The sequence below is a fragment of the Brassica rapa genome, chromosome A09, assembly GCF_000309985.2.
Source record: "Brassica rapa cultivar Chiifu-401-42 chromosome A09, CAAS_Brap_v3.01, whole genome shotgun sequence".
Taxonomy (NCBI): Eukaryota; Viridiplantae; Streptophyta; class Magnoliopsida; order Brassicales; family Brassicaceae; genus Brassica; species Brassica rapa.
This window is the reverse complement of record NC_024803.2, coordinates 28,799,324-28,871,412: the sequence shown is the minus strand read 5'-3', so window position 1 is coordinate 28,871,412 and position 72,089 is coordinate 28,799,324. Positions and strand designations below refer to the sequence as shown.

The following is a 72,089-nucleotide window of genomic DNA, read 5'->3' as shown; positions in this document are numbered from 1 at the left end:
AAAAGTCCAGCTCAGACAGATTCGAATCCAACTGTGCGACGATGCGAAGGCGACACGGATCAATGAGAGTTTCGGAGGGTTTGTGATTGGTGGATGGGGGTTTTGATTCCTTTTATGTTTTTCAAAATCAGGATGGGAATCTCCGAGCAAAAACACACACACAAACAAAACAAAAATACATTATTCCGAGTGAAGTTAACAAATAAAAAAGGAAAATTGATAAATCTTCTTCTTCTATCCAATTTTTGTCTGTGTAATTAATTATGTTTATAATTTAATCCATTTAAGATAATAATCCTTATAACTTTATCTTAAAAATATAAAAGAAAGACAAGATTGTGTTCCAATATAAGTGATGTTTAAAACTTTGTACAAACCGATTAAGGAATTGTTAAATTTATTAAATCACTAGGGTTGGCCCGCCCTACGGGCGGGATATTATTTTAATTTTATATGTATTATTTTATTTTATATATATGTGGAATATCTTTTTGTATTTTTAATTTTTTTTCTTTTATTATCTGGAATTAACATTTTCATAATAGAGCAAAAATGATGGTTCATGTTTTTTTTTTAATTAGTATAGATTGTATTATTACTTTTCAACTATTTTGCTAGGAAGAGTGCAAAATAACGATTTTTTTAAATGAATATATTTTAAAATTAAATGTTATATAAAACTATATTAACGGTTACATGATACATATTAATTTAATTTATTTATAATTTGAAGCCATTTATGTGACTGGAAATATTTATCACAAATATACTTTATCCTCACATACAATTTTTAATCGCTTGATTTGTTTTTATATAGAGGATAACTTAAACATTAGTTATCTAATTAATATCTTTGTTGTTTAACCATTATGTTTCTTATCCAAATTTTTGTCTATAAATTTGTGTTGTGCAATGCCCATTTACAACAAATCATACTTTTTGGATCAGGCCTGCTCAAAGTCTACCATGTCTATTTAAATTATAAAGCGGTCAATATTGCTCTTATTGCAGTAACCAATAAACTATACAGCGGTCAAAATTTCTCGTCCTTGTTCATTCAAAAAAAAAAAACAAAATTTCTCGTCCTTGTTGCTCTTATTGAAGTTTAAACTTTTTGTCTGTTTTTTTTTTGTCGACTTGTCTGTTTTATTTATGCAACTATACAACTTTTTGAAATCTATTAGAGCTACACGTGCCAGTTTTGGAAAAGAACCTTGAGAAATTAGGTGTAGAGAAACTTAGTAAAGATGATGTTTAGAGTATGCAATGAAATGTCTTAATAGCCAAATATTTGGAACTGGAGTCATTACATGCGAATATATGTACGAATACATCTTAAAAATGAATGATACCTACGTAGATCCATTACTTGTTTCTTCTTTACATTTAATTTTGTTGTTGCCTGCCATGTGACCTGGAAAACTCTTATTTGCGATGGAAAAAAAATATCTGCAACTATATACTCGACGGTGTTAAGTCACTAAGGAATCAATATTTTGGTGAAGTTACTGTAAATAATGTAGATGTGTTTCTTAGTTTCAAGAAGGCTATTTCTTAAGGCAAGAGATCACCCAGAAACTGTTTGTTTTGTTAGATATGTATGAAATAATGAGAGGTTCAACCCGAGGTAATGTTTTCTGTCTTCCGAATGTTTGTTCTGTTATACCTGAACGTCTCAAATCTGTATGTATAGAAACCGAAGGCTCTATACAACAACAATTAACTGAACAAATCTGTATGCATATCTACCAAAGTCACCAATCATGTCATTGCAACTCATCTGAAAGTCTCATAACTCATTAGTAATAAGTACCTGATGCATACGTTCACCAATGTTGTTGACATTCTTATCGTGTAAACATAGATTATGATGCAGATAGATGAAAAATGCAGGAGATGAGACACTAACCTCTGTATTATCGTTATACTCTAGCTTTCCCTGCTGTTTCGAGGCCGTTGAGATGGAGCAACAGCGTCATGAGAAGCTATGTAGTCATGTCAGACTCCTCCACAGCTACTTTCATCTCTCCGTTTACAGAAACTTCAAAAGCATGAACCTACTTTTGCAAAAGAAAATCAACATAAACACAATCATTCACTAAAACAAACCATAAAAAAATTGCAGCTCTTATAAACTCACCCTGTCTGAAAGCCTATCAACCTCCATTGTGCCATTGAACTGCAACAATTGCCTTTGCTATTTCACGTCACACTCTCCGTCGCTTGTTCCATGGCTGTCCATCTCGCTCTCTCCGTCACTTGCTCCATCAGCTCAACGCCGCTTGTTCCATCGCTCTCCGCCGTTGCTCTGTTGTTCTCCGCTAGTTTCTCCGTCGTTCTCTGCTGCTTGCTTTGTCGCTCTCCGCCGCTTGCTCCGTCGTCCTCCATCTCGCTCTAGTGACATGCCAGGCACGTACTCAATTAAACCTTGAGTTAGGGAAGGACCTCACATTGACAACAATAATACAAATGTTGGATTTATATTAGAAGCTTCAAAGAGAATTGGCCAAGTGTGAGAAAAATATCAATGAAAAGAACAATTGCACGATCTGAGTAAACGGCTTACTACGATTTTGTTTGAAGAACAATCTTGATTCTGGGTAAGTCTCAGTTCTTCATCTTCCTCGGTTTCAGATTTTGGGTCTAAATATTCTTGTAGAATCCTCGTTCTGAAGTTGAACATGAGAGCCCATTAATTAGAATCTTGAACTGATGAATTTTTGATGGGGTAGAGCATAACGTTTTTTAGTTAGAGATCCACAGCTAGGAATTAATGGGAGATGCAGTCATTGATAAATCGTGGAAGGAGTGGAGATCTTTGGTTAAGGCGTGTGTTAATGACGACGATTGAGTTCCGGTTGATTCCGTTATGCCGCGATTTTTTCTAACCGGTGGGATGAACAGATGAAGAACTTTGACGGCCAGTAGTATAGATGGAAGCGTCGCCGTATCCAAGGTAAGACATTCTGTCTAGAAATGGCCAAGTTTTAGTTCAGTATGACCCATACAAATCAAACGCACCAGAAAAAAGGACGGTAACTAAGGACAGGTGTCACTCTCTCCTTTATCCAATTGATGACGTGGCATCACCAGGAGAGAGTGAACTCTACTTTATATAATAAGATACTACATATTACAAACAGTTATGAACAACAAATAATATTAACTTTTACATATAATCTTGAAAATATCACTTATTTTGAAAAAAAAAATTAAAACATAACCTAAGGTAAAGCAAAGAGAACATATTTGTATGCATTTAAATAAATAAACTGTTAGATTTGGGTAAAAACTAAACTTGCATGTTGATTATTTTTTACTACAATATATACGTAAGAATTTGATTAAAAATTAAGTTTTACTCTATGTCTTTCTGTGAAATTTAAAAATATATTAAACGGTTAAAAAGGAATAGACTCAATTGTTACCAATGTGTAAGGGAAAAGGGTAGACCAACATTATTTTTATGAGAATTGATTTTGACTTGAATATGATAGTTCATAACGTTTATTTGAAATAATTGTTAGTTTAAAATAAAATAGGCATGGTAACAAATTTCATGTAAGAAAAACACGACGGAAATTGTTGAGGGTGAAATGACTTTTTTTGTTGGGTTGGCGTAGAAATAATATAAGTATTTTATTTCATCAAAATGCATGTTTTAAAAAACGCCAAAAGATATATTTTATATTTTATATTTTTTATTAACTAATAATGATTGATTGTAAATTTTTTTAAAAAATTAATAACATTTAATAATATGTATTGGTTTAGATTTTTTTACATAATAAATTTTACTTATAGACTTTTCATGATACCACTTTTCACTTATACCACCACTCAAAGGACATTTTCATAAATAACACATTCATTAATTGGTAAAAGACTAAACTAACCTTATCTTTACTTCAATCTAGCGTCTTCTTCTTCTCCACCGTCGTGATCCTTCTTCTCTCTCCTTTCGGATCCACCGTCTCTCTCTCTGTCGGATCCATCGTCTCTCTCTCCGTCAGATCCGCCGTCTCTCTTTCCGAGATCCATCGTCTATCTTCCTGTGGAGATCGTTCTTCTCTCTCCGTTGAGATCTGTCGTCATCTCCGACGAGATCCATCGTCGTCTCCGTTGAGTTCCATCATCACTCTCTCTCACGCATCTAGCGATAAGCAATTACGAGAATCACGATTCAAAACTTCAAAGATGTTGGCTCCTCTCCACGATTCACACTGGTATGTTTCTAATTTGTGTATTTTTGTATTCGATTCAAGTAATATTTTGGATTTGTTCTTTCTGTTATAAAAAAAAATCAATGAAGGTTGGTTTACAACAGGTCGATCTAAGAGAAAGAGTTTCGATAGTGAACATTGAGTTTTCAAAAAATTATAAACTTTTATAAATCTGGGTTCAAGTAATTTTAGGATTTTCGTTCCTCTGTTATTCAAAAAACAAATAAGGTTGATTTAGACTTGTCATTTGAATAGTTCTGGTTAGGAGAAATATTTTCGGATAGTGAACATTGTATTTTAAAAATTATAACCTCTTATAAATCTAGGTTTTAAGATATTGTTGATAGTACAACTCAATGCTTTACAAGGTTTTATAAAGAAGTTTGTAAACAAGAGTTGATCATATATGTCTATAAAAAACATATAAATGTATGAATTTGAGAAGTCTTGTCTTTTATTATCCTATATTCTTTGTAAGACTGTTACCAAAATACATGAACATTATGCTTATATAAGGTATCTTTAGACTATGATTAAAAGTTAATATCATCTTTTTATTTCGTCTTGCACGTAGATAGCAATGAATTTTGCACATCTTTGAGATTGCGTCTGAGGATTGATGAAGCTGGAACAGAACCACTAGACAATCTAAAAGTGATTATCCAATCGGTGTCTTGGTCAATAATGTGAAGCATTTTATAAAAGATTATAAATTTAGTTTTATAAGGGTTTATAAATAAGAAGTTTGTAGAGACTTATAAAACGTTGTTTATTCTTTATTACTTCTTGTGGTTAATACAATGTTTTGATTTCCTGATGAATACAAACATTTGGTGACCCCAACACATCCTGATCTTGATGATATAGATTTTAACAGTGTTGTACAATTAGTTCAACAAGGACATAAAATGAAGAAAATTTAATGGGAACAAGGATTTGTGGATTTATCTTTTGCAACATATGATATAGGAAAATAACACATGAAAAACGATAAAAATGAAGAAAAAGGAAAGCTGAAAAGCAAATAAGAATTCATAAATCATTTATAAAAGTTTATAAAACAGTTTGCAAAGTTTATAAGCTATTTATAAAGGTTTATAAATTATTTGTAAGAGTATCTAAACCATTTATAAAGGGTTGTAGAACAATTAGTAAACTCTATAAACCATTTATAACTGTTTATAAAAACATTATGAAATTTTATAAACAATTTATAAGGGATATGTATACAATTTATATGGTTTATAGGTTTAGGAATCAATTAGAAAGTCTCTTAAATAATTTATAAGAGTCTATAATAATTTATAAAGAATTATAAAAATAATTTATAAGAGTTTGTAAAATAATTTATAAGGGTTTATAAGGATATATAAATAATTAATAAGAGTTTATAAATCATTTATAAAAATTTATTTAAATTTTTTATGAATTTTATAAACCTATTATAAAGGCTGATAAAACAGTTTATAAAGTATATAAACTATTTATAAATGTTTATTACAAAAATTATAAGAGTTTATAAATAATTCATAAGGGGAATGTATATAATTTATAAGGTTTATATAGGTATATACTTGTTTATAAATCAATTGGAGGTCTTTAAATCAATTATAAGAGTCTATAACCATTTAGAAAGGCTTATAAAACAATTTATAAAGTATTAAACTATATATAAATGTTTATTACAAAAATTATAAATGTTTATAAATAATTTATCAGGTTTATATATGTATATACATGTTTAGAAATCAATTGGAAGTCTGTAAATCAATTATAAGAGTCTATAACCATTTAGAAAGGCTTGTTAAACAATCTATAAGAGTTAATAAAATAATTTTTAAGGGTTTATAAAGGTATGTAAATTATTTTCAAGGTTTATATAGGTATATACATGTTAAGAAATCAACCGGAGGTCTTTAAATCAATTATAAGAGTCTATAACCATTTAGAAAGTCTTATTAAAGAATATATAAGAGTTAATAGAATAATTTTTAAGGGTTTATAAATGTATGTAAATAATTTATAAGAGTATAAATATTTATAAAAGTAATTTATCTATAAGTGAACCAGTTAGAGATGAACATCTACATGGACATTATTTTTTGCACCCCTTTGTAGTTCTTTTGGTCATATGAGTGATTGCACAAAATCTGACAGCATTCAACCCCAACCTAATACACTTCATATTAATCTATGTGTTTAGTTTGTCTTTTGCTTGTTTGAGAGTTCATTTTAAGACATAAATGGTTTAATTTGTTCATATAAGGATTTGTAAAAAAAACATTCGTCTAAATTATAAGGACTTGTAATGGATTTTTAAGGAAGAGTTTATAAAGGGATTATAAAAAGTTAATGAAGGGTTTATAAATCAGTTTATAACACCTATAAAACTAAAATTAGTTTATAAACAGTTCATAAATCATTTTACAAGGCTTACAAGAATTTACAAAATAGATAAGATTTATAATTTATTTATAACGGTTTATAAATTATTTAGCAAAATAGTTAACATTTATAAGATTTATAAACCATTTATCTTTTAGTCCATTGATTTCTTGGTCTTCTTCAAATACATGAGATACGGTTCACAGTTGCTAGAATTCTTGCTTGAAGATTTCAGTGAGATGGCTTTGAAGAAGAGCAAAATATAACACTTATAACACATTTAACATTAAAAGCCAGTGACAACATGTGTAAGACAAGAAGAGATATGCTTCTGCAGCTCAACAAATCTATGATCCATCTCCACTGCTTCTTCAGATATTATACACAAAATAAGACATAAAAGACATGAATCTCATAAAGTAGCAAAACAGAATGCTAGACTACCAAAATAATAACCTTTCACCTCATATATTACACATACTAAACCTTGTTAGTTAAACTACAACTAGTAGCTTTGCATTACCTCAAGAAAGTGAGGTACTTGATATGCATATCACCGCACACATGCTCCACATCATTCATAGTCTTCTTTGAGTGTGAATTCAGCTGAAACACAAATGTAAATGTAAATGTAAATGTAAATGTAAATGTTATTCCCTAAAACACAAAACATGAAGTGAATAAATGTTATAATATTATTTTATAAGTCCTTATAAATATAAAATTTATAATATCTACCTCAAGAATATTACTACTTTGAGGAATAAGCAAGTCTTGTGTACTAGAAACTTCATCTTGGAGTTTTATCACACTTGACACAATTAGTGATGATCTTTGTATTTCTATCTGCAACATAAAAGTATTGAACTAATAAGTTTGTACAATTATTTTATAAGTTCTTATAAGTTCTTAAAATCTAAAATTGTAATAAATACATCAAAGATTTTGCTATTTCCAGCAATGAGGAAGTCATGAGTACTAGAAACTTCATCTCGTATATGTATCATATCTGACACAATTAATGGTGATCTATGTCTTTCCATCTGCAACATAAAAACATGAATCCAATAATTCATTTAAAATACCTCAAGAGCATTATTAAAGACATCCTTGTTTGTCACAATGAAAGGGAATGTGTTATATATTTTTACAACATAAAAACATGTAACTAGTAACTGTGGTAAAGTAAATAATTGAAATTTATAAATAAAACATAACCAAAGAGTTTACTTCATAAATTGTTAGTCAAAGCTGAAAAAAGTTTTCCACTATATTTATGTTTGCTCATAAAGGATACTACTTGGAAATCATTCCTAATAAAAACTGGAAGAGCATCTTCTGTACCAAAGATAGATTTTGATGGTGAAACGTAGCTAAACTTTATATTGTTATCTATTGTAAAATCTTCTAGAACTACCCTAATCAATTCTTTGTAGGATATATCTTTAGGAATAACAATAATTGAACTTCCTCTTTCTTTATCAACAGTGAAATCCCAATATATATATTCAAACATCAAAACTTATAGAAATAGTATGTCTTTTCTATAATATAAAATTTATAAGGGCTTATAAATATCACAGAGTATAATTTCAATTTCAATATTGACACCTTTGTCAAACATCACATAAAAAGATCATGTTTAGAAATTTTCAACATGAAATTACTTAAACAAATCATTTTCACAAAAACAAAAGTAGAAGACAAAAATCACCTTCTTTGATGCTTCTTTCTCAAATTATCTTGACACCTTCGACAATCTTCTTCCTCTGTTCGCCGGATCACGTCTACATCTCGCCAAGTTCGCCAGAGATCGCAAAGTTCACCGGTGATTTCATTTGGAGCAACTCCCAATTTGATGCAGGACAAAGATCTGGAGAAGAAAGAAATATAAGTTAGTAGGAGTAAAAATATATTCAACACAAAATTACTTAAAGCTTGAAGAATCAACAAGATATATCAAAAAACGATAAAAAATAACACTATGTTCCTCATCGATAAATATTTATAAGGTTTTATAAATTTGAAATTTTCAAAACCTCATGAGAAAAGCTTCGTTTTCTTTTCCAGAAATTGATCGATTATGAGAAAAATTACAGAAAGTGACGAAAATCACCATATATTATCCTCTCACCTTTGTTACGTGTTAGTGGTAAAAGTCGTTTTGTTCTGTTCGTTTGAGGTTGAAGTCTTTGTCAAATCTCACCGGACGTCAGCGTCATCAAATCTCGTCAGAGAATTCGTCGGCGTCGTCAAATCTCGCCGGAGAACTCGCCGGTGTCGTTAAATCTCGCCGGAAAACTTGGGTATTTAAAAATTTGGGTATTGTTCTGATTGTCCAAACACTCATGTAAGCGTCATTACAGAGTTGTGACAACTAAGTTTTTAAATAAAGTTTGAAATGTTTATTTAAACACTCACTACCTAGCAGCAGCCATCCATGAATCCTGTCATTATTAGTGTCATCTGTCGCACTAAATTATTAGTTGAATTTGTTGTTGCTTTTTTTTGTTTCCCGTACATAGTTTTGCTCTCAAATTTATTACACATGATACCATCGGCCAAAAGCTATAGTCTTATATATATATTCTTTGTAATATCAGCTAGAAAATGATATGTTTTCTCTGTTTTATAACAAGTGTTGTTTGAATCTTTTACATACCAATTAAAAACAAATCTCATTTTATCTTGTTTTGTATAAAAACAGAATTAGCTACAAATAGTTTTTTTTTTTTTGCTAACAAATTATATTAAACGGTTAAAAAGGAATAGACTCAATTGTTACCAATGTGTAAGGGAAAAGGGTAGACCAACATTATTTTTATGAGAAATGATTTTGACTTGAATATGATAGTTCATAACGTTTATTTGAAATAATTGTTAGTTTAAAATAAAATAGGCATGGTAACAAATTTCATGTAGGAAAAACACGACAGAAATTGTTGAACCAATTAAAACATGTACTGCATAATACAAACGGTTACAAACAGTGAATAACATTAAAATTTTGAAATATTACTTAATTTAAAGGAAAAAGAATTCTTAAAAGAGAATTTGTACTCCCTACACACCAAATCTACCATATTTGTACTCCATACCCTATTTTCTACCAATTTTTTTACCTCCATCATTACCATTTTCTCTCTATTCTATGGTATCCCACTAACTTTAGTATATTGAGCTAATTTGCTCCTTAAAATCACTTTAAGTGAAACGAGGAGTACATTTTTAGGTTTTCTTTTTAAATGTTTACAATAGGTATGTTGGTTGGAGCACCACCGCTTCCGATGCATATCCCATGTTAGTATCCTTGGAATGATTTATAGTGGGATATAATGAGATTGTCTGAGTGTTGGTCTGCGGACGAAACCAGATTTTTTAATCCCAATTATTTTTAGATTGATCGACCTCATGCCGGTTGGATTAGTGAAAAGTGATGTAATCAATCAAAAGTCAACTAAACCAATAATATTTGTGGAAACATCCTCTGGCTTATTAGTTAAGATTTAAATGTTTTTACATTAGGTTTAAGGTTTTGATTTCTAAAAGATGCAATTTTTGAACCCTTTAACAAAAAATGGTGTAATTTCTTGAAGATTATAAAATGTAAGCTTATCGAAAATTTCAAAATGCGATGGACAGAATTATTCAATGTTGTCTTTTGCTGCGGAGAAAACATATCCATCAAAAATATCTTAAATTGTTTGTCGATCCGGTATTACGAGAAGAGCTATTGTAATATTATGCGTAAAGTTCTTACATATAGTTTATAATTATTATTATTAATAATAATCATTATTATTATATGATGATATACCCTTATGAGAAATTTTATAGAATAGTCATTTTTAATTTATTTTTACAAAATAGCTCTTAAAGAAAAAAAAAATGACTAATAGAAATTTTATTAAAAGATAAAAATACATTTATACCTTATGGTTAACTAATCTAAATTTATAGTTTAAAGTTAAGGGGTGTGTGTTGAGAATATTGTTTTAAATTTTAAAAAAGTTAAAAATAAAATTTTAAAATTTAAAATAAAATAGGCTGTATTGGTCTTTCTTTTCTTTGAAGACTACTTATGTAATCTATACTATTAAAAGTGAAGCAGTCTTTAAAAATCTACTTATAAGAGGTTGTTGGACCATTTCCTTTTTTTTTGGTCTTCCTTATATATTATATGTTATCCCTATTTAATCTCACTTTGTTATCAGCAAAATAAATATTATTAATTGAGCTTTGAGCGTTTAACTTAAAAAAAGATAATTTAACTGATACAACCCATTCAGAAAATAAAATTATAAATCCAATTAACTTTTGTTACAGAAAAAAAAATTAACCAAATTAACTTTAGATCCATTTTTACAAAATCCCAAATTATGAAGACCATTTTATACATAAATACATATAAATGTAACATTATTTATATTGTATGGATTTCTAATAATAAAATATCTGTCACAAACTGATTTTTTTAAAAAAAAAAATTGATAATAGTTTGATAGAAAATTAAAAAAGAAAAAAAATAATACTTGTTTCACAATTTTGGTAGATTGATAATTAATATATTTATAAATAAACTTAACAATATTTGTTAAAAAAAATTTCTTATACAAGTCAAATGTATATTAATATATCAAAAATTTATAAAACAAAAAAACAAATTATATTTTTCTCAGTGGGTTAATAACGGTCTTTTTGATTTTTCAGATATTTTTACTATATTCATTTTATTATATTCTATCCCACTATATATGAGTTACTAGATCTTACGGTTCGACCACAAGTCTGATTCGGATATGAAAACTCAATGCAAACATTGTACCGGTCTGATATAATAATAATAGAACAGCTTTTAAATATTTTAAATATCTAATAATAAATATAAATTCATTTAATATTTGAGTTTACGGTCACCAAAAAAATACCCGCGCTTCTTAAACGCGGGTCAAAATCTAGTAAAAACTTAAAAATTGTTATTTGAGAACCCTATACTTATTGTTCAAACAAAAATTAATAATGCTTGTACAGGTTGATTAAGACATAGTATCTCCACATGATGAGAAGACTGAACCGACGGTTACAGACGAGTAGACGACAGAAAGGGCACACAGCCAGGGACGTCCTTGAGCACAGCAGAATGAAACATAGGTCTAGGGCTCCCACTTTTTTAAGGCTCCAAATGTTTTTAAAAAATTTTATATACTTGAAAACAGAAAAACATAGTAATAAAATTTCATTTTTGTCATTAGAATTGTATTTGACATAGATAAACTTAATTTTATATAAACTTTTATTTTTTTTCCTTCCTATTTCTACTCTAACTTAATTTTTTTTTTCTGATTTAGCATTCTTTTTGTTTGTATTATATAACTTTATATATAATAAGATATGGGCTTCATTATTTTTTGTTTAGGGTCTCTTGTAATTCAGGACCGTCCATGCACACACAGCTACAATGTAGCGGAGGCAATCCTTAGTATTTCACCCTAATAGTTGGAAAAAATTAATTCAAATATGATTTTCTTTAGAAAATATATAAACAGCCAAATAAAAAAAACTCAACCATAACTATAGCAAATATTTGAAATAACAAAATATTTGTTGACAAAAAAAACAAAATATTTTGATTTGTTAATGCTGGATATATTTTGATTTTTTTTAATGTTGGATATATTATACCATTACAAACTCTAAGAAATATTACAGACGATTTTACAACCGACAATTTTATTTGCGGATTCACACCTAATTGCATCATCTGAGCCACCTTATCGAATCTATGCGTTTTGCTGCATATCTCTCGTAAACGGTTTCTCTGTTAATTCGTATAATTCTTCCTTCTCTAAAAATTGAAACCCGGACTTCAAAGTATAGAAGCATTAAAGAGTTTTTGGTTAAAACCAATGGACCTTCCACCATAATAATTATAGGAAATAACAAAATATTTTGATTTAAAAAAAAACTTAAATCATAGCAAAAATTTTTAAAACAAAAGAAAGATTAAAGTCAACAACACATAAACCAAAACCATACCGGAAGGAACCATTTCGGTTAAAGATGATCGGGTTCTAACTTCCTTCTAACTGTCTCTCGTCTCTTTCCTTGGAAATAAACCAGAGATGGAGAAGAAGCAGAGATCAGAGATATCGTCAACGGAAGCTGTTCTTCTCGGAGCTCTAGCTCCAGGCGTCAATGTCAGTACTTCCTTCTTACCCCCCTTTTGTGTAGATGCTCTGTTTCTTTTGATCGGTTTCTAAAACCCTAGCTGGATCGGATCTGTTATACAGGCTCCCACATGGAACGCTCTGAGATTCGCGTTTCTTCTGCTTGGTCTCTGTCTCACTTTCATGCTCTCCATAGCTTTCACCAGTGGCCAATCCATGTTGCTTTTTCACGTCGGCTTCCTCATTGTAATCGCATCTTCTCTCTTTGTCCTCCTCAATTGGTATGTTGCTTCCCCCTTTCTCTGAAGTGGTGTTAATCAAGTTGATGATCTGTGTGTGGACAGCTTAAGGTGTTCTGTTTCATGGAGTCTAAATGAGTACTTATGCATCTTGGTCTTTGTGGAATTGAGTTTGGGGGGTCATATAAGGGTTCTCAGTTCTCTAGTTTTGTATGTGCTTTGAAAATATATAATCTTTTGTGTTGTTTTGTTGTTCTCTGAGGGTTTATGAGATTCTAGAGGTGGATGTTGAGTCTTGAAGAGCTGATAAAAACCCTCAAATAGTTGCTTATCGGATGTAGTGCCTTTGTTCTGCAGGTTTCTTGCTCAGACAGGGCTAGTACCAGTTGAGACACAGATGCAGGAGTTGAACTTGGCACCTACTACTGATAAAAGCAACTGATCAACCACGCGCTATGCTTTTAGTTACTCAGACGCAGACACAAAGTAACTGAACATTCTATAGCAAAGCAAATACGAGGACTATATTTTGGTGCAACCTTCAACTCTTTTCTTAGTTCCCCTCTCCTTTGTTTTATTTTATTTTCTTTTCTTTGGCTTGATTGAGGATGCAGAAGCACAAACAGCTAGGGAACTACACCAGAACTTCATCTTGATCAGGGTTTGATTTATCAATTGTCCAACATTAGCTTCTTTTTTGTTTGTAATTCCCGGAAGCTATACCAAACTAAGTTTATTAAGATGATTGTTATTGACGGTGATTGTTCTCATATTTATCCTTGCTTATATTGGATTCAGGGGTAATCTAACTCAAATTCATCCCTCATGTACAAACAAAAGAACTTACAAAACTTTTGAAGTTTACTTTGTTTGTTTATCTACAACCAAACTTTTTCTTGATATGTTTGTTACAACTCGAGAAAACATTCTCTTGCAAAATTGAGCAACAAATACAAGGAAACAAGACGATGACTAAAGGTAGTTTACAACTTGCCAAATTGGGACAGTTTCCTTTACTCACTTGTGCATCTCTAGTTGTTCATGTATGCAGGAGAAGGTTCTCTTAACCTCTGACCATTCTCTTTGAGCTCTTTCTCTCTCAAGTACCGAAGAAACGGTCCAGGGTCATCACTGAAGCCGTAAGCCTCCTTTGTGCTTTGTTGACCCTTGCACAACTTTTGTCCTCTAGGTTCATGGGCTTCTTCCATGTGGAGCTGAGGATAAAACATTGAGTTTTCTGAAGACACCATTGATTGATCATTTGGTGTCCCGTACCTAGCTAAGAGACTGAACTTGGGTGATCCATGAGCCAGGAAGTTTCTCAAATTGTTTGTCCCCTGAGCCTGGTAAGAATAGGCTGGTCCAGGATTCTGACTTTCTCTGTATCTACGTAACCATTCAGAAGAAGAAATACCAACAAATGGCGGGTTTGTGTATGACTTCATGAAAGCAGTGGGTTCCATATATCTTGTCTGCTCTGCTTTGTTCACATTAACACCATTGTGAAACCAAGAAGCGTCTTCAGGCAGTAATGGAGCAGACGGAGTAGGAGGTGAATAAGAAGAAGCAGGATGCTCTGTAGTGCTACTAACTGAGAGACTATCAAAGGATGTCACAGGACCTGTTTCATCAATAGGGCTCAAACCATTCGGCTTGCTTTTCTCTTTACTCTTGTCAACTACCCAAGCGCTCAGTGATGGAGGTCTTTCTGAGACTATCTCTTCTTCTAGATGCTGATCTGTATTCTTAAGACCTTGCGTGAAGCTGAAGCTTCCAGAGTTAGTATCCTGTGCGCTATGGCTCACAATGACTGATGAGGTACGTCTTAGGCTTTCATCAGATGAAGTTATTGTTTGGTTTCCTGAACTTGTGTTATCAGAGCAGAGTGGCTTCGTTGCAATGCTAGAAGAAGAGATTGGAGCTGATTGACACCTTACGAGCGGCTTGAGAAGAATGACTTCTTCCTCTTCTGCAGGCACAGCTCTTTCACTCACACAAGGGATGATCTCAACGTTTCCTATAGTAACACGTTTTCTGTGAAAGAGCTCTTCTTTGCGTTGTCTTTCACCTGAAGCTGTGTAGAAACGAGCCCCTTGCTTGTCAAAGAATAACCACTTCTGCTTACTTGTGATCTCAATAGCGGAATTGATAATCCGTTGAAGACGAAGTTCTTTGCCTCTCTCAAAACTCTCTCTTAGTTCCATATGACTTGTGAAATCTAGAAGTAAATGCACAGGAGCCAGAGGAGCCAAGGACCTTAGTTCATGATCCTCCCAAAAAGCTACCATCACCTTAGCAGAACAGTTTTGTCCTTTCACCTTTAAGCGGTTCAAGAAATCAACAAGTTTGCTAAAGAAGTAAGATATCGCAATCTCGCTCTTCTCATCAAGCCTGCATTCTTCTTCCTTGTGAAGTAGAAACGGTAAGTAGTCAAGAAATACAAGTAGAGCAGGTAGGAGAGGGCAAGAATCCAAGGGACTAGTCTTCAAACACCTCTCAACAACTCGCCCCATGACGATGAACACCATTGTTAATGCTAAGTTTGTAAGCTTTGCTTCCTCTTTCACGTTGTCTGGTGCATTAAACTCGGCTAAGTTGTGGAAGATGAAGACGAAAACCGCAACAAGTTGGATGATTCTATAAGGTCCCTTTCTCGCGGGGTCCATAACTTGATAAGACTCCAACATGGCTTCTAGGTTTCTATCATCCACTGCAAATGCTGCATCCAATTCTCTTATAGTTGATGCAAATGTGCAACCAAACTCATCCAAACTGAAACAAACCATACAGAACTAAGAGAAGAACAGCTTGGGTCATCAAGATCTTGAGTTGAAAGAAAAGAACAGACCTGGATTTAAGGAAGAAGAAGCTAATTGTTCTAACAACCAGTGTCCATAAATCACTTCCAGTCTTTAATTCTCCTTTTGCTTTCACAGTGACATTTCTCTCTGATGGGTTTAAGAAGTTAAACTCTGCATCAGTAGATAGAGACTGCAAATGAGAAGACCTGTTCTGCAGTAGTTAAAACAAGCATTTTGAGCAACACAAGGCATACACAGTCTAACTGCAACTAGTAGGGAGAGAGAGTATGAGTGAATCAATCACCTTCTCAAACAACAAAAGAAGATTGTTAGAAGCACCAGGAAAAGGTTCTTTCACAGCTAAGCTTCTCACACAGTGGTACAGAGCCAAGAACTCATCACCAACATAAGTGGCCAATACAGCTAGCTACACAATATCAAGAAAAATCACTTACAAAATGGCTAATAAACAAAAGAAAAAGAGTTAAGTTACCTGGTTATGAGGATTGCCACTATCAGGCCAAGACTTTGCAGCTTCAAGATAGTAAGTAGCTGAAGTTGACCAATCACAATGTCCATGTGTTTTCAGATACTGTTCTCTATACCTTTCTAGATCTCCAAGACAGATATAGAAACGATGGCATAAGAATCTGCTTTTGCCTCCAGATTCCTCAGAGAGCCCCTTGTAGTAATATCCTCTGACTTTAGAAATCAGATTCCTGTAAAACTCTGCAGCTCTCAACAGAAACAGCTTGAATGCTTTCATATGAGTGTTTGACTTGGAAGGATCATCTGCTTTGAGGCCTTTGCGAAACTCGTCGATGTGTTTATAGTGAAGCTTCCAGAGACAGAACTCTACTTCTTGAAGCTCTTCTTGCTGGAGATTGGTTTTGAAGATTTGCTCGTAGGTCGAACCTGCTTTTGTGTATAGCTCTGAAACATCTGGATGCAGTATACCCTTTGTGTGGATTAATGTCCATAGCTGCTTCTCAATGTTGTTCACCTGAGAAAGAGATCATTAGTAAGATTCTTTCAAGCTAAAAAAAAAAGCATCAAGATGGTTTTTTACTTTACCTCTACAAGAAAATTACTTTTGGATGCTTCCATCTTCTTTGGAATTAGACAAAGATCTTATAGGTGTGTTTGACAAGTGACAAGAGAGCACAAAAGCATCCTGAGAAAGAATGAAAACTAACAAAGATTAAGAATCAGACACTGTGTTTGGTCTGCAAGAAAACAATTTTAAATCAACAACGTCAACTGGGTAAGCTCAAAGTCACAAGCTTTGAGAGAGTTTAATGAAACCCAGAAGATGAAATCTTTAAAAGAGTTACAAGTGACAAAAGCATCAAAGAGAAAAGAACACACATCAGATGGAGCTTAAAGAGACATCAACATCACAAAAGCAGAGTAGAAAAGAGAGGGGAAGAAGAAAATCGGAGGAGAGAATGAATCTTTTAGATGGAAAACGATGACACTAAGAAGAAGAGGTTACCAGAAGAAACTTGGACGTACGGACGTTTAGACAGGAACAGCTAAAGGCAGAAGGAGCCAAGCTTAGTGTATATCACATGGAAGAGAGAGAGAGAAGATAAGTCAGTTGTGAAACGGACAAAGTAGAAAGGTAGCTGATGATGATAATGATGATGCTGTTGAATTGATGATGATGATGATGATGATGATGAGGATGATGGAGATGCAAAGGTGGATACATATCTAATCCATTAGTCCACTTCTTCTTCTAAGTGCCCCCAACATTTTGATTTTGTTTTCTTTGAATGATTTTCTTAACCATGCTAATTAATTTTCAATTGATTAGGTTAACAGGAGTTACGGAGCAAATCAAATTCACACACTTTTGTAGATTCCTTGACGTTAAAGCCAAACTTTCTTTATATTTTTAATACTATGGTATCATTCATGACTTTAGCTAAGATGAGTCATGAGACTCGATCTAGAGGATAAGCGATTAAGGTTAAAAAAATGGGACCACCAAATATTTTAGACCATCAATTTTTATTTTGTTATGATAATATTAATAATTATTATACATTTTCTTAAGACCACCAAAAATTATTTATCACAATATTATTGTTTTTTTTTTATTAACTTGAAGTATCCCAGACTCATGGAGAGGTCCAGACGTTTCGTCATATTTTATAAGACGTTTTAGTTAAAAGTACAAAATCTAAGGAAGTATATTAATTATATATTAACAGTGGAAACATTTTCCAACTTCTATGCATAACGTTTTATAAATTAAGACAAAAATCTTAAACATCTTATATTATACGATAAAGTATAATTAGTTATTTATAAGCATTACTAAAAGTATTATTTAATATTTTGAATTAATAAATATGAAAATCATATACATTTTTAGTCGAAAGCTTCTGCTAATCACTATATTCTTCTTCTTTTTTTAGTATCTTACAAGCTTACTATGGACGACGTATAGTGAGGTTCGACAATGAAACACCTGCGGACCTTGGCATGGGCATTAACCCAAATGTGGTTAACAACTGTTTTTGTTTTGTGAGACTGCAGTCTTGATATCATTACGAATGGGTGAAATTATTTTCCGCCCAGCCTAAATAATTGTTAATAAATGATAATAAATCATTTTATTTATCAGATATATTTCTAAAAATAAGATAAGAACAAAACAAAATATTTTGACAGATCCCATGTAACAGAGACGTCCAACATATAAATCAATAAATTGTCTTATTATGATTTAATAACCAAAGTAATTAAATGATTTTTATTGTACAAAACAGTTGTCTTATTCCTATTTTGAAAAATACTATAATTTTTTTATCCTTGCACCTTTCAAAATACATAATTAAGACTCCGAATTCCTTTCTCTTTTATCTTTTGTGAAATTGTATCTTTTTTTTTTTTCCATCTGATTATTATAAAAGGGAACAAAGCCCAAATGGGCAAAGCCCAACATAAAGAACGAAAGGCCTAAACAAACGGGCCAGCTTTACAAAACTTTATGGGTCAACAGCCCAATAGAGGCAAAAACTGTCGAGAAGGAAAACGCCACGAGCCACCACGTGTCTGATCGACACACGATTCGAGAACACGCGTCAAGACCGGAGCCATCTCCTTCCCCGGAGAGGTTACGTCGGAGATCCGCCATCAGCAGAGACAATTCGGTGAAGAACCACCCATGCAGAGAAGCATCACATAAACAAAACGCAACCGAATCATCGATTCAGAAAAGATATCACCGTCTTCAATCGATCCATCTGATTCCGATGAAGAGGTAGATCGAGAGTCGGTGGGAGAGAGAAGAACTTGAATCGACAATCAAACTGAGCCGGCGAAAACAGCGCTAACGGAGCCACCGAATCCCGAAGACAGAAGCCGGCGAAGCGTGTGCTAAGGAAGCCACCGCTTCCCAGAAGCAAAAGACAGACGATCATCGAAGGATGTAACGCCGGAGGCAAAGCCGGTCGGAAAAACCGAAACTGGAAACCCAAAAACAAAAACTATCAGACTCTCTCATCCTCTTAACAAACCTAGAAACTTCCTGAAAGATTTTTTTTTTCTTTTTTTGGTAAGAAGATTACAAGTTTCGAGAGAAAAACCTCTCTCAACGAGAGGAGAGAGAGCCTCCTGGTCCTTAACCTAAATCCCATACAATAATATTTTTGTTGATAGACAAAAACTTGTCTCATCATAGATAATTTGCTTCACCATTCTTTTTGGATTTTAAGCCGATTCACTTTTATCTTTTTCTAGTTCGGTTTCAAATTATGTTGAAACTCTGGACTTTCATTGTGTGTACTCGTGATTTCAAATTCTTATTGTGGATACTATAGCTTTCTTGATATTTACACAAGGAATCGTGGAAATAAAATAAGATGACATTGATATAGATGTTCTTATAAATTACTATACAATATTATGCAATAATAAACTGAAAAATTCTTCACTGAATATACTCTCGATCAATCTCATATACTACTTTGTATATAGTATGTCTCATATTATAGATTAATGGATTGTGTAAATTGCATGTATTTTTCTGGTCAGATATTCACGACTAGTTGTATATTTTTGTTTATTGTTATACTGATGTATGATAAGCTAAACTATTAAAGATTAAGGATAAAAGTCCACGAAATCTTCACCTAAATCTCATATTAGAAAATTTAATAAACCAGAGGATAGATTACAATATTTTTCACTAGATATAATCTCAAAAATGACGCGTCTCGTTTGTTATAGTATGGACCCCTTCGTATTAAAAACAAAGACAAACTGTGCACGCTATTGAATGGAAATGTACCAGCACAACTTCTCTTCGTGATTTTGATTAAATAAATAAAGAGAGGAAATATCTTTGATGATTGATGTCGATCTATGAAGATAGATACATTTCCTTTATTTTTTATTAAGTTTTGTGAAAAGGTTATTTGTTGGGTTTTATATTCAGAAGCACCCCATGAAGGTGTCTACGTACATCCTACAAAGTAAGTAAGCCTTCGTAAACTGTAAGAGACATTTTCAATGTTCCCTTTTTTATTATTAATCTGGGGTATCCCAAATTTATAGAAGGACATATACTAATTTTCAAAAGAAGGTGAAATCCACAAGATAAATGATTTATCTGGATATTCAAATAAAATCTAAAATATGGCTTATTTCTGTATCTTCATAACTCTGTTAGATTAGTCATTTAGCTTTTCATTCAATTTCATATATTGTTTGCCGAAAAACATGCGGATACGTCCACCTTACACAGATGTCTTAATCTCATCTGGCTCGTAGACTAGAAATCCAGAACTGTGGCCAAGTGGCAAGAGATTGTACGTTGCAGGAGTTGAAAACTCGATTTGCCTTGTAATACTTTTTTTTTGAACTTACCTTGTCATACTTTGTAGCAGATTTTTTTGGTTCAAAATTAATTCAAAATTAGTATACAAATAAACAAAATTGAAAATTAATATACAAATAAACAAAATTGACTTTTATATAAATTGACCAATTTTTCGTTGATAAAAAATAACAGAGTTTGAGCTGTCAATTAAACTTCGTTTGCATGTTTATTAATTTTTTTTAGCTTTTTACGTTTAAAATAATAAATACTAATTGATAAAAAATCAAATTTGGTTGAGGAGGGAATCAAACACAGGTTAGAGCATTTACTCATCTGAATCTCAACCACTATGCCAAGCATCGTGACTCGTTGTTTTTATTCTCCATGGTGTTCTATTTATTGTAATTATGTGTTTTAGAAAAAAACCTAATGAATATTTCATTCTCATTATATTTATTAATATTTACAAGTTATATGTCCAACATAATAAAATAAAATTACAAAATATTCAGATTAATAATTTTTTCAAAATTTTCATATAATTCATAATATATAATACATACATAATGTATAAATATTTATGTTTTTTTAGAAAAAAACTAATGTATAAATATTTCTGTGTTTTAGAGAAAAAAACTAATGTATAAATATTTTTTCACAAAACCGAAAACTCAGAAATGTGGAAGGAAATCAGATTCAACGTGAAACATGTAAATGAGGGAAGAAGAAGCGTATTTGAGTGTTCAACAGTGTGTTTATAAGATGTCGGGTGGGATCTTTGCATTGGTGACGTAATTTGATCTGACCCGTATGTCCATATATATGAATATCATTGATAAAGATAACCAAATAATTAATATTATCATCACAATTTTTTTCTGAAAATGAATAAATATTTTTTCACAAATTTCATATAATTTATAATATATAATACATAATGTTGCGGAGATTTCTCGTGTTTAGAGATGCTAATTTTAATAAATACACTGCAACTAGATTAAGACCTGCGCCTTGCGCGGAATAAACATTATATATAGAAATTATTTTATGTATTATATATTTTTACATATTATGAAATAATAAATATATATTGAATAATTAAAATTAAGTAACTATTACATATATAATTAAATTGGTACGAACGTATAAATCAATTTTACTAATCCAAACAATTTTTTTAAAAAAATTTGATAGGATATGTAATTAAATTTAAATGATATTAACATATATATTATATTTTTAATATTAATGTCTATTAAATGATGATTTTTACTCATATGTTTTTTTTGATTATGCGTATCTTTAATAGCTAAAAATTTAAATTACTGATAACAAAATTTTCATTGTGGGATTAATAATTTTAGTAATTTATAATTTAAAAAAATTTATCAATGTTAGTTCAAAACTTTTATCAAAAAAAATTATTCAAAGTAAATTTTGAAACTAAAATATTTATTTATTCAATATGGTTTATAGTTTAATTTAGAATGATATATATACATATATATTTTAAATCTTAATGATTAATTAAATTAGACTTTTACTTATATGATTTTGTAATCATTTGTATTTTTTCATAACAAAATTTTGAAACCATGGATCACAAAATTTGAATGTGAGACTTTTAACAGTCTTAGTAATTTATATTCATTTTTTAAAATTTAAAATATAATATATACAGAAAAATCTAAAATTTTATAATATGGTTATTGTGATTTTTTAATTATTTTAGTAGTTTAAAATTAAACAAATTTGATAGAAGATACAATATTTTTTTATCAGATCTTTATTATTAAAAATCATTGTTATATATACTTTAGCCACATTAGGTAATTCTGTAATTTTTATTTAAGAAAATAAAAAATGACATTAATAATGAATTTATGGTTAGTTTAATAAAAAACTTATTATATAATTAGATGAACCAACCTATTTCTCTAATAATTTTAAGAATCATTCTAGTGATGACATGTGGCTACAAAAAGAAGTTGTAATGTTTCACAAATAATATATAGGGGATATATAATATGAATATTTTGTAATTTTATTTTATTATTGTTTGACACATATCTTGTAATTTATTAATAAATATAATGAAAATGAAATATTCATTAGTTTTTTTTTCTAAACGCACAAGAACATTCATAAGTATAAATAGAACATCATAGAGAACATAAAAATGAGTCGGGCTACAAGAAAAGTTGTGAATAGCCGCAAACTAGCTACGGAAATTTTGTGGCCATAGATTTAAAGCTGCAAAAGCCACAAAATTGCCGCACTCCAAAATTTGTGGCTATTTCGTAGCAAAATAACAACAAAAAAAAACACGTTGTAGCTTTTTGTAGAAAATTAGACGTAATTAGCCACATAATATTGTGGAAAAATAAAAGCTGCGATTAGCCACAAAATGATCGTGGAAAAATACAACCACAATGTAATTTGTGGCTGTTTGAAGAAATTATAAACCCTAAACATACCTTAGACTATAAACTTTTAATTTTTAATCAAAAATTCTAAAATTAAAACCAAAAGCTCTTAAATATAAACATCAAAAAATATATATATAATCCCCAAATTTTAAAGTTTTTAACTATAATCGTTATTATAATATACTCAAAAACATAAATCTAACACTTTAAAAAATTATAGTTTACCAAATATAATTGTTTCTAACCATGACCTCAAACCTTAAACATGAACCAAATAAAACCTTATACATCAAATTCCAAACTATATCATAAACTATAACCCCTAAACCTAACTCCAATAATCCCTATACCTCAAATTTCAAACCAAAATCATACACTAAACTCTTTACCCTATACACGAACTTCAAAACTTATATCTAAACTCACTTCTATGTCTCAAACCTGAAAACCTAAATCATAGATTCCAAACCTTAAACCCAATCCTTATATACCTCAAATTCTAGATCCTAAATAATAAGCACAAAAAGTTAAATATATAATTTCGTAAACTCTAAAGCTTAACACATAGATTCAAAACTCCAATACAAAATCTAAAACTTTAAACTTATAATACTTGATAAAAAGTTTCACTTGTATGAGAAATATTCAATTATTTCCATCTGAATACTATACATTCAATTATGTAAAATATATAAATATAGTTATGTGTAGGAACCTTATTTTACTACCATAGGACAACTGATATTTTGTAAAGAATAATAAGAACAAAAAATAAAATTACAATACTGAAATACAAAAATAAAGAAGAATTACAGAGTCGAGATAGTTAATTGAAGAATTACGCCCCGTAGTGTGACGGTTTCATGGCGCTCAGATTCCGAGGATACAACTGCAGCATTGTTTCTGTTTACCATCACCGAAAAACAGAATCTATCGACCATGTTTCTGTGATGTACTCTCAGACTCAAAATAAAAAAAATACTAACATAACTATTCTGAATGAGAGAATCTTTTTGATGTTGATCAACGTATTGTCTTTCTACATTGCCATGAGGCTTTATATAGAAAAGTTGAGTACCACAAAACATTAAGTTTAGATTTTTCTTTACAAAACCAAAAAACGTATATGCATGGTTATGGAGTATTAAGTGTCATCAATAATCATAATGAAGAATGATTCTTCTCACTATTGACCGTAACTTGCAAAGATAATATTAGTGTCTTTGACCAAATCAATGCTAATATTTATTTTGCTATGGGTAAACATTTTTATATTTAACCAAATATAAAAGATAACCATGAAAATGATTTAAACCATAAGTTATTAGACATAAGTCTATCTTAACATATTTAAATCCAAATTCAAACCCAATATCCAATGTGTACATTTAAGTCACACATTTTAGAACTCCATTTCTCATTCAAATTAAACTTCATTTTTAACATATAAATACATTATTCATAATGTTCAAAAAATAATTCCAACAATGATAGGTAATAGCAGTCATATTAATCATATAAGTGGGAAAACTTTAGTGTTTGGCAGTTTATCATTTGGTATAGCTTAACATCCCAAACCTGGTTGTCTAATCAGTCAAGTTGTGGTTTCCTCACGTGACATCAAAGAAGTTGGGCTTAATTGACAGGAGGTGTACTTGGTTCTGTTTTAGTTGTTAGAACAAATATACTTTGGCGCTAATCTTACATCATGCTTTCATTTGATTTTCTAACACATGCTTGCATTTTTCAGCTGGTGATGAAAACAAAGACTGTCCATTTAGGATTCAGTTGGTTGCTTCTCACTGCTCAGAATCTTGACAAGGTTAGGCAATTTTATATCTTGAACAATGACTTGCATGATTGAGCTTATTGCCACTTGCCAGAATGTTGATAGCAACAGCCCGAAACCATTTAGTTGAAAGAAACGCAATGCTTAAGAAAACACATATACGCAACTGTTGTTCACAAATCTTGTCATTGTAACTTTTTATGGCTTTGAGGATTTGTCTTTACTCAAACTATCACTTGTTTTGCTGACCCACTTTTGTGGTCTAATATGTATTTGCGAATAGCATGACTCGTGATCTATCTAATCGTTTTAGTTTCTGGATGTGCAATGCAAAACTCGTGTATAACTCTCCTAGATAGAAGAACAGTTTCTGAGAGCAATTTTTATGGAAGGAACAGCTTGTACAAAGTATCCCCGTCTCTGTTTTTCTTCTGTAACTACTTGTCTTCCTGTCAAAGGTAATCTTTTCATTTCTTATTTCTCATGGAATGCAAACATATATACATATGCAAAGAATAACTTAACTATAGCCACTTTTAAAGGATACTATGAATGAGAGGCAGAGAACGTCGTGTGACTCGAAGCAGTGAGACAGTGGTTGCGTCACGTATCTCTTCAACTTGATCTTCCCTCTTCTCAGCCGTGATAGCCCTTCTCGAAGCAGTAAGAAATTGCTTGAGAAGAATCAAAAGTCTTTTCTCGAGAAGCAGCCGCCTCCATTTAGAGCTAACCCCCACGCCTTCTGCCTTGTTGAGCCAGAGCAAATCAGTAGGTTTAGTTTCTTTTTTTTTAATTAGGGATAGATTAGTGAACTGGTTTAAATTTGTAAACATATTTTTTTGTAAACCATATTTTAATTTGTGAATCATGTCTAATTTGTAAATGAATCTCATTTTGTAAATCAATATTTATTTTGAAATATTTTTTTCTATATTAATTTTTATTTTTAATAATTAAATTAAAATTAATTGTATTATATTATAAAATAATTAATTTATATTTAAACATATTTGTGGACGAACCTATGATTTAGTTTGTGGCTAAGATAGCTACAAATACATTTTATGACTATTTGTGGATATTAGCCACAAAATATCATTGTAGCTAAATCGTGGCATAGCAACCATAAAATCATAGTTAACAAATTTTTGTGTGGCTGGTTGTAGCTATCCGTTAAATAGCCACAAAGTTTAGTAATAGTCACAACTAATTTTCTAGCTATAATGAACTTTTCTTGTAGTACCGTTGGACTTTGTCGATGTAGGAATTCGATGTAGGAATATGATGGTTTCCCCCATTCCTCAAAACATTTCATGATTACATATGTAAATCTACGTTAAACACCTTGCATCGTCTTACACTGTCGTTCAAGTGTGGTGTATTTTGTATTTAATGTCACTCAAATTTATAGTTATACTACTTTATGGCATCATCTTGTATTCTTGTAAGTCTCCAGACATATATATCCATATTAAGTTAAAAAAAAACGGCTTAGATTAAGTTTCAATACATTGTTTTGAAATATCATTGACGAAAAAATGTTTTAATCTATGAAAGCCAATGAACAAAATTGACAAACATAAAATCAATTATCCATTATATTCAATGTAATAACAAAGGAATCTAAAAATTAAAATGGACGAATTAGATTCATACAAATAAATGAAGTTGTTAGAGATGAATTCATGAAGATTTGATTACAATTTTACATGCATGAGAAGCTTGAAAAATGACCAGGAGTATTGCATCGGACAGAAAAAAAAATCCTATTATCAGTACACCTTCTGGAACCAAGATTCAATAGATATACGCGTTATGCATCTCGGTCTTAAGCCTTTCGAAATTGGTTACAAAACTGATGATAAACGTTTACAAGCTAATTTGAGCATATGATCAATATAACATAATAGAATAAGTTAGCCGATCAAAGAGGAGAGCCAAATATAAACATAACAAATATAGATCTAACCACCGAGCGGAAATAATGGGCAAAATTAGACCTGAAAAAGAGGTTAAAACCCTAATTTCAAAGTAACATAATTAATGACCACAAAAATAATTAAAAACACTACTCTATCTGTCTAACCCTTTTTTATCCTCAACAGAACCAATCGTTCATTTGTTCTTCTGCACAATCTCTCACATTTCTATTTCTCCCTCTCTTTTCACAAGGGAAGGGTGTAGAAGAAACCAAAAAAAAAAACTTAAGCAAAAGAGTAATAATATAACTCAAAAAAAACCAAACAAAAAAATAATACATAATGGGTGGTGTCAAGTTGTTATTCATCTTTGGTCTATTGATCTTAGCTATGGTAGCTAAATCCGTCAAAGCAACCTACCCATTAACTAAATCTTGCATCAATGGGCAAGGTTGCATCGGAGATGATGATGAACTTGAATCTCTAATGGATTCAGAGACAAACCGTCGTCAACTCGCTAGAGGACGTCGTTACATTGGCTATGACGCTCTCAAAAAGAACAATGTGCCTTGCAATAGACGTGGCCGATCTTACTACGATTGCAAGAAGAGGAGAAGGAACAATCCTTACAGGCGTGGATGCAGTGCAATCACGCATTGCTATAGGTACGCTAAGTGAGAACGAAATGATAGAGAGAGAGAATGCTATTATTCAACAACGTTCAACCTTTATCCTTCATTCTTGATCGATAATGATTTTTCTTTCTTTACGTACCCCATGTTATACGTATGATTCTTTTTATGTTTTTGAATTTAATCATCATCATGATGCATATAAGCTTTTGATTCGTTGATATATCGCCTATTTCCTTTGTTGTTGTCCTTTCATTTTGTTTCGTTCATATATTAAGTTCCGTTTGTCTATTATATACATCATGATATTTTGGTATTTATACAATTAAGCATTTGTTTTTAAACTAGGCCTTAATTGGACCTCTGTTCTTCTTTTATTTATCCATTTGTAATTTAAATGATACAAGCCACAAGAGTTGTCAAGCTTGAATGGGTCGATTGTCGCTACAAAGGGTTGCGGAAATATCCCTTTGATAAGACCAGAAGCCTGCGCCTATGTGAATCCACACAAAGACAGAGACCTACACTTGTATCCTAGAATGAATCCACAAACTAAGGAGACAAGCAAACGGACAAGAAATCTAAAGGAATCCACCTAAAGACTAATTGAACAAAACAAAGACAAACTTTGTAAACTGAATAATACTTTATTAATTTCGTGCAAGGGTGCTTTACAAATGAGACTTAGCTCAGTTTAAATAGAAAAGAACACAAATGCCTAAAAGAATAACTTGGAAAGAAATAATAAGTGAAAACTAGCCGTTGGACTAAGTTGGTGCAGAATCTGTCCATGTATGGAAGTTTTCTTCTCTCCTTGTATCTTGTGAGTTTGGGCAGAAAGAAATGCATCCTTGGGATCTCCTTTGATGTCTGGATAGTCTCTAACTCGTGCCTGAACAGAAGGGGAAAGAGCAGTTGGTTTTCAATAACTCCAAGTGTGAATGCATCCATGTAAGGTAAGTTGACAAATAAGGGATTCATCTTGATCCCGTGGCTGCTGGTGCATGATAGAAACTATCCAACTGCTCTTAGATATAATGAATAATCTCCTGGTTTCCAGACGTGAGTTTGAGTTGCACACTCCTTAAGCAAAGAATTACTTTCCTTAATTAGAACCAGTTCGGATGCACTGTAGATAGTCTGACTTGTAACGGGCATATCTCCTAAACCATTACTCCTTTTGGTATGAAACCAATTCGCTGCGTGCTCTGCTTGAGTTGAGAATCTATAGCAACTGGTTTCACGGTTAAATTCCTCATGGTTGCAAAGATATCCTTCTTTGAGTGAACCTATGTTGCTGCTAGCTCCAATGTAGCTTGTATGGTTGATCTCATGAGTTGGTGGTCCAGCTACTGACTTGAGGTCCTCATCATTATCTCCATACAAAAGCGCCAAAGCTTATTTTAGGGATCAAATTCTATCGGTCTAGTATATGGAAAACTAATTTCTTATTATCAACAAAATGTGGTAGATAACTTTTGGTTTATGAGAAACCATATGAGGGCTTCATGCTTAAGTTTCTGAATGGAGAGCATGTATTTTGGGTTCAATTCTGAGGATCTCAATATCAAGGTTGTTTTGGATAGACAAAAAACCAAAACTAAACGGCACCTTTCATTTTGTGAGAAAGATTATCGGCTTCAGTTTAATATCTTAAACTGAACCTCCTCAAATTTACTATTGATTTTGTTAGTAGATTGTTTAGGAGTATTTTTTTTTTCTTTCATAAAAATAACACATACTCAATTAAGACTATGTGAACCAAACTGGTAGCTCTAAATCCATGTTGACGATAACGAACAGTTGTTTCCGAGCACTGCGTGCAAAACTATCCGTTTTAGTATTTTGCGTTTGTGGAACATATATGACTTCGTTGTAAACGAAACTCTCCTTCAGGATTTTAATATCTTCCAAAGATGTTGCAGATCATCTTCTGGTTCTGAAACCATTTCTGGTTCTGAAACCATCTTCTGGTTCTGAAACCATCTTCACCAACTAAGAACAATCTGTCGCAAACGTCACATGAAACTGTCGTAGATTTCTCATGTTTCCATTGTCCAAATGAGCGCTTTTATTTCCAAATGTAGGAGTGACATGCAGGCTCTCGTATTCCTTGCCCATATTAGGCCTTCAAATTCCGATAGGGCACTATACCATCCTTGTCCCGAATAAATGTCATGTTCTTTTCATGATCCATTGGTAAAACACCCATCCCAGTTTAGGAGTATAAAATATATAAATATTTAGTTATATGCATATTTATAGATCTCTCAAAGCGTATAACGTTAGAAGTGATAAAAGTAAGAAAGAGAAAGACAAAAGTGAGAAAAATGTGTAAATCAATTATGTGAAAGGTACTCTAAAAGTATAGGTAAGGGAATTATGGCTCAAAAAATCCGATCAAATCATGAAAATGAATTACGTTCTGACTGTAAAGCATTTTTACTTTTTAGAGTAAAAAATTAAAGTGGAAAACTTTTTACTCCGGGTTACTTTACAAATTTATTTGTTTCCTCTAGTTACTATATAGATGGAGTAAAAAGTATAGAAACATTACTCTCTTTTCATTTTTATTTTTCTTTTTTTTCACCTATTTATTTTGTTCTCATTTACTCTAAAATAATTAAATAACCAATCACACTCAAAAATCAAAGGAGAAGAAATTATTAATCAAAAATTCCTTACTACTTAATCTAATAGTGTCTCTTTTATAGGCGGCTAAATCCCACTATTCCTCTTCCAGTTTACTCTTTCAATTGTATTCTCCATTTTTCTAAAGAGAAATAAAAACCATCTTTTCACTTCTTTTCTATGGTTACCATTTCCTCATCAAAATTCAAATTCTTGGTAAAAGAAAGTTAGACGAACTTTGTTTATCTATAAGGCCAATCTCTTTATCACTTGTTTACTAAACAAAATGAAAATACACATATAATTGCTTGAAGGAAGAAGTATTTGATTGGACGAAGGTTGTCGGGTATGTGGTTCCAAGTTTGGATCCAGTGGTTACTTGTCGGGTCGGAGTTGTGGGTGGTTTGTTGCTCTCAGTGGTGCAGCTCATACTGTTCTTGTGGCATCTCGGAAATGGAATTAGATTCGTTGAAGCATCTCTCTATCTTGGTGAATCCTCCGCTGAGATGATAGAGAGAGAAAAGGAGAGAGTGTGTTTGCTAATAAGCTTCTGTTTTGGTTCAGCAAGAAAAAATGTTTGGTCGACTGTGGGCACTATTGACTCATTGAGTCTCTTTTCATTGTATTTAAAATATTACCCTTAGTTTGACTAATCAATTAGTTTTAAGTTTAGGGACAAATGTTCCATATCGAAAGTTGGAAGCGATCCTAAATAATATATAAGATGGATATGTCAATCCACTTATAACCAATTGGTTTTAGGTTGGAAGCTCATCTAGGTTAACAAGGTATCAGAGCCCAATCCAAACAATCCAACCCGATTCATTATTGATCCGGCCCGAAGTCGGCCATCGATCCCTACTCAAACATACAGAAATTAATGCTCAAAGAGCCATCATCTCGAAGGAGCATATTAGAGACAAAAGACTCACATCGAAAGTTGGAATGGATCATAAGTAATATATAAGATAGATAGACCAATGTAGTTATCATCAATTAGTTTTAAGTTGCAAACTTATCTAGCTTAACATTAACTAATTTAAAATATCACCAATACATTAAAATTTGGATATCTGTTTAGCCGCTCTCTTTAAAAAAAATTGTATTACATTACTGAGTTATAAAATTGGTGGACTTGTGTCGTAGCTTTTTCATGTTATGTTTTGTAGAGCAATTTTTCTACACTTGTTTGGGACTCATCATTTTGCTATGGTTTTAATCTAGTAACTAGATTCTGAAGGGTGGGTATATTTTTGTTTTAATTTGTTTGAGAAATTTAATTTTTATATTTGTATTACTTTTTTAATCATAGTTTTGTTTAATATTAATTTAATTTAATTTAATTTTTGGTAACTATATTAAAAATGTCAAGTTGCATAATTATACACTTAGGTCATATGTATTTCAGAAATTATTTTAAAAATTTATTATTAAAGTTTGGCAACATATTATATGTTCTTATTAGTTAGCTAACATAATTAGTCAAGAATAATCGTATCCAAAAAACCCGACTCGGAATCGACTCAAAAATCAAAGTCTCATAATCAATTAGGTTTGGCCTATATACTCGAATGGTTCTTAAAGTGTTATATCCGAAAACAAATATCAAATCCAACCCACACTGAAAGCCAAACAAATTTTTTGAAAAATGTTTGAAAAAATATTTTTTGATATATTTTGTTATATATATATATATATATATATATATATATATATATATATATATATATGTAAATGGGTTGATAATGTCTTCACTAACTCTAAGTAAAATTATATTTAATAAATATTTTTAATCGAATAACCTATTTAAACCATGTTAAACTAAAACCCGTAGAATATATTTTTATAAGTAATACTTCCATAATAATATCATGTTCCTAATTTAATAGAATAGGTAGGTTAAATAATTAAATTTTCCTATAAACAGCTGTTTTTATTTATTATTTATCTTAATTGATTCATGAATTTTTATTGTTGGACAAACCTATATCAACAGGTCATTTTCCTAATTTAATAGAATAGGTAGGTTAAATAATTTAATTTTCCTATAAGCAGCTATTTATATTTATTATTTATCTTAATTGACATAAATTTTTATTGTTGGACAAACCTATATCAACATGTCATGTTCCTAATTTAATAGATTAGATAGATATTTATATAAAAAATTAATATTTAGAGTAGATGAATATTTATATAAACAGATGAATATTTTGAATAAAGATTACAATTTTTTAAAGTTTGAAAATGTATTTGAAATTTTAATTTCATTTTCAAATAAGTTTAATTTATTTTTAAGTAAATTTGGGAAAATAGCTTTTAGAAAAGGTGAAAAACAAAATTATTGAAAAATATATGAAAAAAAGTATTTTTAATATATTCAGTTATTATATTTATAATCGGAAGTACAATGAGTAATTAACATATCATTTTAGAAAGATGTATCAATAATGTAACTGCATACATAAATTAATTATATAGAGTACATGTTATATTAATCAAATAAAAGGGGGGAAATTACATCTTTACCACTTTTATTGTACCACTTTTCGTTTTTACCACCACTAAAGAGATATTTTTAAAAATACCTTCTTCATTAAGTGACAAAAAACTTTTGTGTCCTTGTTATTTATATATATAATAAATCATTATTTTAATAAAAAATAATAAAATAAAATAAAAAATAAAAAAAAAGAATAAAAAAATTAAAAAATAAAATTAAAAAAAGCTAAATTTTTCTTTATGTTTTCGAATTATACTTTTTCAGATTCGAACTTTTTTATAAATTTGTTTTTGAAATTGTTTTTTCCAAAATTTTTTTATTTTTTGTCAAATTTCTTTTTAAAAAACAAAAATTATGTTTGAAACTATTTTTAAAAATGTTTTATATATATTTTTAAGTATTTATTTATATATTTATTAGAATCCTAAATTTCACATTCCAAAAACCCTACTCCACCCCTCAACTTTAAACCCTAAATCTATATTAGTTAACTTTAAGGGTATAATTGTATTTTACCCTTCATTAAAAGTGAGGGTAAAAGTGGTTAGTGTAAACATGAAAAGTGGTACTATAAATGTGCTATTTGTGGCAATTTCCCAATAAAGGGTTCTAATTTCCGGAGAAAGCGATTTATTAAACAATTATGCAGGCTACGGAGGAAAGGCTTATAAGAGATCTTCAACATGGTGCAAGTGATCTTCGTAGAACGGCTCAGGTGATGCAGTTAGGCGTAAATCCTTATAAGGCAGATAGTATTGTCGGTTGTCGGATCGTCTATGTACTTTTTCTCATAATTAATAAATCAGCGTTAAAAAAAGATTGAAATTCTCAGAAAAAGGTTTAGATTGTTAAATACATACATAAATAATTTGGGTGGAATACTTACACAGAAAACGTTACCGAATAACATGTAACAGTTTTCAATCACAATTTTGGTATAATAGAGTAATATTATAGTTAACAATCTACATTTGTTTAAAAAAAAAAGAATAATTGTTGTGTATATATCCCCTATATATTATTTGAGAAGCATTGCAATATTTTTTGTAGCTATGTGTCATCACTAGAATGATTCTAAGAATCTTTAGAGAAATAGATTGGTCCATCTAAATATATAATAAGCTTTTTATTAAACCACAATAAATACATTATAAATGTGCTTTATTATTTCCTTAAATAAGATTACGGAATTGTCCAATGTGGCTAAAATATATATGACAATTAATGATTTTGAATAATAAAGATTTGATAAAAATAAGTGTGTATTATAATTATATTTGTTTAATTTTAAGCTATTAAAATAAATTAAACAATCATAGTAACCATATAATAAAAATTAAAAAAAAATTATTTATATATTATATTTTGAATTTTTAAAAACGAGTATAAAAAACTAAAACTGTTAAAAGTTTCACATTCAAATTTTGTGATCTATGATTTAAAACTTTTGTTATAACATGATACAAATAATTAAAAAATAATATAAGTTGAAAGTCTCATTTAATAAATATCAAAAATAAAAGATATATAAATATATGTATCATTTTAAATTAAACTATATGCCATATAAAAATACATAAATATCTTAATTTTGAAATTTACTTTGAACATTTTTTTGATAAAGATTTTGAAAAAATATTGACAACTTAATTTCTTAAAATATTATAAATTACTTAAACCATTAATTCCACACTGAAAATTTTGTTATCACTAATTTAGAATTTTTGTTATAACAGATATAAATGATAAAAAACAAATATGAGCAAAAAGCATCATCTAATAAATATTAATATTAAAATATATCATATATATGTTACTATCATTTAAATTTAATTATATATCATATCAAATAGAAAAAATATTTTTTTGATTTATAAAATTTATTTATTTGTTCGCACCAATTTAATTATATAAGTAGTAGATAATGACTTTTTAATTATTCAATATATATTTATTATTTCATAATATGTTATAAACATATAATATATAAAATAATTTATATATATAATGTTCATCCCGCGCAATGCGCGGATCTTAACCTAGTATATCTGTATTATGTATACGCAAAGCAGCCATATGGGAAAGAAGTGGTGAGAGCCGAGAATTGTGGACAGAAGGTTACAAATATATATTGATACATAAAAATTATTTACTGTTTTTTAATTTGATACAATTATATAAAAAGAATAATAAAAGGCCCCTTAAATAAAGGAAATAAATTGTTGGAAATAACCTTTATCAATAAGTTATGTTGATGTTTTGATGGAAGAGATTCATGATACATGTAGCAACTAAATCCTAACAACGATATAATTTTTCCAAAGAACATTCAATTTTTTCGTAGAAAAATGTTAAACTAACCAATTATATTTTACATGACAGGTACTGCGTGTGTAGCCTGAGTGTGTGACCTTTTTGTCAATATCCTTTTTTTATTATTTGAGGAGCATTGATTAAAAATAACTTTGGCTTCATGTGTTTATTACATGAGTATTATTTCCTAGTTGTCATCACCACATACACTTTCACCTTTTTAAAAAAAAAAACTTTTTATCAACTAGAATAATTACAAACAAATGCCACTGGTCAAACATTATACTATAATATTTTCGGATTTCAAAAAAAAAAAATCAGATTATGTCTGTGGTCAGTCTGTTACGCTTGATTACATTCAGATTTCCAAAAAAACGGGGATTTAACTAAGGCAGCATATTAACTCCTTCCAAAGAAAGACTTTATGATTTGTTCGAAAATTTGGAAGTGGTTCTTTTAAATAAGGTAACAAAATATATGAATGTAAACTGGAATGATTTGAATGAAAATTTGGAAATGGTTCTTTTAAATAAGGGAACTTTATGATTTGCTTGAATTGGTTATTTTAACCTGTACGAATGTTCATATCATAACCTTTACGAATGTTTATATATTTTTTTTACTATGACTTTAACTGACATTATTCTACATATTAAAAGTTATAATATTTAAAAAATCTCTTGGCTCCGTGCAGGGCGCGGATTATCACCTAGTAATAAGTATTCCCCGAAGTGATCGTAAGGTAAACTAAGTGTCCGACTAGAAAGCACTTCCAACGAAATTTTTTTAGCGATAATATTTTTACTTTCTGTTCAACTGATATGTTTGCCAATCAGGTAAAATTAATTTCCATTTCGCTTACGCTCACCACTGTTTAACTTGGGTGGTATATAGTATACTTTATTATCTCGCTGTTTCTGAAGTGGAAAGTAAGTTGCACCTGATTTTTTTTTTCTTTTTATTTTATTTTGTTATTTTTCGTCCTAGTTACTCCACTTTTTTTTCTAGTTACTCTAAAATCTATCAGTCGCACCCTAAATTAATCTAATATCTACGTGTCGAGATATATATCGACAACGAAATCTTATCATAGAAATAATCTAATCATTGGACTGACTAAGAAAAATGCATCTATGAAAAACAGTCCAAAGTCTCTGCTATTTTATGGAGAAATCATTGGGTTCAAATCATTGGGCTTTATAAAATTAATATTAAACTCCATTATTTAATTTATTATGATTTCTTGTGTAAGTTAAGAAATCCAGGCCGTTAGTGCGGACTGATTTGGGCCATGTATTGATTTAAAAACAAGGACACAAAACATGGATTATCTTGAACCTGAATCTAACGGTCTAACCAAGTAACCAGAGCAATTACAACCCAGCTAACTTCTTTAAAAGAGCCACATGTCGACCACGCGAGAAGCTCAAGCTATGAGCTATTGAAACCCTTTGAAAACCTTAGTTAGAAGCTTTTGGTTTCCAACAATCTGAGTCAACTTTGGTTCAGTTTAGTTGTGCTGAATATTATCAGTTGGATTATAAATTATTAAATCTATTATGGCTTTGAAAACAAGAACACAAAACATGGATTACCTTGAACCTGAATCTACTCGACAATAGTAATATAAGTAAATTTTAACATGCTATCAAATGTTTTAAAATCGTTATTATCACATATGCATTATTTAAAATCTTACAATCGATTTATAAGCCATTAAACTAAACAATAAATTCTTGTACAATATTTTTTTCAATTTTACAACTGATTTATAAAGTTTTATAAATATTTTAATACATTTACAAATGATTTATAAGGCTTAACAATGATTTTACAAACTCTTATAATTTATGATACTTCTTGAGATGAAATAATACATTGTTATTTGTGATATTACGAAAATATGAAGTAAATAAATAAAGCTTTATAAAGGAGGAAACACATAAAATTTACTTATATTACTATTGCCAAATATCAAATAAATTAAAAAATTTAAGTTATATTAAATTGTAAGTAGTGTTGAAGATAATCAATTAGTTTAGAAATTCGACATTCCTGCTTAAAGTATGGCGTCGACCTTCTTTTTTTCTTTACCTGATATCTGGACTTCAAATCATACTTTTTTCTGCTTACGAAAAAAAATGCAGGAGTCATATCTTTCATCTAAAATATCATGACGGATAGTGATAAACGTTAACAAAATTGAAGTTGAGAATTTTCTTTTATCAAATTTTTAGTTGAAGATTTGTCTACAATCCATATTTTTTCCTTACCCCAAAAGGAATAACCACTTAGAATGAAAAAATATATTAGATTTGTAGATTGTATGGATACGATACTTATCGTGTATCTTGATGAATTAAGCTGAAGGGTTCAGTTACTTTTTTTTGTCACAAAGAGGTTCAGTTGCTAAAAACTGTGATAATAACAAAAAGGGTTCTGTTGGCAGAGATTCATAGAGCAACCGCATCGGTGCTTCTATCTATAGAAGAGTCTCTTGACTAGAAAAAAATATTAAACAATTAAACAGTAGGAAAGAGGAACATTGAAAAAAAGAATTCTCTAACTGAAAGTGTTTTCTATTGTTTCAAAGGAATTATGAAGCCACATGTCTTCTTCTAATTCACATGTTTTTATTTTACACTAAATTTAATTATTCAACCAAATGATTAATATAGTAATATGAAAGACTCAATGTTGAAAAAGTGACCTCTAATGATGCTCTTAGTAATGTCGGTATTGATCAAACAAGGAACATCCTAGATTCCTAATAAAACTGAAAATGTGAAATAAAAGTTTGACCAATTTTTTTTTTGAACAAACGAGTCGATCAACTAAAACTATTTCTTAGCATTTTCAATTTAAACATTGTCCTTTTTAAACTTTCAGATGTGATGAGAAATTATGTCAGACACGTGGCCGACAATTCCACAGCAGATTTTTCTCCGAATCCAAGAAACCGACTGGAAAGCAGAAACTAGAAACCCTATTCGATGATTCCCTTTCTTTATCGACATTATCACTTTCTTTGTAATCATAATTTTTGTCTGCAGCGTAATTATATTTTATCATTTTAATTTGATCAAATAATAGGAAATAGATACAAGTTGAAAATCTTATATTCCCTATTTCAAAATACATGAAATTTTAAAATCTTAAAAAAATCATTAAAATATAAATTAAAAATTGTTCAACAAATCACAAAATAGATTACAAAATATCATTGGTTACACAGTTTTTGATAAACTGAAAAAGTACATTAATATATGAAAACATTATTTATTTTGAAACATCAAAAACTCATTAAAACATCATCTATTTTGAAACGGAAAGAGTAAAAATTAACTTGCATGTAGATTTATTGTACAATAAATTATGCCTTCGTCTATGTATAGTATAGGTTTCGAAATACACATGGATTCACTTTGTTTTGTTCAATTTCAATTATCATTAAATGATATATATCATCCCATTCAGTGATCTTGAACATTTTATTTTGTTTCACTGAATGTCTCATTAAATGATATCATCCCATTTCAGCGATCTCTCAGCCTTCGATAAAACCGATGATCTTCTTAAAGCTGACGATTTTTATTCAAACGAAACCCAAACGACGTCTCTTAAGGACACATTCATAAAAACACAAGCATTTAGCTTAAAACTATAGCTAACATTACAATTCGAACGCATAAAGACATAACTCTCTGTCTCCCTCGAACTCTTTTGAGCATGATATAATCAAGAAAGTAACAAAGCATCATCATCATCTTTATTTGGGGCAGACCGGGTCGAACGCAAACGGTCCAACGTTAAAGATACCGTAGATGAGCTGATTAATGACCACCGCAGATTTCCCCTTCCTTTTCTCCGGCTTGAGTACGGCACCGACATCTCCACCGAATAGCTTTGACACTTTATTGCATTTGTAGTCCTTTGATTTCACAAGATACACACGACATCCTCTGAAACCGTAGTTTGTCACCGTCTTCGGGCCCAACAACAAGAAGTATCCGTTCTTGTCCGTCTTGGTCTCCGCGACTATGTTCTTCTTGCTCTTACACAGTAGTCTCACAACAGCACCTAAAGAAATAATTAAAAGATAATATCGTTAGATGCGTTTTTGGACTAATGGAACTAGTTAGGTGCTTTTTAACTACTTTCTTTGGTCTTCACGAAATTTCTGGGACAGACAATAAAAACAGTGACTGATGAGTGCAGAAGTAAATACTTTGGAAACCATATTATAGTTTTCGTACCGGTGGTCCCACTTATGATGTGTTGAAATTTGAATTATTTTTAGAAATTTGCGTCATGATTTGATATCAAGTACGTATTGTCTTACAAATATACGTGTACAGTATTAAATAAATGCGCATGCAGACCAGCACGTTGAGACGTTGAGTTGTTTCAGATACGATGAATTTAGTGTGTGTTTATTTGTGTATGTGTAAAATAAAGAACCTATGTGAAAAATACTACTCCCTCTGTTTTATTTTAATTATCGTTCTAGATTTAAGACTAATGATTTTGTATATTTCCGAAACAAAAAAAACATAATTAACTATAGACCTAACCATATTTAAAGTAATAAAATATAAAATGGAAAATCTAATAAATTTTACATTGGAACTTTAGAACGACACTTATTTTAAAACTAAAATTTTTCTTTGCAACAACAATTAAATCGAAACTGAAGGAGTAGCAATAATTAACTACTCCATTTGTTTCTAATTGTAAGTAGTTTTACTTAAAAGTACAAATATTTAAAAATTGTTGTTTAAAAAAAACATTTAATCAATTAATCAATTAATTCAACCAATTATGAAAAAATTAACATTATTTTATTGGTAGCATAATATCCAATAAATAAAAAAATGCATTCAAATATGTAAACTAGTTATATTGTCAAACAAATTTTTTTTGTTAAAACTACTTTCAATCGAAAACAGATGGAGTAAGAATTTCTAACCTTCAACGGGTTTGGCGCCAATGAGTGAATCGAAAGAAGCGTACTGGCAGCTTTTGCAGAAGACCGTACCCTGAACCGCGATTAGGCTTCTGTTGAATTTTGGCGGGTAAACCGGTGGCTTCACCGGTGGCTTAGCTGGAGGGGATACTGGTGGTTTGGCTGGAGGAGAGACCGGAGGCTTAGCCGGGGCTTTGGTCGGGGGCTTAACAGGGGCTTTGGTCGGAGGGTAAACCGGGGGCTTAACCGGAGGTTTGGCCGGTGGTGAAACTGGTGGCTTTATTGGAGGTTTGGCCGGTGGTGAAACTGGTGGCTTAACCGGAGGTTTGACTGGGGGCTTAACTGGAGCTTTGGTCGGAGGGTAAACCGGAGGTTTAACAGGAGGTTTTGCTGGTGGGGAAACTGGTGGCTTAACCGGAGGTTTAGTTGGGGGCTTAACCGGGGATTTGGTTGGGGGGTAAACTGGAGGCTTAACCGGAGGTTTAGAAGGTGGAGAAACCGGCGGCTTGACAGGGGCTTTTGCCGGTGGGTGAGGGTGAGGGTGGTGGTGATGGGGAGGATGTGGGTGGTGGTGGCCGTGGTGGTAAGGAGATGGAGCAGGAGCAGAGGAAGGCGTTTGGTTCACATGGTTCACTTCTTCAGTGAAAGCACAGGAAGTGAAGAACCATATTGCAAGGAGACTCGACAATATACTCTTACCCAAGAACCCCATGTTTCTTTCGTATTTAGCTTTGTGATACAAGTTAAGAGGAGGAAATGTTGTATTTATAGGACAAGTCTCAGTGTCGTGAAATAATTCAGTTTTCTAATTAATAAATGAAATTCTATCGAAATCAATTATACTACTGCAATTTTAGTTATATCATACTCATTAAGAGAATATCTTTTAGATTTTTGACACAAAATCATCTTGCAGTTTTAATTATAATTTTTTTTTATGATTAACTATTTTCTACAACTTTTAGCCAATCACAATTTAATAAATATAATTATTTTTAAGGAGCTTACAAATTGTCATTATTATTTAATAAAAATTGAATTAAAATGTAAAATATATTTTTTTGAAGCAAATTTTGTTTTAAAACATGGATCCTTTTTTAACCAAAAGAGTATTTGTTCATTTTTTGTTAGTTTGCCACTATATTTGTTACTAATTTATTACCATCTAGAGAAATCAAAGCTCTTTGATGTTATAAAGAAGTTGACACTGACTAATTCTTAATTCATACGTTTTTCTATAGAACAGTTTATAATTAATTCTAATTTTTTTCCATTAGATGCAATATATACACACAAAAATTCAGTCTAAAGCTACCCTCTTAAGCTACACTCTTTTTCGTTTCCCCTAAACATCCTACACAGCTCATCTACAATTAACTACTGATGCTCATAACACATTTGAGAACTATGTAATACAAAAGTCCTTCATTCCCCAGCAAGCTATACTATATTCAAATTTGAATCTATCATAATTGATGATAACAGTTTTTCTCTAAACAGCTAAACAAATTACGCTGGACTCTTTTTTTTGCCGGTTGTCTGTATTGTTTTTGTTTTTTTTTTCTATGTCCAATATAATTTAGTTTCAAACGTCTAATCGATTCACGAATAGAATAGGTAAATTAAATTGTTACCGTTGAGGAAAACAAAATTTTGTCACGTTACATGTTCGTGTTACCTGCAAAAGTATGGGAAACATGATAGACTCGAATGATATTGGTGGAACCCCTATCAATAATTGTTATTTTCAAGTTAAACCTATCTTTGGATACTTTGGTCTAACGTCTCCGACTCTCGTTATAGATACAACATAATTATAGCCATAATTGTTAAAGATGTTTAAATTGGATAACTTGAATATGTATCATCACATTTACAAAGTCGACTAATCATAATTGTTGTTGGCATGATTCTCTTTGCTTTTTATAGATAATGTAGAAATATGCCTGAAAAATAAATATGATCGTGAACTCATCACGTTTTCCTCCAAGATTTATGGCTACTTTGGTGTTCGGCTGTTCGGTCTTTGGGCTTATATTTTGTTTTTATGTACGTAACAGTATACTCCATTTGTGATGAAGATATACTAATAAAAGGTTATACCGGCTCTACATTTTTTTTCCATCTGAATTTGATTTATAAAACTGAGAAACATACAAGGGCGGAATCCAAACCGGTATAACCGGTTCTACATAAAATTATGGTTTTTTTAATATACGAATTATCTATTTTTGTATGTGCTAACTATTTGGAATTTTTTCCATTGCTTTTCAATGCTCAGTTTAAAAGATTAAGAAAATAATATCAAATACTATAATGATTAGAAAAACATTATTACCCATACACCTAACTACATTTCAACCAAATAGAAAAATAAATTAAAAAATATTATTAGTTTTTCATTGAAACTCTAAAACAAATTGAAAATCCCCACTTGTTCTTCTGTTTTTCTAATCCTTATTATTCCCTTATCTTTTAAACTGAGCATCGAAGAGCTATGAAACATATGAAATAATATTTAACTTTAGTCAACTGGATTTTATTACTAGAAGTTTCAAGGCTATATTAATTTGATCCAGATCTATACTTTTAAGAGAAAGTATTTTGGAACTGAGTCCCTACCGATTGATGAAACAAGCTCACGTGAAATTCTGCAATCAATCCGTCGGAGCAAAGCCAGGAGCGTATCCTGGAGAGCATTATCGATTGTATTAAATATTTTGTTTTTTGTTTTATTTTAAACCAAAATAATGTTTGCATATTTTTTATAGAAGTTGGTTAGATATCATAGAATTTCAATATATTAAGATCCAAATTCAGGATTATCAGTTCAGTATAACTATTATTCGAATTCCCTAATGTCCTTTTAAATCCAGTTAAGTTTCAACAGTAAAAGAATTTGACAAATTATTAATTTGTTAAATTGATTTTTAAATAAAATATTAATGAATCACAATAAAATATACCCCATCCGCTTTAAAAGGATCTATTTTTTAGAAAAAAAATGTTTTGAAAGATAAGTTTAATGAAACATAATAATCATTTTTTTGAGAAAGGGCTTGCTGAAACGCAATATTAAATACGTTTGTGGACTGAATTCGTATGAAGTTCCATGTTTGTGAAGTTAAATTACGTGGACTGAATATGTGTTTCAGTCGGGCTAAGGGTAAAATCATAGGTTACGTTTTTCTCATGTATTAGTAATTGATGTATGAACTTCCTTCCTAATGATACAATGCAAAATCGACGGTCGATTATTATGGATGTTTTTCGTCTATGTGAAAGGAATTTTATTGTGGACGGGTGGAATCTTCTATATATATGACGTACGGTTTCTTCATTTCTAGTGTGCTGCCACCTAGGATTTCAGATCAGAAAATCTATGCACCAGAGGGCGACACGTGTCTAGTTTCTTATACTATGCGTTTCATTTAACCTTTAAATAATGGGCTTCGGTCATTTGTAAAGGTATTTCTTTTCCGTTCAGTTCTTTGATGGATCATTATTGGACTTTTGGTAATCTTATTCAAATTGGCTTTAGTAAATAAGGCTTTGTGTATTGATTAAATGAAAGTATGAAACCCACATGTACGTCTCTCTTCTCCAAAACTCCGTTGCCGCCGCATAACATCTCATGTTCTTCCACGCATCCGACTGTATCATGGAGAACCACTAAGGACCTGTTTGTTTCTTCATCTGGATGAATTGTTTGGGTAAAAATGAAAGTTTTGTTTGTTTAGACACTAAAATGAAACTCATTCAAATGGATCATTCGAATGACATTTAGAAATTTAAGATTAATTTTAAAGTTTTGAACCAATTTGGATCATTTGAATGGAGATAGTTCATTCAAAATGATATAATATCTATTATGTCCTTAACATAATTCACAAATTACAAACCTAAACATAATATCATTTTTGTCTCATACGAAAACTAACAAAACTACAAAAACATGTTTTTCCACGAAAACCTAAAACTATTTTTTTACGCCAAAACCCCAAAAACGCATTTTCCTGTCAAAATTGCAAAAATGTGTTTTTTCGCAAAAACAGAAAACGTGTTTTCATGCCAAAAATCACAAAAACATGTTTTCACGTCAACACCTCAAAACACATTTTTCCGCTAAAACACAAAAACACGTTTTCCCGCCAAAATTGCAAAAACGTATTTTCCCGCCAAACCAAAAAAACGTGTTTCCCGGCTAAAATCAAAAATCTCGTTTTCCCGCCAAAACCGAAAAATCTCGTTTTCCCGACAAAGCCGAAAATCTTGTTTTCCCGCGAAAACCGCAAAAAAAAAAAACACAAAACGCGTTTCCCGCCAAAAACGTGTTTCTCCGCCAAAACCGCAAAAACACGTTTTCCCGCCAAAAACGTGTTTTCGTGCCAAAACTGTAAAAGAGTGTTTTCCCACCAAAATTACAAAACGCATTTTCCCGCCAAAACTGCAAAAACGTGTTTTTTTCCGCCAAAACCGCAAAAATGCGTTTTTCCGCCAAAACTGTAAAAATGCGGTTTTCCGCCAAAACCGCAAAAACATGTTTTCCCGCCAAAGCCGCAAAAACGCGTTTTCCCGCCAATAACGAAAGATCTCGTTTTCTCGCCAAAACCGAAAAAATTTGTTTTTCCGTGAAAATCGCAAAAACGTGTTTCCTCCAAAACCGCAAAAAGTGCGTTATCCACCAAAACCGTAATAATGCGTTGTTCCGCCAAAACCGAAAAACGTGTTTTCCCGCCAAAGCCGCAAAAACGTGTTTTCCCGCCAAAGCCGCAAAAACGCGTTTTCCCGCCAATAACGAAAGATCTCGTTTTCTCGCCAAAACCAAAAAATTTCATTTTTCCGTGAAAATCGCAAAAACGTGTTTCCTCCAAAACCGCAAAAAACGCGTTTTCCCGCCAAAAACGTCTCTTTCCGCTAAAACCGCAAAAACATGTTTTCTCGCCAAAACCAAAAATTTGTATTTTCCCGCCAAAACCAAGTTTCTCGTTTTCCCGCCAGAACCAAAAATCTTGTTTTCCCGCCAAAACCGAAAAATGTGTTTTCTCGCTAAAACCAAAAAATCTTTTTTTTTTCCGTCCAAACCGCAAAAAAAAAACTCGTTAATTTTGAAATAATTTTAATGTAAATATATTAAACTAAATAATTAAATGTAATATAGTTAAAATTAATATCAAACATATGATTAAAACAATACAAGGGTATTTTGGTAATTTGTTTACTAAACTCATTTGAATGAAAATGAAAACAAAGAAACAAACATAAGATTCATTTAGATGATTCATCTAGATGAATTATCTGGATGGATTAACAAACAATCAGAAAAATCTGAATGGATCATACAAATGAATCATTTGGATGGAGATGACAAATGGTGAAACAAACAGCCCCTAACTCAGGCCAGACTCAGTTGGAGGACGCCGTGTGTGACTAATCGGTTTGAACTCTTTTAACCGGTAAACAAAATCATGTGGCTAATCGATTGGAGTCGTTTCACTGGCAACGAAATCCAGCACCGTTACATAAGTCGACCACATTCAAGCATCACCATTAAGGCTCAGATTAACACCAATCCTCCACTCTTCCCACGATGTCTGATTAAATGCATGCCCTCATCAATGCATCGTGTGAATCCAACCTATAAATATGTGAGTTTCCTTCCGTAAAATTCACCAGTTTTTCCTCTTAGGTTTCTGAGAGATTTAACTTATTTCAGTTTATGCACATGGTCATTGTTTCTGGAAGAGTTGTTTTAAGCTTTTAGTTTTAAGTTTTATTTTTTTCTTTTCTTACACTAAAACCAAAATTTGTTATGATAGCTTTTGTTATCGATTCATGTTTCTGCTTTGATATCCGTTTAATCTATAACGGGATTTAGTGTTATTTCTAATTATTCATCTTGCTTTCAGTTACTGTTATACCTTCGCATGTTTAGTGTTTTCAGTGTGATAAGTGTAGATCTTGGGAATTGATTTATGGTGGATGATGAGTACGTTTATATAGATCTCTCTGGCCAGGCTTGGAAGTGATTTTATCATTGAGTAATGTTTTGGGCTCTTGGTTTTTCAAAATCGTATAATGCAGTGGTCAAGTTTGTGCGGTGGTGAACGAGAAAGAAAAAGTTGTAGAAAAAACGATGCATCATCTCACCCTGGAGATCATTGGGGGTTGGGAAGAAGACACTTTATGAAGCCAAAGTATGGGTGAAGCCAGGGTTGAACCTCAAGACGCAGGAGTTCAAGTCCGCCAATGAAGATTCTCCTACCATTACTCCCTCCTATCTTGGCTGAAAATAATGTATGACTACAAACGTTATATAATATATGTTTGCAAGACATTGATTAATCTTAAGAAGACTTTTTTTTTGTTCAACCATCTTAAGAAAACTTCAAACCTGAAAATTTGGTTTTTGTGGACAGATGAACATGAATATAGATGGAGATAAGTTCCATGAAATGATCATTTCTATATGGAAAACTTGCTTTGTTTCTCACATTGGCGTTGTTGGTTTTCTCAGGGCTTTGTTTGATCCAATGGAAGGATTAGAATCCGTTTACGCGCAAGATATCTATGGAGTGACCCGAGAGAGCAAAATCATGGAGCATCAAGGATCAGATTTGATATGGGGATGAAATAAGCTTATGGCTAAGAACTCTGCTCTTCTTCTCACCAACTCATTTGTGCACGAATTTGAGTCATTGGTGAAATTCAACATGTTGGTGACAAAGCTACTTCGATCGATCTTTCATCGCTCAATTGTTTGTTATCAGCAACGACAAACAGCAACAACAATATCGACAGAAGACTGAAAACAGAGAGATCATGACAGATCAATAACAAAACCCAAGTCTTTGAAGAGAAACAGAGACAATACAGGAAGTCACGTCCTTATTGTTCACCATCCTCAGTATGATTCTGAGAATGGAAGTCTCAAGCTCATATACTATGAGAATCAATGGAAGACTAAGAAACCAAGAACAGAGAAAGAAAGAGTTGATTCTTCAAACATCAGTTTCCAACATTCAACTTCTTTGATTGCACAGATGAAAGAGATAATATACACTCCATCGATGGAGATAATGGGCCAGATGCACTTTATGTAGACCATTATAACTTTTTACGTTTCATTTTGGGATCCAATAATTTATTTGGAACTGTTAGTGTTTGCTTTTTCTAAGGGTGTAACCGGTAAACGTATATGGAATTTGTGGAATTTAAAATAAATGGAATGGTAGGAATGGAATACAGCAAAAAATGGAATTGAATTCATTCCATTTTTTCATGATCAAATTTGTTATGGAATGATTCTCTTTGTATTTTCTCTATTTATTTTTGGAATTGATGGAATGAGTATTACATTCCATTCATGTCAAATGGTAAATTTTTTTATAGAATTAATGGAATAGGCCATTCCACATCATTCCATTCCAAATATTTACAATCCAGTTGCATTATAAGTCTATTAACTTTGGTTTGAACCGTCTTTTTAATTAACTCAAGTCATTCTCAACGATTTACACATTTTAACATCGGCATCCAAGCTAATGTACTGATATTCAAATGTTAGAGCATCGTTACAATGATAATTTGGGTGTTGTCAATAATTTCAAAAACATATGATTTAACATGCTTTTTAATGTTTCATCTCAGGAAAAAAATAGCATCTTCAGATGCAAGCCGAGCATCTCTAAACCCAGCAAGGTCAAAAAATTTAGTGAGGCACTAAAAATTTATTCTACACATAAAATTAGATGTGCGTTTTGTCAACATGCAACCACTAATACTCTCAGAGTACCTACTAGAAACTATACTATAATTGGTCACATTATCAAAATACAATTGCGTAAAGGTCACCGTTACATCATCACTCTCTTCACTACAATCCATAACATTATAAATTAAACCGTGCGCACTAATAATTTAAATTTTTGTACAATTAGACCGTCGGCATGCCAGAACAGTTAGAACAAACAATTTAAAATACAGGTGCCCACTAACTACAACACAGCTAACACACACCTCCAGACCAGGCATATCAATACCCAGGACCTCCCTTTCCTTGAAGCAACCCGTAGTTAGAACAATCCGAAGATTCCATCTTACCATAATAATTAATTAACAATATCACACACCTCCCACTCACAGGAATTACAAACACGACTAACCTGCAGAAGTAAACACAGATCAACACTGATGTCAAAGGGATACATACACTCAACATAAAATTATAATAATAATTTTCCTATATTTATATGGATTTGTTTATCATTAATTAACTATTAATAATACAAATTTGAAATCTTGAAACTTAATCCTCCATTCAGATATTAAGCCTTTTTTCTTCCTAAATCTTTCTGTGTGTGTTTATGTCTTCTTTGTTTAAGTTTAAGTTATGCATACGTTTTATCAAAAAAAAAAAAAAAGGTTATGCATACGTTGCTTTACCTTATGTAGTTAGTTCTATTTTTATTTTAATCAGTCCTCAAAATCAACCAAATCTACTACGAACATTGCGTCATCTCTTCTCCATGCATCTAATCTGTATAATATTTGAAAAAATGCTATGTTTTCATTTTTAGAATAAGATTTGTAATTCATAAAAATTTCAAAAGACAAAAACCACATCTAAGAAATATAAAATAACCAATTATCTAAGAAAAATTTCCTAGAATAGCGCTTTTTAAGTTTTTGTCACAAAAATACTGCTCAATGAAGAAAATGACCAAAATAAGTTTTATTAAATGATAAAAATATATTTTTACCCTATGATTAACTAATCTAGACTTAGGGTTTAGAGTTACGGGGTAAGGTTTTGGAGATATTGTTTCAAATTTTTAAAAATTAAAAATAAATATTACAAATTTTAAAATAAAATGGGATTATTTTGGTCATTTTTTTAAGTATACTTTTGTGACAAAAACTTAAAAATGTCTAGTTGAGAGAATTTTCCATTATCTAACCCACAAAAATGTGAGCTTAGCAATACTTGACATCACCAAATAAATAAACAAATAAAAAATGCAAAAATAAATATTACTCATTAGCCAACAATTCAATGTAACCAACATCTTGAAAAATAAACTGATCAGTAACCTATTCCCTCATATTATTATTGCACCCTAAAACTAAGCAAAAAAGCGCCACAAAAAACATAAATAGGAAAAAATGACAACAATTGTTACGAAATCTGTAACTGACATTGAAGAAAATTTACTATATTACTCCTTCCGTTCTTTAATGATAGATTTTTTAGAAAAAACATTTGTTTCAGAAAGATGTATTTTTTGTGTTTTCTATAGAAAAATTGTAAACTTCAAGAAAATTAATTGACTTTATTGAATTATTCTTGGTTAAAAATTATTGAAAATTACAGAAAACAATATATTTATTATAGTAATTTAGTGTGTTTTCTTAATATGTGTGAAAATACTAAAAAGTATATTTTTATGGAAGGGAGGGAGTATTATACGTTCACCATAAACTTCCTACATGTTCACACCATATTTACCTCAAAATCAGGAAAAATTCACAACAAAAATTACATTCTTCGATATATTCAATAACCCACGAAATAATATAAAATACATGCATTGACAAATTCCATTTTGTACAATCAACTTTACAATATGTTTTTAGTTCAACTTCATTTACTCTGTTACAACTATCAGTTATTAGTTCTATTTATACTCATTCGGTCAGCCAAAACCACTTTTACTATCCAAACAAATATAAAAATAATACAAGTCAACAACCTAACATCCAAAGAACACATAATCTCATGTATGGCAACAATTGGCAGCGCAATAAAAATGTACAATATATAATAATATATAGACCACGGGACAATCATATCATGCGCGTAGCGCAGGCCGATCCTAATATATTATATTAAGTGTTGTGTTTTCGAGCTCGGAGGGATTACGACCTTGATACCTCATAGCAATAAAAAAATGCTTTTAAACTATTGCTATGGCTACTTATCTGGGCTCTGTTTTAGGTTCTTAGACTCATACTCCAGAGTTAAAAGTCTGGTAAGTAGTACAGTCTATTTATAGGACCAAAAGGGCTGGGCTTAGATACTGTATATCGGTTAGGGTTTGGATCAAAGTTTTAGACGTGCTTATCTAATTAATCAGAAAATCACTTTTTAATTATATATACACGGTTTTGACAAATTTATTATTTACAAAATAATTTTTTTCGATCCGAACTTTCACGTAAAAGTTAGAGTGGTTAACTTTAATGAACAACTAAATTATTTATTTGTTAGATAATTGATTATAAATTAATACAGTTAAAATTGTTGAAATATAGAAACATATTTTTTAAAATAAAAAATAATTCTTACATATACTTTGTTACTATCCAATTTTTTCATAAATAAAAATATAAATTAAGATATAAATAGATGCATAATTAAATGTTTAATTGAATGTAGTGTATACAAATATTTTTCAATATATTATAATACATGAGAATTTCTAAAAAGATTTAAAGCAATTGCGAAAAAATCAAAATATTTATAATACATGAGAGTTTCTAAGAATTTAATACAGTAACGAACTTTTCAAAATATGTATAATACATGATTGCAAAATTTTTAAAACAATAATAAGAATATATATTTTGATAAACAACTTATTCATATATAAATAATGTGATGTTTTTTTTAAACTATCTGAGAGCATAAACAATAACTTATAATGATGGTCTATAAATTAATAATGATATTAATAAATAATTTTATAATGACTATGCATGCATGCGCGGACGAATCACCTAGTAACTAAATACATAGTTACATTGTTATAAATGTTGCAAATGGAAATATTTATCTATTACTTAGTCGATCAGCTATTGCTGATTTCTTTTTGAACAATACTTAGGCTCACTCCCATGGTGAATAGTAGGCCTGAGCATTTTACCCGGACCCGAAAATGTGGACCGGAACCGACCCGAAAAACCCGGTTCGGGTGACACCATATTACCCTATTGGGTCTTGAGACTACGGACCCGCGGGTAGAGTACCCTACCCGAACCGTACCCTATATCCGATAGGGTTAATTTTAGACCCGAATCAATTCCCTAAACCAAACCTAAACCAGCCTACATCTATCTAAACCAGCCTACATCTATCTCTTCTCTTCCCGGCTTCCCCGATGCAGCAACACCTCCTCCTACATCGTTCCACTCCCCTAAAAAAAAATTTGAATCGAAGAGTCGCTACTTTATTGATCTATCAACATATAAATCCGAAATCAACAAACATTATCAAACTGGAATCTCATCATAATCAAGTTCTCCTTCGAAACCCCCTAACCCTACCCACTTCTTCATCAGCGACAGCATTGTCTACAAATAAAAGCAGGGTAAGTCTCGATTTTGTTTATGGCTTTTGTTTTAATCCGAGTTTGGTTCTTGTTTATGGTATCGATTCTTGTTGATTAAACCCAAGCTTGATTCTTGTTTATAGTTTTTTAAACTGTATTTATCTCTTCTGTTTCTGTTCCTCTGATCTTGATCTTCAATGTTTGATTAAACCTCAATGTTTGATTAAACTCAATGTTTATTTCTCTTGACTCTTGTAGTCTTGTGTTCTGTAACTTCTGTTTATTATTAGAACATGTCGTTGTTGTTGTTACATAATCCGAGTTTGATTTTTGTTTTGTCTATAATGCAGATGGCGTCTTGTGGTGATGATCCACCAGTAGATATATCAGAAGATGAAATTGAGACTCCACTCTCTCGTAACAAAGGAAAACGAAAGAAAACCGAAAACTGCAGTGGCTCAAGGTCAGAAAAGAAGAGGACGTCAAAGGTTTGGGAACACTTTACTAGAAAGAGAGAAGACAATGATAGAGCCATCTGCAACTATTGTGGGAAAGAGATGGCATGTGCAACAAGATCAGGAACAACAAGCTTGAAGAAACATGTGAATCTTGCGTGCAAGGCTTACCAAGCATGGTTAGCTGTGAACAAAGATAATACTCAAGATGCTTTAGATGTCGAAGAAGATGGTAACGTCAGAGTGTGCAGAGTATCTGAATCTGTCTTCAGACACGAGACAAATGAGATGATGGTTGTGGGAGAGTTGCCTTTATCTTGGGTGGAGAGCGTAGCTTGGAGGAACTTCTGCAACAAGACTAAGTTGTACGTGCCTCATTCTAGAAGAACAGCAACCCGAGATATTGTTGAGACCTTTGTGCAAAAGAAAGAGGCAATGAAGAAGATTCTGAAGGAGAACAATCAACGGCTGTCACTGACGACTGATATTTGGAATGCTCCTCATACCGGTGACAGCTACATGGTCATTACGGCGCATTTTGTAGACAGCTCGTGGCATTTGAGGAAACTCATCATTGGATTCAAGAATGTGTATGATCACAAAGGATCAACAATATCTAAGGTACTTCTTGGATATAATTTTTTTTAGCTGAATCTATCTCTTGCTCATTGGATTTAATTTTTTTAGCTGAATTTATCTCTTGCTCAATGGATTTAACTGAGTTTTTTAACTGAATTTATCTCTTGCTCATTGGATTTAACTGAATTTTTTAAACTGAATTTATCGCTTGTTTCTGTTTTTTATTAAGTTGATAATGTCCATGTTGTTGTTATGTAACCCGATTTTGATTCTTGTTTTTTTTTCTGGATTATAAGGTACTTCTTGATTGCTTAGAGGAATGGGATATCAAAAGGGTGTATGACATAACTGTAGATAATGCCACAGCTAATACTTCTGCATTGAGAAAGTTTTCTGAAGCTTTTATTGAGAAAAATGGCGCTGATGCATTGGTTCTAGATGGAAAGTTTCTGCATTTTAGGTGTGCTACTCACATTCTCAATCTGATTGTTAAAGAGGGTTTGCTGGAGATAGAGAGCAGTGTCAATGCCATTCGTAATGCCATTTATTTTGTGAGGTCTTCAACTCAGAGGCAGATTTCTTTTGAGCGACATGTAGAGTCAGGAAGACTTCAGAGAGGAAGCTTACCTTTGGATGTGAAAACTAGGTGGAATGCGACCAATTTGATGCTGGAGCAAGCATTAAAGTTCAAGGTGGCTTTTGAGAAGATGGAAGCTGAGGACAAGCCCTACAACGACTACTTCAATGAGATTGTGGATGGACAAAAGCAAGTTGGACCACCAAGTAAAGAGGATTGGGAAGCTGTTGATAGGTTAGTCCAGTTCTTAATTATTTTCTACCAGGCTACTTTGACTCTGTCTGCAACAAATCATGTTACTGCGCATAAGTTGTATCATGCGATCATCACAGTAACAAGGAACATTAGTGCTTTAAGCACTGCTCCTGGTCCTGATGAGATTTTAAGGTCTAAGGCAGCAAACATGTTAGTGAAGCTTGGCAAGTATTGGAATCCATTTGGAACAAATCCTGAGAAGATGAATAAGCTTGTCATTGTTGCAGAGTATGATGTACTCTCTTTCTGGAGGGTTAATAGTGGAAAGTATCCGGTTCTGTCAACGTTAGCTAAGGATGTACTTGCAATGCAAGTGAGTTCAGTTGCATCTGAATCTGCCTTCAGCACCAGTGGACGAATTTTAGACCCAAGCAGAAGCTGTTTGACGCATTTTATGATTGAAGTACTAATGTGCACGGAGCAGTGGCTCAAATGCGAGATTAGACTCAAAGAAAAAGGAATCAAAGGAAAGGAACAAATGCTTAAGCTGATAGAGGAGCAAGATGATCTTATGAGAGGTATAATTCTGGTTTTTAAACTCTTTAATTCGTATGGCATTATGTTTTGTATTTTGGTATTGACTTGTTGCATTGATCTTTTTGTTACAGAATTTGAACCTGTGTTTCAAGGTTGAATGTTGCTGGTAGAAGATTCAAAAGTTCGAGACTGAGACTATTGAATGTTGTTGGTTTGTTGTTGTTGTTTTTGTTTTTGAATTTGCACTCATCATGTTTAAAACTTCTTATGGTAAAACTTTATATTGTCATTCTGCTACTAAGTTGTGGTATTGTTATGAATTTGTTGTTTTTAATGAAGTATGAAGTTTGAAAATTGTCATAGAAAGATTAGAATCATTAATCTTATTGCTCGTTTTAAACTTTTTTACATAACAATTCATTTCAGGTTTTTACAGAAATATAGGGTAAAGCTCAGGTATATAGGGTATTATGGACCCGAATATTACAAACCCGAACCGAGAATGAAGAAAACCGACCCGTAAACCATTAAAAATACCCGAAAATCCTTAAAAGACCCGAAAACCCGAGAACCGACCCGAAAAGTTGTATGACCCGAAAATACTTGGGTATTACCGGTTCCTATATCCTTTACCCGAACCCGAAACAACCCGAACCGATCCGAAACCGAAATTTTCAAATTATCCTATCGGGTCCTAAACTCTAAGATCTGAAGGACCCGGACCCGAGACGACCCGACCCGAACCCGACCCGAGGACCCGAATGCTCAGGCCTAGTGAATAGTTAAATTCACCTAACCAACCAAATTGTCATGCACGATTAATTAAAAAAAAAAGTGGCTGAGAAAAATAACACCAACGTTAAAGCCGTCTGCAAAACCCGAAACTTTAAAAATCAAAAATCTAAACCCTAAACCTAAAACCTAAACTTTAAACCCCAAATCCTAAACCCAAAACTCTAAATCCTAAACTCTAAATCCAAAACTCTTAACCCTAAATTCTAAACCCAAAATCTTAAACCCTAAACCCAAAAACCTAACCCTAAATCCTAAATCCTAAACCCTAAACCCAAAAAACACAACTCTAAATTAAACCCTAAATCCATCACTTGATCAGGGTTCGAATTTATAGTTTAGAGTTTTGGGTTTAGGGTTTAGGATTTATGGTTTAGAGTTTAAGGTTTAGGATTGATGGTTTAGGATTTATGGTTTAGAGCTTTGGGTTTAGAGTTTAGTATTTAGTATTTAGGGTTTATGGTTTAAAGTTTTTTTAGGTTTAGGAATTAGAGTTTAAGATTTAAGGTTTAAGGTTTAGATTTTAGATTTCGGGTTTTGTAGACGGTGTTAATGTCAGTGCTGATTTTTTCAGCCATTTTTTTTTTTTAAAATTATTATCTTTTTAATTAATTTTACATGGCACTTTGGTTGATTATAAAAAGTGAGGTAAATTTAACCATTCATCTTAGGGATGAACCCAAATATTGTTTTTTTTTTAATTCCTGAATTATATTTTCGTCTATTATCTCTTATGCTTTATAAAACCCAAATGAAACTTATATATGTAACTAATATTATTTTTCATAAATAATAGATTGACAAAAATACTTTATCAATAGATAGATATGAATATGATGAGCGATAATCTTTTCTTTTTAAATTTTTTATACCACTTCTATATAGCTATATCAACTTCAATCGCATCACCATACGAAGTCGTTAAAGCTCATGAGATCATTGGAGGAACCACCATACTGAGGATTGGTCATGTAATCCGCAGGTGGCAATGAGGTGGCTTGATGATGCTGATGAAGATCGATTGGGAGGTCCATACGATTGTTTGGGTTGGGATAGTGATCATTTAGATTTCCGATGAGCATTGCAATAGAATCTTCGTCTTCATCTTTTGGTATGAAATCAAACGCAATATCTTCGTAGAAGTTCATGTCGTTGGCTTCCATCGACTCATCTTCTCTTCCTTCATTTGGTTTGTCTGCGTGCTTTCTTATGGAGAAGTACTGCAGTAAGACCAAACAAACAAAACATGCATATATAAGACCATGATTAACTCCAGTCTTTTAACTGGGGTTCTTAATTTTGGATAAGAGACGATTCTTAACTTTTTTTGGATTTTAACTAAGAATAGCTAAGAACCGTCTCTTAAATAAGAGATAAAAAAACTGTTTCTTAACCAAAAAATATATAAAAAAATGTCAAATCATGAGTTAAGAATCCCGGCTAAAAAACCGAGGTTAATCATGCTTTAAGGTGTCTTAGCAATTGGCTGAATTTATAAATGATTAACAACTGAAAAAGTTAGGAGATTTAAATATTATAAATATTAGATTATTTAATATCCAAAGGAAAATTAAATAACCTATGAAAAACTGTAGAGTAGTAAATAAGTTCCATGTTTTTGAACCAAAACACTACTCCTACTCAGTTAAATGCCAATATGTCATTTACAGGTTTCTAATTACAAAACAATTTGTCTTAGTTATAAAATTCAAGTACGTATGAACTAAATTTTGCACATTATATTATTATGCTAATAAAAAGTATTTTGTGAGGATAACTAGAAAATAGTATACTAAATATTTTTATTAAATTTGAACTTTGTCGAAAATAATGGAGAAATAAATTATCTTCAAAATTGAAAAAATTTAGATAAATAAAAATAATATTTTTCTAAAAGAAATTATTTCTGATATGAAATCAAATCCTAAAAACAGTTTGTTAATTTGGAAGAGTTTATGTAGGCTTTTTTTTTGTCAACAAAGAGTTTATGTAGTCAAACCAAACAAATTGGCTGATAAAAAGAACAACTTTTCTAGAGAAAAACATATTACATCACTCCCTACTTAGCAAAATAGTAGAATAAAAATATGAGTAAATAGAAGAAGCATTTTATTAAACATAAAATTTAAATTAATACTAGTCACCCTCATATATTTCACATCTTTTTTTGAAAGAATATATCATGTCTTTAATTTTCAGTTTAGCAAAAAAAAGAAAAGAATAAAGAATCGATTTTCAGTAGTATATTAAAACTAAGGTTTGAAATTCTTATAGTACCTTCCTTATACGGACAGCTATCATCGACAGAAAAGGTCAAAAAGGCAATAAGTTTTTGTCTAGATGCTTAACAAACACAATTTAATGGCTCACTTTTTAAATTTCCAATTTCGGACTGCTAATCAATCATTATTAGTTTATTTTAGAGTTTTGTCTTTTTTAAAATAAAACAAGAAAAGAGAGTTAATAAGAGAGCTCACGAGATTCTTGCTTTCGTCCTCGTAGATTGTTAAAAAATCTCCAATCTCAACTCTTTTTTCAGTCACAAATTGTCCTTTAATTTTTAAGACAAAAGGAAAAACGTATTATAATAAAATAGTTTAAATAAGTAGTATACTTTAAAAAGAATATAGTAGCTCCTTAATTACCTGTGTTTTCAAGGACATACATTCTGCTCTTGTTATTGGACCAGAACCTATGTTCACAGTGATACAAGCTTTTTTAAGTATGACATTAAATTGACATTGATAAAAATTCTAACTTGAAATCATCAAAAAGTGAGCTTAAAAGATTGTTATAACCCATTGGTAAAATAAAACGATTAATAAATTGCTTTTGTGAATATAATTGAGTTCATATAAGAGATGAAAACGAGACTTAACTTGTATTTGAAAGACCAATTCTGCATAGAGTCCGCATCTCTCATGTCTACTATCATTCCTTCTTTAGTAGATAGCTCCGGAAGATTCCCTTCAGCTTCTCTCTGCGTTCCAAAGCCATGACTTATTTAAGGGATTATTTAATGACTTTTCTTATCGAAAAATGACTTTCTTACTGTTTTAATTAAGACAGATAACAGACAATTATAATTTGTTTCAGTCAGTATCAAGTAAATATCGTTGAACCTCTTTTCCAAATTGTTTTTTTTTGTTTCTTGATACTTTCCCATAATGATTTCGAGGTATACCATTTAAGAGTCAATTAATTAGGAAAGGCAAATAGACGACTTTATTTTTCTTCAGCATCATTTTGGAATAAATTCATATAAACAGTTTCACTTTATCTAGTAGTAGAATAAAATTGATTATTTCTCATGTTCTATCACTCATGTCTTTTCCTTATTGGTTACAAAAAGGAAACTATATTGAATCTATTTAGATTTTTTCACTCCAAAACTTGAAGAATTTGTTAATCCTTCAAACTCCAGATATCTTTAAATAAATCAGCTTAGTTAGAATTTACAAACAATCCATATTCTTCCTAAACTAAAAATCTATAAAAATGTCATAAAAATTCGTACTTGAACAAACACAAATACTATAAACAACTTTACTACATTCTACATTTTGTTGTCATGTTTCACATTCCCCTTGTTTTCCGTGTTGTTTTTAGAGACTGAACTTGTAATTGGTTAAACCACGAAATCGCTAAATATACTACTACTATATTTTAAAAATGGAATGAAATGTTAGAAAAAATCTCAGTGAAATTTCTTAATGAGAGTTTGTGGCCGCAATGACTTATGTACTTTTGTTCCACAAACCTTCTTTGAAAAAGGGGCCAGCCAAATCCTGAAACCATATTACTTTTCTAAAACTTTTCCATGGAATTGAGGTTTCAAATTTCGTAGTTACGTGATTGATAACTATTTCATATTAAAGTTAACTATTTCATATTAATGTTTTACCTATAAAATTTATTTTATCTTTACACCTTAACGAAAACGATGGATAAAAGAATTGTAAGAATTTACACACCTTTGGTAGAACGATCCTCCCAAGTGATCCAACATCGCTGTTCTTCAAGTGTTTCACCAGCAAAACCCTAAGCTTCTACAGTCAACCACAAAATCCAAAACGTTTGATCAAGTTTTATATATATATAAAATCGAAAATATCTAATATTTGGAACAAACCTTGTTATCGAATGAGGGATATCGATAGAGATCTTTCCTTGCTGCTATCTCGGCATTATTTTTCATGGTAAGAACCACTTGTCTCCTTGAACCAACCAGCTCATTCGAACTAGAGTTAGGGCTAGAATTGTTTCTTGATCTTATCATCGCTTTCTTTCTGTTGATCCTGGCCATCTTAGCCGTGTGTGGATCAAGAAATCCACCTCTTGCTTGTCCGAAACCGGGATTACAAACCAGAGAACCGAACTCACTTCCGGTTTGTGTAACCGGGATCTGAGGATTCATAGCCGCCGTCTGATCCACAGGACATGCAACATATGAGTAGGGTTGCAACGAGCGAGGCTGCGCCTGATGATGATGATCATAAGTAGGGAACGTTGATAAGCGTGAGCGATTGTTGTTAAGATCCATTGAGAGTTCTTGGACAAAGTTTGCGTTAGAAGAGGAAAAGGGCAAGAAGTTATCCATTTTGCCCGGAGAGAGAAAGAGTTATGAATGGAAGAGAGGGTCGTTGGGGAGAGTGAAGAAGAGACACTTGCTGGAAAACACACAAAAAGAAAACGAGTAAAAATGTTGCAGATGGTTCGATGCTGCACCTTATAGGGATAACCATCTCACCACTCATACAAGGAGAGAGAGGAAGAGAGTATGTGTGTGTGGCGCCAGATTGGTGTTTGAATGTATATAATGATTTTTATGGCACAGAAGACCACGAGAAGGTCATTGGCTGTGTTTTTATGAGAGAGAGAGAGAGTACTGAATGCTCTTTACTACTCCCTCCCGATTTGAATATATGATGTTTTAGTTTTTTCCCTTGTATACAAATGTATAGGGGATGATTGGTAAGTGCTGTAGCTTTATATTTTTTGCTGTAGAATTTAATCTGTAGATTTATTTGCTGTAGCTTTCCTTACTGTAGATTTCTAAAGCACTATTTTTTTGCTCTGGAAATAAAGCTCTCTACAGCCATATTTTGATTTTGCAGAGATTTTTTTGCTGTGAGGTTTTTAAGGAAAGCAAAGCTCGATTGGTTGAGATATATAGCTCTAGACTAAATTTTGGCTGTCCAGAGCATCTACAGCCCCAACCAATCATCCCCATAATGTTCTACTTTTCATTAATGCATTTTGTTTTTAAAATAAAATATAAATCAAAATGTAAAAAATATAAGTGGTTGAATTTTATTGGGATTCAAATAAATCTTTAAACTAACTAAAAGCAAAACCCAAAAGTATTTGATAAAAGTAAGTATTTAATTTCTCTTAATATGTGTGCACAACCTTAAACATCATATATTCAAATCTGGAGGGAGTATTTTTTTGGAGTTACTTCACTATCGTCCTTACATATACTGTAATATCCTATTGAGTATTGACCACAACTAAATTAATACTAGGGAAAATTTGGATAAATGCACTTCAATAAAATATAATTTGAAAAATGCACTTTTGTTTAACCTTTCTGAAAAATACACTTATCTATATATAAATTTACCAAATTGCCCAATCTTTATATTTATCAATTCCTATTAAACAATTTTTTATAAAATTATTTTAAAAGAAAATCGTTAGAGAATAGGGAATATCTTTTTAATATACTACACAATATATTTCCCATATATTTTTAATATATCTTAAGTTTTTTTTTTATTTTGAAAAAAAATTAAAGAACGCAAGACTAGTCTCGTCTTCTCGTCTTCTTCTCATATCCATTCAATTTCTGAATTTTTTTTCCTTTCTCTCTAGTTTTACAGATTCTTCCTCTCAGCTCAAGAGATTTGTTGATTCATCAATCAGATTTTAATTTCTAATTCTGCTTACACGGTGATTTTTCAACCATCGAGAAAGTGCTGTGATGCTCAAATCTTCTCTCACGCCTAAAGTTGAAAAGAAGCTCAATAGAAGGTGTGATTTGGCGTCTACTTTTGATGTTCAGTCAATAAATCAACATGAGTTTCAGGTTACTGATGGGTCAAGAAATTACTTGGTTGATCTTCAACAAATGACTTGCACATGTAATGTGTTTAATGTTGACAAGATCCCTTGTAAGCATGCTGCTAAGGCTGCAACAAGTCGAGGCTTTAACCCTGGGTTATTGATGCATCAATACTACTCAAAGGCAAACATGTGTGCTGCATATTCAGAGATTATAAGACCCATAGATGAGTTGCTGTAAGCAAGCGAAATACCTCCACATGTTGTGGCTTATAAATGCTTTCCTCCAGATGTTAAAAGAGGTGCTGAAAGACCTGTGAAAAGAAGATATGAATGCTTTGGAGAACAAGCAACAGCTCAAAAAAAAGCACGAAAACAAGCTTGCTCAAGATGTCATCGTTCAGGACACAATCGTGTCAGTTGCGACTTTGGAATTTGAAGTTTGTTCTGTTCCAGACGTTTGTTCTAGATTTTTTTTTTGCAATGTTTGGTTTTGGTTACTCTAGGTTTTGGTAATTGTTTTGGTTTTATTTTGTAATAAGGTTGATTATTTTCACAACATTTGTTATGTTTTCCATTTGTTCTACACCTTTTGAAGAACTCTGCTTCTGTTCAAGTTCGACGCAAGTGTCGTTTATGCGGTAGATGGACTCTGAAATTGCAGACCACAAAATTTGTAAATGCTCGTTCTAGTTTCATACTATTATCTGATTGATCCCATGAGAGAACTATTTAGCTCCTACTTTTTGTTTTGTATTTCTTTAGCTCCTACTTTGTCCAAGACCGTTTGTCTCTGCAACACTTGTTACCCTTTAAAGAAGTTAAAAACATAGATTTGGTAGAAACTAGACAGTAGTAGTCAAAAAGACAGCATGGTGGTGTAGTTAAACTATAACCTAAGAGATTGTTACACTTATAACTGAAACTCCCCGCCATAGAGAAGATAAACGCATAACCCCTGGCTCATTAACGAGAGTGGTGTGGAGTCTTTTGTTAAAGACGACTACACGGGAGAGGCCGCATGTTGGAAGAAACAGAGCAAGGCTACTCGGCACAAGAAGGATATGCTTACCTATGAGTGAAAGGAGGCATTATCCGGTTGTAGAGACAACCGAAGAAGACGTGGAGAAGATTCACGCACAAAAACACAAGACTTCAAGGAGGTGTGAAAACAATCATGTGAATATTGGAGTTTATAAATGTTGTAACAATCAGGGACTACAATGTCATGTTGACACAGGATAAGTCCTGCAATATTTAGTATTGTTACTATTGTGACTAGTACTAGTATCTCAACTGCAAAAACCTCATAAACGTGGAACTTGTGTGTTAGGTGACTAGGAAGTAACTGAGGAGCAATGGCGGAATGATAAGATAAAAGAACTTGAATTTTGAATGATGAGACTGCTCATTTGTTAATGTATTTTTCCTACTTAACCTGTTCCATCAGAAGATATCATCAATTGCTACTTTCGACAAAGGCAGCTCGCCCTCCTTTTCCATCTCCATTCCCGGTTCAAAATCTGTCAATTTAACACCCGCAAGTTTCATCCTCCCATCATGATACTATGTCAAACCAACGAACACAAAATTTCAATATAACTAAATAAAAGATAGTAGGAGACAAATGTGATTTGCTTTTTCTTTTAACAACGTGACTTGTTTATATAAGTTGAAGAAAAAAAATAAAAGGAAATTTGTATAAACTTCATGATAAAGTCAAAACAAATCATAATTCACATATTTATCTTTGTTTTTATAAATAATAAAATAACATGTTTATCTTAAACAAAATTATTTTGATATTATTTTATTAATTTCGAATTTATATATTAATTTCGAATTAATATCTTAATTATTGAAATATCTTGGGTAAAAAAGTCAATTCATAATTAAAGAAGTGTAGTTTTCAAAAAATTAAATTAGAAAATGCAATGTTTAAATTTCAAATCCTATATAGGGTATTTTGCAAATTATCCCTACATACTACCTTATTAAACATAGAAGTAATATGAATTCAAACATTGAAAAGCAAATATTTTTAGTTTTAGAAATCGTATATCAAAATTTGGGGGAGACTGAATTCAGTGGCATTCGTATTTTAATTTTTAATTAGTTAGTCATTACAATTTTTCTCCTTTTATTTATATTTTTGAATTGTATTTATTCGTTTACATAATATACTAAATTATTTGAATTAAAAATTTGAAAAGAAAAAATCAATAGAGTTTTAGAAAGGATAAATATTTGACCCAGTATTAATTTTTGAATATTTTTAACTAACCGTAATTCATATTTTGCAGAAACTCAATTAATGCCATTAATGTTTATATTTTGTCGCTTTTCCATATCATTAAAATAACGCTTTGTTAGAGCCAAAATAATCAACAACTATATTTTAAAACAATAGTTTTATTTAGCATTTAAATTTTGCATAATAACAAAATTATTATAAGTATATCAAATTAAACATTTTTTTGTGAGAGGTTGTTGCGAATGGCGATAACATTTCTGTGGAGGTGATCCCGCTCGTCAAAAACTTGAAGTAGTATGCAAGCTTCTACTATCTCTGGTAGTTATTGATTATTTTCCTTTAAATTCTTTTTTTTTTCAAACAAACATATTTTTTTTACATAGAGATTTTTTTTTTAATCTAGGCACGCACATTTGATTCTGATATGTGTTCAGTTCGATTAGTTCAGATTTCAGATTATTCAGTTTTTCACTTCTAGTAGTCAAATAGGAACCACAAAGAAATTGATTCTGATCAGTTCAGATTAGTAGGGGTGTGGCTTTTAAGAAAACCCCAATATTATCAATTCTGACTCGATTTGGTTCCTTTGTATTCAAACTTTAAAAAAAAAATAAAACTGATTCGGTTTTAGAAATGGTATATCAAAATTTGGGGAGACTGAATTCAGTGGCATTCGTATTTTAATTTTTAATTAGTTAGTCATTACAATTTTTCTCCTTTTATTTATATTTTTGAATTGTATTTATTCGTTTACATAATATACTAAATTATTTGAATTAAAAATTTGAAAAGAAAAAATCAATAGAGTTTTAGAAAGGATAAATATTTGACCCAGTATTAATTTTTGAATATTTTTAACTAACCGTAATTCATATTTTGCAGAAACTCAATTAATGCCATTAATTTTTATATTTTGTCGCTTTTTCCATATCATTAAAATAACGCTTTGTTAGAGCCAAAATAATCAACAACTATATTTTAAAACAATAGTTTTATTTAGCATTTAAATTTTGCATAATAACAAAATTATTATAAGTATATCAAATTAAACATTTTTTTTGTGAGAGGTTGTTGCGAATGGCGATAACATTTCTGTGGAGGTGATCCCGCTCGTCAAAAACTTGAAGTAGTATGCAATCTTCTACTATCTCTGGTAGTTATGATTATTTTCCTTTAAATTCTTTTTTTTTCAAACAAACATATTTTTTTTACATAGAGATTTTTTTTTAATCTAGGCACGCACATTTGATTCTGATATGTGTTCAGTTCGATTAGTTCAGATTTCAGATTATTCAGTTTTTCACTTCTAGTAGTCAAATAGGAACCACAAAGAAATTGATTCTGATCAGTTCAGATTAGTAGGGGTGTGGCTTTTAAGAAAACCCCAATATTATCAATTCTGACTCGATTTGGTTCCTTTGTATTCAAAGTTTAAAAAAAAAAAACTGATTCGGTATTTTTTGGGTATGTATATCCAAATTACAAAAAGTACGCATAAAACCTAAAAAGTACTTTTTTTATCCGAACAAAATTTAAAATCATACATGACCAAATAAATATACGAAATACAAAAATCTTTAATTCAATAACCTTTCATGGTTCAAAAACAAAACATTCAACAATAAGCAAATATAACAAGTTCAAAAAAGTATTGATAAGACATAATCAACTGATTACTGAACATACACTCCCAAACCAGTTTTAGAAATTCTATTGTCTCTCAAATTCTAAATAATAAGTAAAATCAAGATAGTTAATCATATATATGAAAGTGTAAATAGTTAAAATTAATTTCCAAATCAGTAAAATCTACAATTTAACATGATCTAACAATATCATTAAAAATGGAGATGATTTTGGGAGAGAGGGAGACAATTTTGATAGAGAATGGCAACAAAGGAGAGTTTCGTGCTTTTAGAGAGAGAGAGAAGAGAGAGAGAGAGAGAGAGAGAGAGAGAGAGAGAGAGAGAGAGAGAGAGAGAGAGAGAGAGAGAGAGAGAGAGAGAGAGAGAGAGAGAGTAGAATGGGGAACACGAATGGGGAAGACAAAGTGTTTGGAATCAGGTATTAAAATTTTTCGTCAGAAAAATCTGTCTGGAATCCGTCTTGGCTTTTCAATGAAGTATCATGATTCGATTTGAAACCACAAACTGTTGGGAATCCATAAAAAATTCCTGATGTATTGTGGTCTTTGTGTCATAAAAGATAACATCTATAATATTATTATAAGTCAATTTTATGTGTCGCTTTCGTATTAATTTTTAGAATAGTTAATTACAATTATCCTTAATGAATTAAAAATATTCTGGACAATACCATTACTAAGATTTTTATTTTATTTTTTTGTTTCCTTTTGCACTTATAATATTTGAAATAATAAGAAATAATAACTTCCCTTATTATTTGTTTCTTTAATAACATAAATTTATATTTTTTAAAAATATTTCCTAAGAAAAATATGTCAATATATTATTATATTCAAATAAAATAGTTAACATTTTTTTACTATATCTATTATATCAAATAATTAGAAATGATGCAAAGTTATGATAAATAATAGAAGTAGATCATATATTGATCTTTGATCACTGATCCAATCATATATTTTTTATGTTATAGCTAACTTTAAACTAAATAACAAATTGAACGATTAAAATTAAACTTGGGGATAATTATTAGTTAATCCAAACTAAACTTGGGTAAAAACTGATAACACTTTAGTTTATTTTTCATACTGTTCTCAAATACTATATAAGAAAATATAAAACAATTAAGAAAACATATTTTACAAAACTAAAAAATAATCTGGACACAATTCATTTTAACAAAATTAATCTGATTTTATCTATTTACAACTCAAACCAGTTCTAATTTAACTCTGAAGAATAGCTGCAACTTGATGTACACCAAAAATAAATAAGTGAACCGTTCATATTTTTATATAAAATTGCACGAATAAATAAAACACCATATTATTATTTTTAATATTTTTATTTATTTTTCGTATACATAAAATTATAAAATGAGATAAATTTTATAAGCAATAAAGAAAATTCAATTAATTATTACTATTTGGTTAATTCATAAGTATTTATATCTTTGCATTAGTATGGGATGCAGTACTTGTATGAAATCTTGAACTCGTCATTCTTTTTGTGTGTACTTTGTATTTAAGGTTTTTAATTTTAAAATCATTTCCAGAACAATCAGAAAATAAGCATTTTTCTCATGCCAAAATGTATTTTTTTCGTTTCCATATTCATTGCTTATGTCATCTAAAATGTGGTGATATACGGAAAATGTGGAAGCTAGTCCTGAAAATGTAAAAACTACACGTAATAAAAAATTGGAAGCTAGTTTACCCCGTTTAATATAATCTTCAGATGACAAAAAAAAGTGGAAGCTAGTAAGTACTGTTTTTTCCCTCAAAAGTGAAATTCAATAAAAGCTCACGCAAGCTGAAGTCAAAGTCTAGATACTCCAAAAACATAGCATAAACAAAACTCGAAAAACAGCATAAGAACTTTACTTAAAACAGAGCACATGTTCAGTCTAAATCATACAATAACAGAATCACGTTTTTTGTTTGATATACATATCGACTGATCCGGTCAGTTCCGGAAAAAATACAGTTAGTGTTAAAGAGTAAACTGATTACTATACTGTCTGGTCCGAGTTTGGAATGATTTCCGACTAATGCCAAGTGATGGACCGATCATCTGTTTTTTATACATGATTGTATTGTTAAGCTTTCTAGGCAAATAGTTCTAAACAATGAGAACTAACAAAACAAATGTAGAAAAAGGATACACAAGTAGGGATTCAAAATAAACTAACATATCTATTTTTTGTATGGATAACTAAATTTTTTTCATATAAAAGCTCCTTAAAGCATCCGTTAGGCCTGGGCGAAAATAACTATACCCGAAGCCCATACCTTTACCCGTACCGAAGTAGCGGGTTCGGATCGGTAACGGATCCATGCTAAATACCGAATGGGTCTTAACCTCTTGGCTTTCGGATAACCGATCGGTTCGGTTGTAAACCGAGTCCGAACGAAGCACCCGAGCTAAACCGATCTTATATATGATTTATGTTATTCTTTATGTTATATGCTGTTACATTTACATAATTTCTATGTATTTTCCTCTCTCTCTTGTTCTCGTTTTCCTTTCGGCCACCAACCCTAATCCCAAAAGAACAAAGTTTTTTGATTCAATCTTATAATAATAAAATGGAACTATAAATCTCTTTGTCTCTCTGTCTCATGTTTTACCTGAGAATTAGAAGAATCAAAATCAATCACAGGTTCATAAGTTTTCTTTCTTCTTCTTCGGTTTTTCTGGAAATTTTTAATTGATTCCAAATCAATAGAAACATCTTCTATTTGCATGTCTTTTGATTCGCTTTTTTCATTAATTCATCTTTTATATGCATGTTTTCTCTTTAATTTTTCATTGTTATCTGTAATTTCTTGTTCTTATTATTCACTTACATATGTGCTTTTATGTTTACTGGTGGTTTTGACATCATCTTTTGATTGAGAAACCATAACAAAAAAGATGAATCTGAAGCTGTTAACGATCGTTTGTATTTTCATAGTGGGGAGATGCAAAATCGACTGAGCATTTTGATTTGCTTATGGTTTAATTCATGTTGTCTAATACTCTAGTACTATTATGTGGCTTTCAATTTCAGTATCTTTCTAAGTTTTAGCGTAAAGTTTGTTCTGTTTTGGTGTGTTAATGAATGGGTAGTTCGGGTTTTTTTGGGATTTTTTGGTTATTTTGGTTACAAAACCCGAAACCGAACCGGGTCCATTTCAATTTCGGGTTTAAGCGGATCTTCTGAGCTTTATCCGGACCGGTTCCGAACCGATACCGTATCGGAAATTTTAAAAAACCGAATGGGACTTCTAGGCTTACATCCGAAAATCCGAAAACCCGTTTAAACCGAACCGAATCCGACGGAGGGACCGAACGCCCAGGCCTAGCATCCGTAACAGTGATTTTTCACCAATCCTTAGCACATAAACCTAGATTAATCAGAATAAAATAGTATTAAGTAAGGTAAGTTTCGTAAGGACTGGAACGTAGATAAGGGGTTTAAGGACTTAGTCCTTAGAGACGTGGCCGCGTCTGATTGGTGCCGTCTTGTATCTATTCCGGATTGAAAAAAAAATCATTTGCGACACGAAAGAGGAAAAAAAGCTCTCGGGTGGATATGTCTTATAGTACCGACATGCCTTCAAATCTCAGTAATATGCTTGGCATTTGGAATCATGTTCGCGATAGGCGTATACATGAACAATTGAAAAATGATTTGATTGAAAACATTTGGAACAAATTTGGTGATGAAGATTAATAATTATTGTATCTTTATATTTAATCATGTAATAAATAAAATTTTAGATTTAACATGTTTTAAAATTTAATATTTTTTATTCTTAAGGACTCCAAATTGGAGAACACCATTGGACATACAATTTTGATTAGAGTCCTTAATTATTCTAAAAAAAAGTAGTTTAATAATGATAAGGACTCTAATGGTGGTAACACCATTGGAGATGCTTTTAATTGCATTTGGAATAGTTGAATTTTAAAGAAGATAATCTTCATATTAATCCATAAGCACCACTCTCATTTTAATACTCCAGTAGGAGTCACCGAGACAAGACAACTCTTTATATTGTTCTATTGATAATAACAGATTCGAAGAGATTACTACTGTTCAATAGAATGTCTTGTTGCCTTTCAAAGTAACCATAGTTTGCAGCAAGCACCCATCACCGGTAAGACCCATCGGCCATCCGCAGTAGATTTGTCAATTAACTTTTCTAAACGTTTCAATTGAAACAAATTTTTTTGTCTTACCAAATCCATTGGAATAAACATACAAAGGAACAATAAAAACTTTGTCAGATTTAAATTAATTGACAATAAAAAAAACAAATTACATGAAGTAAAGCAAAACAAAGAAACAAAAAAGCAAAACGAATCAAACGAGCCGATGTCGGAGCTATAGAAGCCTCCAGTCATTGGCTTGAAACTATTAAAAATCTCTCTCTCTCTCTCTCTCTCTCTCTCTCTCTCTCTCTCTCTCTCTCTCTCTCTCTCTCTCTCTCTTGACAGCTAGGGTTTTAGAACCGATCATCTGTTACGATCCACCATGTTAACTACCTGGACCAAAGCCCAAGTCCACATTAGCTAAATAATGATAACTTAGTTTCCAGAAAGAATCAATTCAGGATCAACGTGGATACACGTTGAGCCCCAAGAGATTACCACTATAATACTACCAGGTGGATACACGCTGAGCCCCAAGAGATTACCACTAGAATACCACCACTTGGTTCGTTGAACTGAGTTTTGTTAACTGAATTGAGTTAGGGTGAATGCAACTATGGTGACTGAACTTTCCTTCTCAAGGAATTCATTCATCCAACAGGGCATTCTTATGCCACATACGAATTTATAAGATTATATCCTAAACTACACTTTGGGTTCCTGAAAAGAAATATCTTACCCAACTTGGGCTTCTATGAGAGTAAATCACACCCGCAGTATGTCCCATGAAAACTTGCTAGTCTAAGTGCTTGTGCAACGCTTTGATAATTTCCAAAAATATTATTGAGTTTCAAGCTTCTCATACTATCCAAGAAGCCTTCCCAACTTTTGATTTTCCAATCGAAACAAGACATTATCTGAGAAAAGGATAGATGGCTATGGCAGAGTACCAAGCTTCTATTGTCGCCAACAACCCATGATGCACACTATATATCTTTGTACAATCGTGTGCAATCCTCAACACCTGATCCATAATTACAAAGATGGAGATGCAACAACCATTAACCGGGGCAGACACATTCCAAATAGCCCATACTTCTCAACATAGGACTTTCAGATGAGATCGATCGTAAAATCATGATATTTTGTGCAATCGCGTGATAATTGAATTTTGATCCGTAGATTATCTGCAAAAAAATTGATAAAAAGTCAATGTGTCCAAACAGTACAATGTTTTAGAATAATAGTCTCCAACTCTTGTACGAAAATCATTTCTGAGAACATGACATGAAGAAACTGGTAACGAACTCGTGCCCACTTTACAAAGACACCTCACTAAACTCCAGGCCTGGACCAAATCTGTGCTCATATATATATGTCTCGGTTGTAATATACACGGAACCATGAGTTGTAAGGCTTGTAGCCAAAATGCTAGAGAACAAAATTATCAATATGACATAAGAATATGAGCAGTATTTTATATGAATAAAATATCTACAATATTTGTCCGCTTTGTCGGTCTAAGTATACTAATTGTATCCACTGACGACGTTTGTGCGAGTTTATTTCATATTCATGAATCTCCCAGTTGACATTAGCCAAAGGACATTTTCCGTTAGGACAATCCAAGTAATGCACATGTATATTCGTCCCATATCTATCGTGATAACAACATATTTATAATATTATACATAGACATGCATCCAAAAGAACCGTAATAACATAACTCATACGTGAATAACCAAAGTTATAGCAACACAAAACACCATTCCTCCCGCTGCTTGTATACCCAATGAAAGCCATACCAACGAAGAAAAGTGAAACAAAAAAAATCTAAAACTTGAAAACTATTGAGTTCTCCGGCCCCATGAGAAACTCAAATTAACCCAAATATACCCTCCTAATCCCAGTGAAAAGAAACACCAACCCATGTGGTGGACCTCAGAATTACATAGATGAAAAGAAAAGATGATAGAAGTCAGGACCATATTATGTACATACAAGTATAATTTACCTTGGGTGAACTTAACAGTCAACCATAGTAAACCTTGAACCAATCTTGAGCCCCTTTTGTTTTTCTTGAACAACGCGAATGAAAATGATGGAGATGGTGAGATGAAGAGGATCCGAGGGAGATTTATAGTGGCCAAGAACAACATTGCCCTTGATTTTATCTCTCTGATCCAAGCTTCTTCTCTCATCTCAAAACAGAAAAGAAAAAGTGATGAAGATGAAACCCTAGCTAGTTATAACCAATAAGTTTTGGTTTATATCAAGGAGGTAAGGGAGGATCCAACGATATTATTTGTTGGATCAAGCCATGCTCCACTGGAAACACTTGCATTATTCCAGATGTTGTGGTAGTTTGAAGGATCTAAGGATGATGATGACATGAACCCATTCATGTCCCCGGAGATCTCAACAAGCTTTCCTTCTTTGTTCACATCTTCATTGTTACCTCCAACATGCAGATCTTGAAGTGATGCTAGGGTTTGGAGATGGGACTGTCCCATCATCTCACCATTATTGTTCATGGGCTTGTGTGCATGCCGGAGAAGAGTAGATGAAGAGGAAGATACAGACGACCCAAATAGACTCGAGGGAAGAAATGGTTTGTTTGTTGTAGAGCTGTTGATGAAGCTACCATTAATGGTTTGGTCATGACTCATATGATGTGGAAGCCCTAATCCAAGACCATTAAAACCAGATGAGGGAAACTCACCCTCTAAACCACTTGAAGTCTTTGGAGGATCACTGAAACGGCTTGGAAACATTGGAAGACTATTACAACTGCTCACATGATCTGATAAACCATAGAACAAGGGATGATGATTCATGGAAGGGAAATGGGAGATCTGATGATGAGGATTATTAGGGGATGAAGAAGTAGTCGTCGAGGCCGTGGAAGCTGCGGTTGTGGTTGCTGGCCTTTTCACACGTTTGTTCTTCCGGTAGCTACCGCCTACGGGAACGTTACGGAGGGTCCCACCTCGTGTCCAATACCTTTTGCAAGCCTTGCAAAAGTGCCGCGGCTGAGAGAGGCTGTAGTTGTTGTAGTAACAGAACTTTGTGTTCGATGAATCGCAACGAGGGCATTTAAGTTGCGGTTGAGGCGGTTGCTGCTGATGAGACGGAGAAACGATCATGTTCTTGCTCTGCATACTTGCCTGAGAAGAGAGGAAGAGAGAATTTTTTGTTTTTAGATTGTGTGGTTTAACTAAAGGCAAGAGAACAAAGAGAGGACAAAAGGATATTATTCGGATCCAAAAGCTAAGAAACAAAAGATAAATGGGTCAATATTATTAAGAGAGAGAGAGAGAGAGAGAGAGAGAGAGAGAGAGAGAGAGAGAGAGAGAGAGAGAGAGAGAGAGAGAGAGACCGGTGGATTTGTATTAGGAGACTGGATGATAGGCATCTTCTTCTTTTGGTCACAATTGCCAAACATATCTTTCTTGATTAAGCTCTTTTTATCTTGTAGTCTTTCTTTGTTTCTTCACTTCTTTAAAAGAGAATCCTTTTGAAACCAGCAGTGTAGAGACAAAGTTCTGTTGGCTAGTGAAGCTATATTACTTACTGTTTTAACTTTCAAAGACTGCAGCACAAAGATTCTTGGCAGATGTTTTTTAAGCTCCGTATTTTATATTTTATTTGTAACTAGATTTTTTAACCGCGCTACGCGCGGATAAA

At 31.7% G+C, this 72,089-nt stretch overlaps 7 protein-coding genes and 1 long non-coding RNA gene across 12 annotated transcripts in view; 3 read left to right on the top strand and 5 right to left on the bottom strand.

The window, feature by feature from the left end:
* LOC103838975 overlaps positions 1–209 on the bottom strand; it is a 3,273-nt gene extending 3,064 nt beyond the window's left edge. The window contains exon 1 of the mRNA XM_009115441.3: positions 1–209. This exon is cut by the window's left edge and continues 346 nt beyond it. The gene's annotated coding sequence lies outside the window, so the exon portion shown is untranslated.
* Positions 210–12,654: 12,445 nt separating this feature from the next.
* LOC103838974 lies at positions 12,655–13,815 on the top strand. Of its 2 annotated transcripts, XR_004451291.1 has the most exons (4): positions 12,655–12,805; positions 12,899–13,056; positions 13,372–13,547; positions 13,578–13,815. XR_004451291.1 is itself a non-coding variant. In XM_009115439.3 (3 exons), the coding sequence occupies exons 1-3, from the start codon at positions 12,731–12,733 to the stop codon at positions 13,454–13,456; spliced, it is 318 nt and encodes a 105-aa protein (XP_009113687.1). In that variant the 5' UTR covers positions 12,655–12,730; the 3' UTR covers positions 13,457–13,811. The 2 variants fall into 2 exon arrangements, 1 of the variants encoding a protein (XP_009113687.1); XM_009115439.3 differs by having other exon boundaries at positions 13,372–13,811.
* A 42-nt stretch (positions 13,816–13,857) lies between these two features.
* On the bottom strand, positions 13,858–17,924 carry LOC103838972 (protein SMG7L). 3 transcript variants are annotated; one of them, XM_009115437.3, is made up of 6 exons: positions 17,311–17,924; positions 16,890–17,006; positions 16,309–16,818; positions 16,120–16,242; positions 15,863–16,026; positions 13,858–15,786 (listed from the first exon to the last, which is right to left on the bottom strand). In XM_009115437.3, exons 2-6 carry the CDS (start codon positions 16,920–16,922, stop codon positions 14,046–14,048), a joined length of 2,571 nt encoding a protein of 856 aa, XP_009113685.1. In that variant the 5' UTR covers positions 16,923–17,006; positions 17,311–17,924; the 3' UTR covers positions 13,858–14,045. The 3 variants fall into 3 exon arrangements, with proteins under 3 accessions (XP_009113685.1, XP_009113684.1, XP_009113686.1); XM_009115436.3 differs by having other exon boundaries at positions 16,890–16,989; positions 17,311–17,923; XM_009115438.3 differs by lacking the exon at positions 17,311–17,924 and adding an exon at positions 17,184–17,299 and having other exon boundaries at positions 16,890–16,989.
* Positions 17,925–26,964: 9,040 nt separating this feature from the next.
* Positions 26,965–27,795, top strand: LOC103838970 (protein RALF-like 4). Its single transcript, XM_009115434.3, has one exon. It carries the CDS (start codon positions 27,129–27,131, stop codon positions 27,462–27,464), a length of 336 nt encoding a protein of 111 aa, XP_009113682.1. The 5' UTR covers positions 26,965–27,128; the 3' UTR covers positions 27,465–27,795.
* Positions 27,796–38,432: 10,637 nt separating this feature from the next.
* Positions 38,433–40,585, bottom strand: LOC103838969 (non-classical arabinogalactan protein 31). The gene is made up of 2 exons (XM_009115433.3): positions 39,835–40,585; positions 38,433–38,945 (listed from the first exon to the last, which is right to left on the bottom strand). The coding sequence occupies exons 1-2, from the start codon at positions 40,541–40,543 to the stop codon at positions 38,635–38,637; spliced, it is 1,020 nt and encodes a 339-aa protein (XP_009113681.1). The 5' UTR covers positions 40,544–40,585; the 3' UTR covers positions 38,433–38,634.
* Positions 40,586–54,831: 14,246 nt separating this feature from the next.
* On the bottom strand, positions 54,832–63,749 carry LOC103838968 (B3 domain-containing transcription factor LEC2). 2 transcript variants are annotated; one of them, XM_033279762.1, is made up of 7 exons: positions 62,870–63,749; positions 58,429–62,352; positions 58,271–58,345; positions 57,176–57,276; positions 56,942–56,988; positions 56,774–56,847; positions 54,832–55,516 (listed from the first exon to the last, which is right to left on the bottom strand). In XM_033279762.1, the coding sequence occupies exons 2-7, from the start codon at positions 58,894–58,896 to the stop codon at positions 55,202–55,204; spliced, it is 1,080 nt and encodes a 359-aa protein (XP_033135653.1). In that variant the 5' UTR covers positions 58,897–62,352; positions 62,870–63,749; the 3' UTR covers positions 54,832–55,201. The 2 variants fall into 2 exon arrangements, with proteins under 2 accessions (XP_033135653.1, XP_033135652.1); XM_033279761.1 differs by having other exon boundaries at positions 58,429–63,749.
* Positions 63,750–68,718: 4,969 nt separating this feature from the next.
* On the top strand, positions 68,719–70,293 carry LOC117128103. The gene is made up of 2 exons (XR_004451274.1): positions 68,719–68,870; positions 68,918–70,293. It is a non-coding gene; the product is annotated as an uncharacterized LOC117128103 (long non-coding RNA).
* On the bottom strand, positions 70,112–71,862 carry LOC103838966 (dof zinc finger protein DOF1.4). The gene is made up of 2 exons (XM_009115430.3): positions 71,782–71,862; positions 70,112–71,569 (listed from the first exon to the last, which is right to left on the bottom strand). The coding sequence occupies exons 1-2, from the start codon at positions 71,845–71,847 to the stop codon at positions 70,670–70,672; spliced, it is 966 nt and encodes a 321-aa protein (XP_009113678.2). The 5' UTR covers positions 71,848–71,862; the 3' UTR covers positions 70,112–70,669.
* Between the last annotated feature and the right edge of the window lie 227 nt (positions 71,863–72,089).

Bases quoted from the DNA above. Each gene is read 5' to 3' on its own strand.
- LOC103838974 (XM_009115439.3), top strand. From the start codon at position 12,731: ATGGAGAAGAAGCAGAGATCAGAGATATCGTCAACGGAAGCTGTTCTT. The intron at 12,806-12,898 runs GTCAGTACTTCC...TCTGTTATACAG, and splicing joins CTCTAGCTCCAGGCGTCAAT to GCTCCCACATGGAACGCTCT. The intron at 13,057-13,371 runs GTATGTTGCTTC...TTTGTTCTGCAG, and splicing joins CTCTTTGTCCTCCTCAATTG to GTTTCTTGCTCAGACAGGGC.
- LOC103838972 (XM_009115437.3), bottom strand. From the start codon at position 16,922: ATGGAAGCATCCAAAAGTAATTTTCTTGTAGAG. The intron at 16,819-16,889 runs GTAAAGTAAAAA...TCTCTTTCTCAG, and splicing joins AAAGTAATTTTCTTGTAGAG to GTGAACAACATTGAGAAGCA. The intron at 16,027-16,119 runs GTGATTGATTCA...TAACTACTGCAG, and splicing joins TTCTTTTGTTGTTTGAGAAG to AACAGGTCTTCTCATTTGCA.
- LOC103838970 (XM_009115434.3), top strand. From the start codon at position 27,129: ATGGGTGGTGTCAAGTTGTTATTCATCTTTGGTCTATTGATCTTAGCT.
- LOC103838969 (XM_009115433.3), bottom strand. From the start codon at position 40,543: ATGGGGTTCTTGGGTAAGAGTATATTGTCGAGTCTCCTTGCAATATGG. The intron at 38,946-39,834 runs GTTAGAAATTCT...TTATTTCTTTAG, and splicing joins TGGCGCCAAACCCGTTGAAG to GTGCTGTTGTGAGACTACTG.
- LOC103838968 (XM_033279761.1), bottom strand. From the start codon at position 58,896: ATGGATAACTTCTTGCCCTTTTCCTCTTCTAACGCAAACTTTGTCCAA. The intron at 56,989-57,175 runs GTTAAGTCTCGT...CTGTGAACATAG, and splicing joins AATTGGTCTTTCAAATACAA to GTTCTGGTCCAATAACAAGA. The intron at 55,517-56,773 runs GTGAGCTCTCTT...GTCTTACTGCAG, and splicing joins AGGACGAAAGCAAGAATCTC to TACTTCTCCATAAGAAAGCA.
- LOC103838966 (XM_009115430.3), bottom strand. From the start codon at position 71,847: ATGTTTGGCAATTGTGACCAAAAGAAGAAGATGCCTATCATCCAGTCT. The intron at 71,570-71,781 runs GTCTCTCTCTCT...CTCTCTTCTCAG, and splicing joins CTCCTAATACAAATCCACCG to GCAAGTATGCAGAGCAAGAA.